The sequence below is a fragment of the Salvelinus namaycush genome, chromosome 36 (assembly GCF_016432855.1).
Source record: "Salvelinus namaycush isolate Seneca chromosome 36, SaNama_1.0, whole genome shotgun sequence".
NCBI lineage: Eukaryota > Metazoa > Chordata > Actinopteri > Salmoniformes > Salmonidae > Salvelinus > Salvelinus namaycush.
In genome coordinates, this window is record NC_052342.1 from 18,180,193 (window position 1) to 18,238,552 (window position 58,360).

The 58,360-nt window shown below is 43.2% G+C and overlaps 2 protein-coding genes across 3 annotated transcripts in view; one reads left to right on the forward strand and one right to left on the reverse strand.

Annotated features, from left to right (window-relative positions):
• LOC120030640 (high mobility group protein B3-like) overlaps positions 1-1,697 on the reverse strand; it is a 6,225-nt gene extending 4,528 nt beyond the window's left edge. The window contains exon 1 of the mRNA XM_038976079.1: positions 1,625-1,697. The gene's annotated coding sequence lies outside the window, so the exon portion shown is untranslated. The remainder of the gene's footprint in view (positions 1-1,624) is intronic.
• A 9,357-nt stretch (positions 1,698-11,054) lies between these two features.
• On the forward strand, positions 11,055-52,676 carry LOC120030399 (CD99 antigen-like protein 2). 2 transcript variants are annotated; one of them, XM_038975789.1, is made up of 11 exons: positions 11,055-11,343; positions 24,456-24,524; positions 27,660-27,698; positions 31,497-31,571; positions 34,540-34,620; positions 45,409-45,471; positions 47,551-47,622; positions 47,922-47,966; positions 48,095-48,214; positions 48,394-48,459; positions 51,822-52,676. In XM_038975789.1, exons 1-11 carry the CDS (start codon positions 11,286-11,288, stop codon positions 51,881-51,883), a joined length of 750 nt encoding a protein of 249 aa, XP_038831717.1. In that variant the 5' UTR covers positions 11,055-11,285; the 3' UTR covers positions 51,884-52,676. The 2 variants fall into 2 exon arrangements, with proteins under 2 accessions (XP_038831717.1, XP_038831718.1); XM_038975790.1 differs by having other exon boundaries at positions 27,663-27,698.
• Positions 52,677-58,360: the final 5,684 nt, after the last annotated feature.

Below are 58,360 nucleotides of genomic sequence, written 5' to 3' on the forward strand. Positions count from 1 at the left end.
CTCCCCTCGCCACCGCCCATCTCCTTGTCATTAGCCATTTTCTGCATTTTATTTTCATATTTTTTAGCTCTGTAAACTTTACTCCATTGCATCCAACGCAACGCGAACTCTACTTGCTTCATACCAGCTATAGTATAGGGAGCGCTACGACTAGTTACTATGTTGCGATAGAATGAGAAGCTTCAACTACACATACAGAGAAAAATAGAGAGGTCATCAACGCGAATTATTCATCTTCCATTTTGTGAAATGCGTCCTCATGAGAGAAACTCCTGTTTATTTTCCACCTTCTTGCCTATTTCAATCTTACTTTGCCAGAAATGTTATTACTTTTTCGGGTTTTAATTCCCCGCTCCGTACGGTAGCTTTCAGTCCCTGTTCATAGCGCCTAGTATTGGGTAGTGTGGCTGCTATACAGGCGAAGAGAGTGCTGTTCCTCGCTGGAGCTCCCATTGAATAAAATGGCTTCTGTAGAGCGAGGGGAAGGCTTACGGGGTTGACTATGTAACAAAGCGATACACACCCCCCTCCGGTTCCAAGAGCTATAACGACTAAATGTGACCGCTAATTAAAAACAAAACAACGTAGTCAGATAAAACAAAGACCGTTATTTTTATTCGGGTTAAAATATTAAAACTGTCATTTCGTATTTCGTGACATTTCACTGTTTTCTGAAGTTATACCCCTGACTGTCGCTTGGTGCATTGCTCTCGGTAACAAAGACAGTGCGCCAGCCATCCTGCTGCAATCGAGAAGTTGCGAAAATGAATAAAAAGGGGAAAATAAAAATACTTTAATGCAGAAAGATAGAGATAAACATTTCGAATGGAAAACGAAAAAGTGCAGTATTTTTCGTCCGTAGGTAATTTGTTTTTCTCCAACAATTCCCCGTCCCTTCTCTGCGTTAGCGCTGCCTTTCCTCAATGGTTTAAATCGCCAGCCATTTTACTACATGGTGAGAGCAATCATTTGACTAAGGGCGATAACAAATCTCAAAAACAGCTTTTCGACGATGACATTAACATTTTCTTTACATTGTTGAATAGAGATAAAAGAGTTCAGCGGAAAACAAACGTTTATTCTGAAAATGTACGATTATTTATGTAGATGACATCGAAATTGGGTCGCAATAGAAGAACAGTGTTATTCGTAGACAGGCTATAGCCAGCCATATTCACAGTGTTACACACAGCAGCGATGCGTGTGAGGAATACAAGCCTCAGAAAATTACAGTTTAATAACTTTTGGTTACTTTAAAAATCAGGAAAAAACAGAGTCCACGAGACAACAGTGAAATGTTAATTTTCTTTATGATAAATGACCGTGTAAACAATATTAAAATAGATCAAGGCCATTTTCAGCAGATTTCTGTCAATACCACAATAAATCACACATTATGGGGAGAAAAATTATCAAACACTATTTGCCTGCAAAATGAATAACATCTAAGCACATTTAAACTATAATTGCACTAAAATACCACAGAAAGACTTAACAATAACATAATCTCACTTCAAATTATTAAAATAACCATATAATTTAACACAAGTAAATATTATAAGTTATTCAAATGGTGGTAGTAAAAAAGAATGCAATGTTATTATCGTTATAACAAGTAACGTACCTGTATTGTTAAGCAGCAGTCAAGTCAGTCTGGATTCTGGAATCCTACAGTCTCGCCTTTCTCCTGTCTTCTCTATCCATATGTAGACAGCCTCGCGCTAGCTCAATGCGAGAACGGCCTGATTGGCTAGCGGCCGGATCGGTTCAAAACAGCCTCCCAAACTGCTGATTGGACGCTGCTCTACACACTTTACGGGTTTCTCGTTGGTGATTGGTCGACAAGAAGGCCTTGTCATACCCACGCCTTTGAAAAAGAGCCGCTGAGAAAAGTTTCAGAGTAGTATAAAGAGAAATTCATTGGGTGAGGAAGGTTGGCTGTGTGTGCAGTAGTACATATGGGTACGGTATGTATGCTAACATATAAAGGTTCAATTGGAGGGGGTTTTAGACGTTATGAAACAGCTTTCTTTCTCAGGTGAAAGGTTAAAATAGGACACTAGGCTACAGATACAGATCTGTGGACACCTGTCAAGTCATTGCACTTATAAGGGATGGATATTCCTAATAAAATAATTAATTTAACTACAGTTTTGTATTCTACCTTATATGTAGTGAGAAAATGTATAGTGTATTAGAGTTGGTAGGCCTACAAATTATTTCAATAATCACTGTTGGATAATTGCTATGTTGTAATCATTTAATAAACTTGAGTTAGATGGTGCCTATATATATTTCTCATTCATTTGAGACTGAAACTTGCAGACCTTCAGAACAGAATGTGCTCTTTTGAGGAAAATGGTCAGAAGAACTTTCGAGTGAACTATCCCTTGAAAGGAGGGGTCCTTCAGATCCAGTCCTTAAGCTCAACAGTGTATGTTGATTTCAGATCCAGTCCTTAAGCTCAACAGTGTATGTTGATTTCAGATCCAGTCCTTAAGCTCAACAGTGTATGTTGATTTCAGATCCAGTCCTTAAGCTCAACAGTGTATGTTGATTTCAGATCCAGTCCTTAAGCTCAACAGTGTATGTTGATTTCATATCCAGACCTTAAGCTCAACAGTGTATGTTGATTTCATATCCAGACCTTAAGCTCAACAGTGTATGTTGATTTCATATCCAGACCTTAAGCTCAACAGTGTATGTTGATTTCAGATCCAGTCCTTAAGCTCAACAGTGTATGTTGATTTCATATCCAGACCTTAAGCTCAACAGTGTATGTTGATTTCAGATCCAGTCCTTAAGCTCAACAGTGTATGTTGATTTCATATCCAGACCTTAAGCTCAACAGTGTATGTTGATTTCATATCCAGACCTTAAGCTCAACAGTGTATGTTGATTTCATATCCAGTCCTTAAGCTCAACAGTGTATGTTGATTGTCATTCTTTTGAATGGACTATCCTTTAAAGGAGGGGTTCTAGGCTGCAGTAGTGTTTGTGGATTTTTATCCTTGACATTTAATCAGAGATTGATTTCAACATGGCAACTGGTGTTTAGACTATCAAACCAATCAATTACATTAATTGATCGTTAATAAGTCCTGGGATGATATGAAAACCAAGCAGAACAATAGCCCTCAAGGCCTGGAGTTGTCTCTCTTTTTTAATATATTTTAGATATGTTTTAACATATATATTTTTCTATTATATATTTTTCTTGTTTCAGGAGAAAACAATTATCCAGTTATTCTGAAGCCAAACTGAAAGCAAGATGACTGACATGATTATCAAGATGTTGACCAATTGTTCCCTTGTTCCCTTGTGCCAATAGTGCAGCAGAACCAGCCCATGGCCTCTCAGAGCAGGGCTCAGGGTATATACTAACCACATTGTTAGTGCTGAACATCCTCAGTATAGAGGCCTGTGCTGAACATCCTCAGTATAGAGGCCTGTGCTGAACATCCTCAGTATAGAGGCCTGTGCTTAACATCCTCAGTATAGAGGCCTGTGCTGAACATCCTCAGTATAGAGGCCTGTGCTGAACATCCTCAGTATAGAGGCCTGTGCTTAACATCCTCAGTATAGAGGCCTGTGCTGAACATCCTCAGTATAGAGGCCTGTGCTGAACATTCTCAGTATAGAGGTCTGTGCTGAACATCCTCAGTATAGAGGCCTGTGCTGAACATCCTCAGTATAGAGACCTGTGCTGAACATCCTCAGTATAGAAGTATGTGCTGAACATCCTCAGTATAGAGGCCTGTGCTGAACATCCTCAGTATAGAGGCCTCTGCTGAACATCCTCAGTATAGAGGCCCGTGCTGAACATCCTCAGTATAGAGGCCTGTGCTGAACATCCTCAGTATAGAGGCCTGTGCTGAACATCCTCAGTATAGAAGCCTGTGCTGAACATCCTCAGTATGGAGGCCTGTGCTTAACATCCTCAGTATAGAGGCCTCTGCTGAACATCCTCAGTATAGAGGCCTGTGCTTAACATCCTCAGTATAGAGGCCTGTGCTGAACATCCTCAGTATAGAGGCCTGTGCTGAACATCCTCAGTATAGAAGTCTGTGCTGAACCTCCTCAGTATAGAGGCCTGTGCTGAACATCCTCAGTATAGAAGTCTGTGCTGAACATCCTCAGTATAGAGGCCGCTGCTGAACATCCTCAGTATAGAGGCCTGTGCTGAACATCCTCAGTATAGAGGCCTGTGCAGAACATCCTCAGTATAGAGGCCTCTGCTGAACATCCTCAGTATAGAGGCCTGTGCTTAACATCCTCAGTATAGAGGCCTGTGCTGAACATCCTCAGTATAGAGGCCTCTGCTGAACATCCTCAGTATAGAGGCCTGTGCTGAACATTCCCAGTATAGAGGCCTGTGCTGAACATCCTCAGTATAGAGGCCTGTGCTGAACATTCTCAGTATAGAGGCCTGTGCTGAACATCCTCAGTATAGAAGTCTGTGCTGAACCTCCTCAGTATAGAGGCCTGTTGGGGTGTAGCCTCCTGGGTTTTTACACCTCACCTGAATACGTCTAGACTCTTTCTACTTGTTTTAAAGGCACCATGTTACTTCCATTTTCATTGGTCCTGTTAATGCTAATGAAGAATAAATAAATACATGAATACAAATAGGTAGTAGGTAACTGATAAGATACATTTGTTATTTTGTGCCAAATCATTGCATTGGAGTTAATAGAAAGGTAATTAAAATGTTGCTAATATACAGTACCAGTCAAAAGTTTGGACACACCTACTCATTCCAGGGTTTTTCTTTATTTGTACTATTTTCCAAAATGTAGTAGAATAATAGTGAAGACATCAAAACTATGAAATAACACATATGGAATCATGTAGTAACCAAAAAAGTGCAGCTGAAAAACATCCTCACAGCATGATGCTGCCACCACCATGCTTCACCGTAGGGAGGGTGCCAGGTTTCCTCCAGACGTGACGCTTGGCATTCAGGCCAAAGAGTTCAATCTTGGTTTCATCAGACCAGAGAATCTTGTTTCTCATGGTCTGAGAGTCTTTAGGTGCCTTTTGACACACTCAAAGTGGGCTGTCATGTGCCTTATACTGAGGAGTAGCTTCTGTCTGGCCACACTACCATAAAGGCCTGATTGGTGATGGTTGTCCTTCTGGAAGGTTCTCCCATCTCCACAGAGGAACTCTAGAGCTCTGTCAGAGTGACCATCAGGTTCTTGGTCATCTCTCTGAACAAGGCCCTTCTCCCACAATTGCTCAGTTTGGCCAGGCGGCCAGCTCTAGGAAGAGTCTTGGTGGTTCCAAACTTCTTCCATTTAAGAATGATGGAGGCCACTGTGTTCTTGCACCTTCAATGCTGCGGACATTTTGGGTACCCTTCCCCAGATCTGTGCCTCGACACAATCCCGTCTTGGAGCTCTACGGACAATTTCTTCGACCTCATTGCTTGGTTTTTTGCTCTGACATGCACTGTCAACTGTGGGACCTTAAATAGACAGGCGTGTGCCTTTCCAAGTCATGTCCACTCAATAGAATTTACCACAGGTGGACTCCAAGTTGTAGAAACATCTCAAGGATGATCAATGGAAACAGGATGCACCTGAGCTCAATTTCGAGTCTCATAGTAAAGGGTCTGAATACTTACAGTACCAGTCACAAGTTTGGACACACCTACTCATTCAAGGTTTTTTCTTTATTTTTTACTATTTTCTACATTATAGAATAATAGTGAAAACATCAAAACTATGAAATAACACATATGGAATCATGCCGTAACCACAAAAATCTAAATATATTTTATATTTGAGATTCTCCATAGTAGCCACCCTTTGCCTTGATGACAGCTTTGCACACGCTTGGCATTCTCTCAACCAGCTTCATGAGGTAGTCACTCGGGAATGCATTTCAATTAACAGGTTTGCCATGTTAAAAGTTAATTTGTTGACTTTCTTTCCTTCTTAGCGTGTTTGAACCAATCAGTTGTGTTGTGACAAGGTAGGGGTTGTATACAGAAGATTTGGTAAAATACTTTATCGATATTATGGCAAGAACAACTCAAATAAGCAAAGAGAAAGGACAGTCCATCATTATTTTAAGACATGAAGGTCAGTTACTTCAAGTGCAGTCACAAAAACCATCAAGCACTATGATGAAACTGGCTCTCATGAGGACCGCCACAGAAATGGAAGACCCAGAGTTCCCTCTGCTGCAGAGGATAAGTTCATTAGAGTTACCAGCCTCAGAAATTGCACCCCAAATAAATGCTTCACAGAGTTTAAGTAACAGACACATCTCAACATCAACTGTTCAAAGGAGACTGCGTGAATCAGACCTTCATGGTCGAATTTCTGCAAAGAAACCACTACTAAAGTACACCAATAATAAGAAGAGACTTGCTTGGGCCAAGAAACACGAGCAATGGACATTAGACCGGTGGAAATCTGTCCTTTGGTCTGATGAGTCCAAATTTGTGATTTTTGGTTCCAACCGCCGTTTCTTTGTGAGATGCAGAGTAGGTGAAAGGATGATTTCCACATGTGTGGTTCCCACCGTGAAGCGAGGAGGAGGTGTGGGGGTGTTTTGCTGGTGAAACTGTCAGTGATTTATTTACAATTCAAGGCACTTTTAACCAGCATGGCTACCACAGCATTCTGCAGCTATACGCCATCCCATCTGGTTTGCGCTTAGTGGGACTATCATTTGTTTTTAAACAGGACAATGACCAAACACACCTCCAGGCTGTATAAGGGCTATTTGACCAAGAAGGAGAGTTTATTTTTTTTAAATGTTTTATTTCACCTTTATTTAACCAGGTAGGCCAGTTGAGAACAAGTTCTCATTTACAACTGCGACCTGGCCAAGAGAAAGCAAAGCAGTGCAACACAAACAACAACACAGAGTTACACATGGAATAAACAAACATACAGTCAATAACACAATAGAAAAAAAGTATATCTACAGTGTGTGCAAATGAGGTAAGATAAGGGAGGTAAGGCAATAAATAGGCCATAGTGGCAAAATAATTACAATTTAGCAATTAAACACTGGAGTGATAGATGTGCAGAAGATTAATGTGCAAGTAGAGATAATGGGGTGCAAAGTAGCAAAAAAATAAAAACAGTATGGGGATGAGGTAGTTGGATGGGCTATTTACAGATGGGCTGTGTACAGATGCAGTGATCTGTGAGCTGCTCTGACAGCTGGTGCTTATAATTAGTGAGGGAGATATGAGTCTTCAGCTTCAGTGATTTTTGCAATTCGTTCCAGTCATTGGCAGCAGAGAACTGGAAGGAAAGGCGGCCAAAGGAGGAATTGGCTTTGGGGGTGACCAGTGAAATAGAACTGCTGGAGCGCGTGCTACAGGTGGGTGCTGCTCTGGTGACTAGTGAGCTGAGATAAGGCGGGGCTTTACCTAGCAAAGTCTTATAGATGACCTGGAGCCAGTGGGTTTGGCGACGAATATGAAGCGAGGGCCAGCCAACGAGAGCATACAGGTCGCAGTGGTGGGTAAGATATGGGGCTTTGGTGACAAAACGGTAGACTGCATCCAATTTGTTGAGTAGAGTGTTGGAGGCTATTTTGTAAATGACATCGCCGAAGTCAAGGATTGGTAGGATAGTCAGTTTTACGAGGGTATGTTGGCAGCATGAGTGAAGGATGCTTTGTTGCGAAATAGGAAGCCGATTCTAGATTTAATTTTGGATTGGAGATGCTTAATGTGAGTATGGAAGGAGAGTTTACAGTCCAACCAGACACCTAGGTATCTACATCAGATGACCTGGCCTCCACAATCACCTGACCGCAACCCAATTGAGATGGTTTGGGATGAGTTGGACCGCAGAGTGAAGGAAAAGCAGCTAACAACTGCTCAGCATATGTGTGAAATCCTTCAAGACTATTGGAAAAGCATTCCAGGGGAAGCTGGTTGAGAGAATGCCAAGAGTGTGCAAAGCTGTCATCAAGGTAAAGGGTGGCTACTTTGAAGAATCTCAATTTTAAAATATATTTTGATTTTTTTAACACTGTTTTGGTTACCACATGATTCCATATGTGTTATTTCATAGTTTTAATGTCTTCACTATTATTGTACAATGTGGAAAATAGTAAAGATAAAGAAAAACCCTTGAATGAGTAGATGTGTCCAAACTTTTGACTGGTACTGTATACTGTATCAGGATAAATAATTATGGTCACATGTCTGATGAAGTGAGTTTGAAACCTTTATGTTAGAAGAGATAGTAATGAATGATTAAATGATAGAAGGAATTTATCAATCAATTTAATTTATCAATCAATGAATTTAGTCAATTAGTCAAATCAATGTGAGGGATCAAGCAGAATCAATCATCAGAGACTTTGTTGTGATTTTAGTCTGGGGATTTAATCATGTTTGGAGGTAACAATGTTATGATTTAATTATGTGATTTTATATGCGACAAATACATGGTAGCCTATATCAAACTAATTCCCCCTGGGAAATTTATAAAGTAGCCTATATTTATTCCATTCTACAGGAGACTAAGGCATATGATCAAGCTGTGAGACAAGGCTAGACAGATATCTGTCAGGACTGATCTATCAATAGACCATTCAGGAAAAGGAGAAAATGCAACCAGACAGTGAGTCAGAAGGCTCCCTTCTTACTCTCCCTTTCTTTCAACAGTTCATTTTAACCCATTCTATTGTATGGTATTGTATTCTATTCTATTTTAGCACATTACAGTTGAAGTCGGAAGTTTACATACACTTAGGTTGGAGTCATTAAAACTCGTTTTACAAACACTCCACAAATTTCTTGTTAACAAACTATAGTTTTGGCAAGTCGGTTAGGACATCTACTTTGTGCACGACACACGTCATTTTTCCAACAATTGTTTACAGACAGATTATTTCACTTATAATTCACTGTATCACAATTCCAGTGGGTCAGAAGTTTACATACACTAAGTTGACTGTGCCTTTAAACAGCTTGGAAAATTCCAGAAAACGATGTCATGGCTTTAGAAGCTTCTGATAGGCTAATTAACACCATTTGAGTCAATTGGAGGTATTTCAAGGCCTACCTTCAAACTCAGTGCCACTTTGCTTGACATCATGGGAAAATCAAAAGAAATCAGCCAAGACCTCAGAAAAAGAATTGTAGACTTCCACAAGTCTGGTTCATCCTTGGGAGCAATTTCCAAACGCCTGAAGGTATCACGTTCATCTGTACAAACAATAGTACGCAAGTATAAACACCATGGGACCACGCAGCCGTCATACCGCTCAGGAAGAAGACGTGTTCTGTCTCCTAGAGATGAACATACTTTGGTGCGAAAAGTGCAAATCAATCCCAGAACAACAGCAAAGGACCCTGTGAAGATGCTGGAGGAAACAGGTACAAAAGTATCTATATCCACAGTAAATCGAGTCCTATATCGACATAACCTGAAAGGCCGCTCAGCAAGGAAGAATCCACTGCTCCAAAACCGCCATAAAAAAGCCAGACTATGGTTTGCAACTGCACATGGGGACAAAGATCATACTTTCTGGAGAAATGTCCTCTGGTCTGATTAAACAAAAATAGAACTGTTTGGCCATAATGACCATCGTTGTGTTTGGAGGAGAAAGGGGGATGCTTGCAAGCCAAAGAACACCATCCCAACCGTGAAGCATGGGGGTGGCAGCATCATGTTGTGGGGGTGTTTTTCTGCAGAAGGGACTGGTGCACTTCACAAAATAGATGGCATCATGACACTTCACAAAATAGATGGCATCATGAGGGAGGAAAATTATGTGGATATATTGAAGCAACATCTCAAGACATCAGTCAGGAAGATAAAGCTTGGTCGCAAATGGGTCTTCCAAATGGACAATGACCCCAAGCATACTTCCAAAGTTGTGGCAAAATGGCTTAAGGACAACAAAGTCAAGGTATTGGAGCCCTGACCTCAATCCTATAGAAAATGTGTGGGCAGCACTGAAAAAGCTTGTGCGAGCAAGGAAGCCTGCAAACCTGACTCAGTTACACCAGCTCTGTCAGGAGGAATGGGCCAAAATTCACCCCTTATTGTGGGAAGCTTTTGGAACGCTACCCGAAACGTTTGACCCAAGTTAAACAATTTAAAGGCAATGCTACCAAATACTAATTGAGTGTATGTAAACTTCTGACCCACTGTGAATGTGATGAAATAAATAAAAGCTGAAATGAATAATTCTCTCTACTATTATTCTGACATTTCACATTCTTAAAATAAAGTGGTGATCCTAACTGACCTAAGACAGGGCATTTTTACTAGGATTAAATGTCAGGAATTGTGAAAAACTGAGTTTAAATGTATTTGGCTAAGGTGTATGTAAACTTCCGACTTCAACTGTATTTCATTCTGATTGCAATGTTGGTCTAATATGGCTACCTCTTGCCCGAATAAGCTACAATAGCCAACTGAAGGTCATTATGTCATTATGCATGCATTACGACCTCATGTGAACAACAGTCTTTGAGGCCTCTGAGGTTATACCCTCCTCATCACCCGACGCCTCTGGCTAAGCAGCTGTAGTCTGTACCTGTAGGGTAATTGTAATGGGGTGGCAGGTAGCCTCGCTACACACATCTGTCTATGTGCCCATGAGCAAGGCACTTGGCCCTAATTGCTCTTGATATGAGTGTCAGCTAAATGACTAAAATGTACATTGAACTTGTACATCATACATTGTATTACACACCCTTTAAAGCCTAGAGGCCAATATGGTAAGACCGTATTATTCATCATAGAGATTTTGGAAGGGGATATAACTGTATTTAAATCATCACCATTCTGTCTGCCTGTCTGTCTGTGTAATAGCTGTTGGCTAATGAAAGTTCAACATCATGCATTGTCTATTAGCCTTCACACCCTCACTAAATCACCACTGTGTCTCTCTCTCTCTGTCTGTATGTCTGTCTGTTGTCTGCCTCTGTAAAAACGGAGAGGAACCGCCCTACACCGCCACTGTAATGTGATTCTCGCTGTACCTGCTGCGCCTACCGACCGCTCTCTCGTTTCTCCACATGCGCACAGCGGCACTACTCTCATTCTCACTGCAGACTTTCCGTTCAGTTGCAGCCAACTGTTCACCACTGTCGCACAGGCGCCGCCAAACAAAGATTTTTTAGGATCAAAATAGGCTGTCAAGCGGCTCAACGCCCAACAATTCGCTACATTGTAGCAAACAGGCAGCGAGATAAGAAGATACATCGATTTATCGTTACAGTGTAACGTTATTTTATCACTCGCTTCAAAACCAGTCTCGATACAACGCCGGAACAACAAATCTCAAACATGAAGAAATGTTCGGCGTGGTCGCTCTTTCTAGTGGTTTCGCTGCTAACTGTGAAAGGTAAGCGTTTTGCCCAACCCCTCTCTCAATTCAATTCAAAAGCCTCTCTGTCTCTTTCTTCTTTGTTGCTGTTCACGCCATTGCCGAGTTCATCAGTTTTTTGTTTCCTCGTTCTATTGTGTGTGTTTTAGCGGTATTCCTTTATTCTACACCGAATAACGGTACACTTGCGGCATCAAGCCGCTGCATCGATTTCAATGGATACTTATTACGTCTACATAATAACACGTCGCGGTAATACATATGTTTTAGCTTAACTACCTAACCCAGTCATACCAATAAGTAGCCTAGCCTACATGTGTCACGTTTGAACCTAGTCATATTGACCAGCTAGTCTGGCTGCGAACTGATGTACCACATGTTCGATTCCACAATTTAAATGGCTCTCTTTCTATCACACATTTGGCCTACTGATGTGAATTCTAATGATACCAGACGAAACTTTATATATAGAAGTGTGGGACAAAAAAACGTTCTCTGAGATGCTAATGTCTATGCAGTCTAGTCACATATCAGTGCAGGTATATTATTTTTATATTTTAGCAGACGAGCGATTTTACAATAGTGAGTGCATACATTTTCATACTTTCGTTCATAGTAGTCCCCCATGGGAATCGGATCCACAACCCTGGCGTCGCAAGTGCGCTACCAACTGAGCCACACAGGACCAGACTATTAGGACATCATGGTAGCAAAAATGCATCCTATAGCAGAGACAGATATTATAATAATGATTGATATAGGCTAGGTGTTATTTTGGGATTATATAAATGTATTTAAGCTGGTAAAGTAATCTTTGTTTATCACAAATGATAAACATGAATTAAAGAAAGAGATATGCAAATAAGCTAGACTACTGATGCTAATTATCTCAGAATAATTTACAGCCTATGATTTTAATTAGTTGTGGATCACTTAGACTATACGCATAAGAGAGTGGTTGTGACTGACTGAATGGTGAGATTATGAGGTCTGGTTCAGTGAGTCGAGAGTCTTTATTTATTTCTCTTCAAAGGATCACTCTTTCGTTCTCTCTATCATGGCAGGCGCAGGTTCAAACCTTCAGGGTGCCCGTTTCCTCCCTTCACACCCACACCCACCCACACACACACTGAGCGTGTCATTGTAAGACAATGAAGACATGTCGAGTCCCTATTCTGTTATTCTGTTTTGTTCACATTATTACTGCTTCAATGACCTGACAGCATGTTTAAAGTTCAGGCTGTCGGCCCTGACACCCCTCATAGATTAGTGCATATTTGGCATTTTGGGGTTTGGATTTTGAGATGAGGGGATGGAGGGGGAGGAAAGGAGGGAGAGAGGGAGGATGAAAGGGGTGGAGAGAGGGATGAAAGGAGGGGGAGGAAAAGGACTGGGAGGAAAGGAGGGGGGGGGGGGGAGGGAGGAAAGGAGGGGAAGATAGGGATGGAAAAGGAGGGGGGAGGGATGAAGGAGGGGGAGAGAGGGATGAAAAGAAGGGGGAGGAAAAGGGAAGGGGAGGAAAGGAGGAAAAAGGAAGGGGTGAGGGAGGAAAGGATGGGGAGAGAGGGATGAAAAGGAGGGGAGAGAGGGATGAAAAGGAGGGGAGAGAGGGATGAAAAGGAGGGGAGAGAGGGATGAAAGGAGGCAGGGAGAGGGGGAGAGAGGGAGGATGAAAGGGGTGGAGAGAGGGATGAAAGGAGAGGGAGGAAAGAAGGGGAAGATAGGGATGGGAAATGAGGGGTAGAGGGAGGAAAAAGGAAGGGGTGAGGGAGGAAAGGATGGGGAGGAAAGGAGGTGGAGAGGGAGGAAACGGAGGGAGGAAAGGATGGGGAGAGGGAGAGAGAGAGAGAGGGATGAAAATGGGGGGAGGATAGAAGAGGGATGAAAAGGAGTGGGAGGAAATGAGGGGGTGTGGGAAGAAAAGGAAGGGAGAAGGATGGAAAAGGGGGGAGAGAGGGAGGAAAAGGAGGGGGAGAGGGAGGAGAAATTTGTAGAGAAAAGGAGGGAGAGGGGTGAAAAGAAGGGGGATGGGGAGGAAAATGAGGGGGAGAGGTCTATGAACGGAGGGGGGAGGGAGGAATAGGAAGGGGAGGGATGAAAAGGAGGGGGGGAAGGAGGGGATGAGAGGGTGGAAAGGAGGGGGAGGAAAGGGGGAGAGATGGGGAAAGGAAGGGGCAGGGGAGGGGCAGGGGGGTAGAGCGAGAGAGGGAAAGAGGGAGGAAAGGGGGGGAGAGGGCAGAAAAGGAGGGAGGGGAGAGGGCAGAAAAGGAGGGAGGGGAGAGGGCAGAAAAGGAGGGGAGAGATGGATGGTAAAGGAAGGGGGGCGAGGGAGGGAAGAAGAGGGGTGAAGTCTCAGCTGCAGTCTTTTCTTTGGGAAAGGGGATGAGGGGTGTGTGTGTGCAGTGTGCAAGCTTTTGGGTTATATTACACCCTGCCACACCCTTAATGAAGTGTAATGAGATCAGTCCCCAGTCATTGAACAGAGGAATTCGATTATTTATTCACTTTGATACACAGCAGCTGAGGATCCATGCAGGAACCATCTATGCAGTCTCTATAGAGATGACTGTTCATATTGGGAATTCAATATTGACATGATGAATTATATCTAGCTAATTTACTCCTTTGGTGTAGAAAGTAATGAGTTAAAAGTAAGATCTATACATGTGGAAAAGGAAAACCTCACTCACTGGTGATCGTAAGTCACATGGTTGATTCTGGGGCCATCATGTGACAGAGAGACAAAGGGCTGTTTCCCCTATATTCTATATAGCGAAGATACCAACGTGGGTGCATGGGGACAGGCTGGGTGCATGGGGGCAGGCTGGGTGCATGGGGACAGGCTGGGTATATGGGGGCAGGCTGGGTGCACGGGGACAGGCTGGGTGCACGGGGACAGGCTGGGTGCATGGGGACAGGCTGCGCCAGAGAGTGTGAGTGTGTGTGTGTTAGAAGGAGCTGTAACTAGGGCTGTGGTGGTCATGACATTTCATCAGCTGGTGATTGTCAAGCAAATAACTGTCAGTCTCACGGTAATTGACCGTTAATTAACATAAACACGTTCACCATCTCCTGGCTTCCACACACAGCCTACAAGCCACTGATGCAGACCTAAATCCATGTAATATAGCCTACACCATCCCAATAAATCCATAATTTATTTTAGACAGGTCTAAAGAAGAATGATAGGAAGAAAATGTAGTCTATGTAATACCGCCGGTGTGGCGGTATTACGGTCACCACAACAGACCTATCAGTGCCTACTTCCCCTTTGCCGATGTTGACCGTTCAGTGTGTGCGCTGGGATAGCTCCTTTCTCAGACAGGCGTAGAATGCTGCTCTCTGACCCTTGGCGCTAACATTAGACACAGGATGCTGCTCTCTGACCCTTGGCGCTAACATTAGACACAGGATGCTGCTCTCTGACCCGTGGCGCTAACATTAGACACAGGATGCTGCTCTCTGACCCGTGGCGCTAACATTAGACACAGGATGCTGCTCTCTGACCCTTGGCGCTAATATTAGACACAGGATGCTGCTCTCTGACCCGTGGCGCTAACATTAGACACAGGATGCTGCTCTCTGACCCGTGGCGCTAACATTAGACACAGGATGCTGCTCTCTGACCCGTGGCGCTAACATTAGACACAGGATGCTGCTCTCTGACCCTTGGCGCTAATATTAGACACAGGATGCTGCTCTCTGACCCGTGGCGCTAACATTAGACACAGGATGCTGCTCTCTGACCCGTGGCGCTAATATTAGACACAGGATGCTGCTCTCTGACCCGTGGCACTAACATTAGACACAGGATGCTGCTCTCTGACCCGTGGCGCTAACATTAGACACAGGATGCTGCTCTCTGACCCTTGGCGCTAATATTAGACACAGGATGCTGCTCTCTGACCCGTGGCGCTAACATTAGACACAGGATGCTGCTCTCTGACCCTTGGCGCTAATATTAGACACAGGATGCTGCTCTCTGACCCGTGGCGCTAACATTAGACACAGGATGCTGCTCTCTGACCCTTGGCGCTAACATTAGACACAGGATGATGCTCTCTGACCCTTGGCGCTAACATTAGACACAGGATGCTGCTCTCTGACCCGTGGCGCTAACATTAGACACAGGATGCTGCTCTCTGACCCTTGGCGCTAACATTAGACACAGGATGATGCTCTCTGACCCTTGGCGCTAACATTAGACACAGGATGCTGCTCTCTGACCCGTGGCGCTAACATTAGACACAGGATGCTGCTCTCTGACCCGTGGCGCTAATATTAGACACAGGATGCTGCTCTCTGACCCGTGGCGCTAACATTAGACACAGGATGCTGCTCTCTGACCCGTGGCGCTAACATTAGACACAGGATGCTGCTCTCTGACCCGTGGCGCTAACATTAGACACAGGATGCTGCTCTCTGACCCGTGGCGCTAACATTAGACACAGGATGCTGCTCTCTGACCCTTGGCGCTAACATTAGACACAGGATGCTGCTCTCTGACCCGTGGCGCTAACATTAGACACAGGATGCTGCTCTCTGACCCGTGGCGCTAACATTAGACACAGGATGCTGCTCTCTGACCCGTGGCGCTAACATTAGACACAGGATGCTGCTCTCTGACCCGTGGCGCTAACATTAGACACAGGATGCTGCTCTCTGACCCTTGGCGCTAACATTACACACAGGATGCTGCTCTCTGACCCTTGGCGCTAACATTAGACACAGGATGCTGCTCTCTGACCCTTGGCGCTAACATTAGACACAGGATGCTGCTCTCTGACCCGTGGCGCTAATATTAGACACAGGATGCTACTCTCTGACCTGTGGCGCTAACATTAGACACAGGATGCTGCTCTCTGACCCGTGGCGCTAACATTAGACACAGGATGCTGCTCTCTGACCCGTGGCGCTAACATTAGACACAGGATGCTGCTCTCTGACCCGTGGCGCTAACATTAGACACAGGATGCTGCTCTCTGACCCGTGGCGCTAACATTAGACACAGGATGCTGCTCTCTGACCCGTGGCGCTAACATTAGACACAGGATGCTGCTCTCTGACCCGTGGCGCTAACATTAGACACAGGATGCTGCTCTCTGACCCTTGGCGCTAACATTAGACACAGGATGCTGCTCTCTGACCCGTGGCGCTAATATTAGACACAGGATGCTGCTCTCTGACCCGTGGCGCTAATATTAGACACAGGATGCTGCTCTCTGACCCGTGGCGCTAATATTAGACACAGGATGCTGCTCTCTGACCCGTGGCGCTAACATTAGACACAGGATGCTGCTCTCTGACCCGTGGCGCTAACATTAGACACAGGATGCTGCTCTCTGACCCGTGGCGCTAACATTAGACACAGGATGCTGCTCTCTGACCCGTGGCGCTAACATTAGACACAGGATGCTGCTCTCTGACCCTTGGCGCTAACATTAGACACAGGATGCTGCTCTCTGACCCTTGGCGCTAATATTAGACACAGGATGATGCTCTCTGACCAGTGGCGCTAACATTAGACACAGGATGCTGCTCTCTGACCCGTGGCGCTAACATTAGACACAGGATGCTGCTCTCTGACCCGTGGCGCTAACATTAGACACAGGATGCTGCTCTCTGACCCGTGGCGCTAATATTAGACACAGGATGCTGCTCTGACCCGTGGCGCTAATATTAGACACAGGATGCTGCTCTCTGACCCGTGGCGCTAACATTAGACACAGGATGCTGCTCTCTGACCCTTGGCGCTAACATTAGACACAGGATGCTGCTCTCTGACCCTTGGCGCTAACATTAGACACAGGATGCTGCTCTCTGACCCGTGGCGCTAATATTAGACACAGGATGATGCTCTCTGACCCTTGGCGCTAACATTAGACACAGGATGCTGCTCTCTGACCCGTGGCGCTAACATTAGACACAGGATGATGCTCTCTGACCCTTGGCGCTAACATTAGACACAGGATGCTGCTCTCTGACCCGTGGCGCTAACATTAGACACAGGATGCTGCTCTCTGACCCGTGGCGCTAACATTAGACACAGGATGCTGCTCTCTGACCCGTGGCGCTAACATTAGACACAGGATGCTGCTCTCTGACCCGTGGCGCTAACATTAGACACAGGATGCTGCTCTCTGACCCGTGGCGCTAACATTAGACACAGGATGCTGCTCTCTGACCCTTGGCGCTAACATTAGACACAGGATGCTGCTCTCTGACCCGTGGCGTTAACATTAGACACAGGATGCTGCTCTCTGACCCGTGGCGCTAACATTAGACACAGGATGCTGCTCTCTGACACGTGGCGCTAACATTAGACACAGGATGCTGCTCTCTGACCCGTGGCGCTAACATTAGACACAGGATGCTGCTCTCTGACCCGTGGCGCTAACATTAGACACAGGATGCTGCTCTCTGACCCGTGGCGCTAACATTAGACACAGGATGCTGCTCTCTGACCCGTGGCGCTAACATTAGACACAGGATGCTGCTCTCTGACCCGTGGCGCTAACATTAGACACAGGATGCTGCTCTCTGACCCGTGGCGCTAACATTAGACACAGGATGCTGCTCTCTGACCCGTGGCGCTAACATTAGACACAGGATGCTGCTCTCTGACCCGTGGCGCTAACATTAGACACAGGATGCTGCTCTCTGACACGTGGCGCTAATATTAGACACAGGATGCTGCTCTCTGACCCTTGGCGCTAACATTAGACACAGGATGCTGCTCTCTGACCCGTGGCGCTAACATTAGACACAGGATGCTGCCTTAGACTGAGGTGAATTTCACACGCAAACTCCTGAAATGGTACGTGTCATTGTTCTGACTTTAGATGGGGGTCCTGATACATGTCATTGTTCTGACTATTTAGATGGGGGTCCTGATACATGTCATTGTTCTGACTATTTAGATGGGGGTCTGATACATGTCATTGTTCTGACTATTTAGATGGGGGTCCTGATACATGTCATTGTTCTGACTATTTAGATGGGGGTCTGATACATGTCATTGTTCTGACTATTTAGATGGGGGGTCCTGATACATGTCATTGTTCTGACTATTTAGATGGGGGTCCTGATATTTCCTTAGATGGGGGGCTGATACATTCATTGTTCTGACTATTTAGATGGGGGTCTGATACATGTCTTTGTTCTGACTATTTAGAGGGGGGTCTGATACATGTCATTGTTCTGACTATTTAGATGGGGGTCTGATACATGTCATTGTTCTGACTATTTAGATGGGGGTCCTGATACATGTCATTGTTCTGACTATTTAGATGGGGGTCCTGATACATGTCATTGTTCTGACTATTTAGATGGGGGTCTGATACATGTCATTGTTCTGACTATTTAGATGGGGGTCTGATACATGTCATTGTTCTGACTATTTAGATGGGGTCTGATACATGTCATTGTTCTGACTATTTAGATGGGGTCTGATACATGTCATTGTTCTGACTATTTAGATGGGGGTCTGATACATGTCATTGTTCTGACTATTTAGATGGGGGTCTGATACATGTCATTGTTCTGACTATTTAGATGGGGGTCTGATACATGTCATTGTTCTGACTATTTAGATGGGGGTCCTGATACATGTCATTGTTCTGACTATTTAGATGGGGGTCTGATACATGTCATTGTTCTGACTATTTAGATGGGGGTCCTGATACATGTCATTGTTCTGACTATTTAGATGGGGTCCTGATACATGTCATTGTTCTGACTATTTAGATGGGGGTCCTGATACATGTCATTGTTCTGACTATGTAGATGGGGGTCCTGATACATGTCATTGTTCTGACTATGTAGATGGGGGTCTATTTAGATGGGGGTCCTGATACATGTCATTGTTCTGACTATTTAGATGGGGGTCCTGATACATGTCATTGTTCTGACTATTTAGATGGGGGGTCCTGATACATGTCATTGTTCTGACTATTTAGATGGGGGGTCCTGATACATGTCATTGTTGACTATTTAGATGGGGGTCTGATACATGTCATTGTTCTGACTATTTAGATGGGGGTCTGATACAATGTCATTGTTCTGACTATTTAGATGGGGGTCTGATACATGTCATTGTTCTGACTATTTAGATGGGGGTCTGATACATGTCATTGTTCTGACTATTTAGATGGGGGTCCTGTCATTGTTCTGACTATTTAGATGGGGGGTCTGATACATGTCATTGTTCTGACTATTTAGATGGGGGTCTGATACATGTCATTGTTATGACTATTTAGATGGGGGTCCTGTCATTGTTCTGACTATTTAGATGGGGGTCCTGATACATGTCATTGTTCTGACTATTTAGATGGGGGTCTGATACATGTCATTGTTCTGACTATTTAGATGGGGGTCCTGTCATTGTTCTGACTATTTAGATGGGGGTCCTGTCATTGTTCTGACTATTTAGATGGGGGTCTGATACATGTCATTGTTCTGACTATTTAGATGGGGGTTTGATACATGTCATTGTTCTGACTATTTAGATGGGGGTCCTGATACATGTCATTGTTCTGACTATTTAGATGGGGGTCCTGATACATGTCATTGTTCTGACTATTTAGATGGGGGTCTCCGATACATGTCATTGTTCTGAATATTTAGATGGGGGTCATACATGTCATTGTTCTGACTATTAGATGGGGTCCTGATACATGTCATTGTTTGACTATTTAGATGGGGGTCCGATACATGTCATTGTTCTGACTATTTAGATGGGGGTCCTGATACATGTCATTGTTCTGACTATTTAGATGGGGGTCTGATACATGTCATTGTTCTGACTATTTAGATGGGGGTTTGATACATGTCATTGTTCTGACTATTTAGATGGGGGTCCTGTCATTGTTCTGACTATTTAGATGGGGGGTCCTGATACATGTCATTGTTCTGACTATGTAGATGGGGGTCCTGATACATGTCATTGTTCTGACTATTTAGATGGGGGTCCTTTCATTGTTCTGACTATTTAGATGGGGGTCCTGATACATGTCATTGTTCTGACTATTTGATGGGGGTCCTGATACATGTCATTGTTCTGACTATTTAGATGGGGGGTCCTGATACATGTCATTGTTCTGACCATTAGATGGGGTCTGATACATGTCATTGTTCTGACTATTTAGATGGGGGTCCTGATACATGTCATTGTCTGACTTTTAGATGGGGGGTCCTGATACATGTCATTGTTCTGACTATTTAGATGGGGGTCTGATACATGTCATTGTTCTGACTATTTAGATGGGGTCGATAGTCATCTGTTTCTGAATATAGATGGGGGTCCTGATACATGTCATTGTTTCTGACTATTAGATGGGGTCCTGATACAGTCATTGTTCTGACTATTAGATGGGGGTCCTGATACATGTCATTGTTCTGACTATTAGATGGGGGTCCTGATACATGTATTGTTCTGACTATTTAGATGGGGGGTCCTGATACATGTCATTGTTCTGACTATTTAGATGGGGGTCCTGATACATGTCATTGTTCTGACTATTTAGATGGGGGTCCTGATACATGTCATTGTTCTGACTATGTAGATGGGGTTCTGATACATGTCATTGTTCTGACTATTTAGATGGGGGTCCTGTCATTGTTCTGACTATTTAGATGGGGGTCCTGATACATGTCATTGTTCTGACTATTTAGATGGGGTCCTGATACATTGTCATGTTCGACTATTAGATGGGGGGTCCTGATATGTCATTGTTTGACTATTAGATGGGGGTCCTGATACATGTCATTGTTCTGACTATTTAGATGGGGGGTTCTGATACATGTCATTGTTCTGACTATTTAGATGGGGGTCCTGATACATGTTTTTTCTGACTATTTAGATGGGGGTCTGATACATGTCATTGTTCTGACTTTAGATGGGGGTCTGATACATTCAGTTCTGACTATTAGATGGGGGGTCTGATAATGTCATTGTTCTGACTATTTAGATGGGGGTCCTGATACATGTCATTGTTCTGACTATTTAGATGGGGGTCCTGATACATGTCATTGTTCTGACTATTTAGATGGGGGGTCCTGATACATGTCATTGTTCTGACTATTTAGATGGGGGTCCTGATACATGTCATTGTTCTGACTATTTAGATGGGGGTCTGATACATGTCATTGTTCTGACTATTTAGATGGGGGGTCCTGATACATGTCATTGTTCTGACTATTTAGATGGGGGGTCCTGATACATGTCATTGTTCTGACTATTTAGATGGGGGGTCTGATACATGTCATTGTTCTGACTATTTAGATGGGGTCCTGATACATGTCATTGTTCTGACTATTTAGATGGGGGTCCTGATACATGTTCAATTGTTCTGACTATTTTCGATGGGGGGGTCCTGATACATGTCATTGTTCTGACTATGTAGATGGGGGTCCTGATACATGTCATTGTTCTGACTATTTAGATGGGGTCCTGATACATGTCATGGTTCTGATATTTAGATGGGGGTCCTGATACATGTCATTGTTCTGGACTATTTAGATGGGGGGTCCTGATACATGGTCATTGTTTCTGACTATTTAGATTGGGGGGTCCTGATACATGTCCATTGTTCTGACTATTTTAGATGGGGGTCCTGATACATGTCATTGTTCCTGACTATTTAGATGGGGGTCCTGATACATGTCAGTGTTCTGACTATTTAGATGGGGGTCCCTGATACATGTCATTTCTGCATTTAGTGGGGTCCTGATACATGTCATTGTTCTGACTATGTAGTGGGGTCCTGATACATGTCATTGGTTCTGACTATTTAGATGGGGGTCCTTTCATTGTTCTGACTATTTAGATGGGGTCCCTGATACATGTCATTGTTCTGACTATTTAGATGGGGGGTCCTGATACATGTCATTGTTCTGACTATTTAGATGGGGGGTCCTGATACATGTCATTGTTCTGACTATTTAGATGGGGGTCTGATACATGTCATTGTTCTGACTATTTAGATGGGGGGTCTGATACATAATGATGATGATCAAAAGCTGCTCCTCTAATCCTAAACAGGTCATTCATTTGTTTTATCAGGGGAGGGGGGTGCTAAACTGGCCTTAGATCAGTGTGTAGGTAATGAGGCTACGTAGGTTTTAACTACATAATGATAATGAGAGTAGGCAGGTTTTATCTAACTAATGATAATGAGATTATGCAGGCTTTATCTAACTAATGATAATGAGATTATGCAGGCTTTATCTAACTAATGAGAGTAGGCAGGCTTTATCTACATAATGATAATGAGAGTAGGCAGGCTTTATCTACATAATGATAATGAGAGTAGGCAGGCTTTATCTAACTAATGATAATGAGAGTATGCATGCTTTATCTACATAATGATAATGAGAGTATGCAGGTTTTATCTACATAATGATAATGAGAGTATGCATGCTTTATCTAACTAATGATAATGAGAGTATGCAGGTTTTATCTAACTAATGAGAGTAGGCAGGCTTTATCTACATAATGATAATGAGAGTAGGCATGCTTTATCTAACTAATGATAATGAGATTATGCAGGCTTTATCTACATAATGATAATGAGAGTATGCAGGTTTTATCTACATAATGATAATGAGATTATGCAGGCTTTATCTACATAATGATAATGAGAGTATGCAGGTTTTATCTACATAATGATAATGAGAGTATGCATGCTTTATCTAACTAATGATAATGAGAGTATGCAGGTTTTATCTAACTAATGAGAGTAGGCAGGCTTTATCTACATAATGATAATGAGAGTAGGCATGCTTTATCTAACTAATGATAATGAGATTATGCAGGCTTTATCTACATAATGATAATGAGAGTATGCATGCTTTATCTACATAATGATAATGAGAGTATGCAGGTTTTATCTACATAATGATAATGAGAGTATGCATGCTTTATCTAACTAATGATAATGAGAGTATGCAGGTTTTATCTAACTAATGAGAGTAGGCAGGCTTTATCTACATAATGATAATGAGAGTAGGCATGCTTTATCTAACTAATGATAATGAGAGTATGCAGGCTTTATCTACATAATGATAATGAGAGTATGCAGGTTTTATGTACATAATGAGAGTATGCAGGTTTTATCTACATAATGATAATGAGATTATGCAGGCTTTATCTACATAATGATAATTAGAGTATGCAGGTTTTATCTACATAATGATAATGAGAGTATGCAGGTTTTATCTAACTAATGATAATGAGAGTAGGCAGGTTTTATCTACCTAATGATAATGAGGGTAGGCAGGTTTTATCTACCTAATGATAATGAGAGTATGCAGGTTTTATCTACCTAATGATAATGAGAGTATGCAGGTTTTATCTAACTAATGATAATGAGAGTAGGCAGGTTTTATCTACCTAATGATAATGAGAGTATGCAGGTTTTATCTACCTAATGATAATGAGAGTGCAGGTTTTATCTAACTAATGATGAGGCTGAATTATTTCATTGGAGGGAAAAATACCCCTTTATAGGTCTTTACATCTATGATTATCACTAATTGTGAGGAGAAACTTGAAAAAGAGACATGTGTGTTGCTGTATGGACACAATAGCTCTTCTGTTCCATGTGTTTGAGGAATGCAAGGAGTCTTTGTTGCCATGTAGATATGACAGAAACCACTGCATTCGTCACTACACTGGAACTTTGATCATGGAAAGGAATGAAGAAGGGTTGATTGGCAGCAGACCTGTGGCCAGATGGTTCCATTGTGTCAGGCAAGCTCGGCTACAGCATTTGACGTGATTTCAAATAGTGTTTGAACCCAGGTCTGGTTGACGGCACTGAAAATCGAAGAGCTGCGCATAACGTTAATGCACAGCTCTTCGATAAACTGATGCACCATTAGTGTGTGTATTCCAGATAGAAGTAGTATGGAAGTAGATACAGCTGCATAATCTCGGATGTAGGTTAGAGAAATGTGGACTGACTAGATCAAAGTTCCTGTCCTTTTCTCTGTACTGCATTGTGTAAAAACCTCAACTCCTTCCTGTTTCTCTCCTCCCTGTTTCTCTCCTTCCTGTTTCTCTCCTCCCTGTTTCTCTCCTCCCCCTGCCTCATTCCCTGTCTTCTTCTTCTTGCCCTCCCTCTCTTCAGCGCTGTCCCAGAATTCAGATGGCCTTGACCTGTCTGATGCCTTGAATGACAATGATGTCTCTATAGCACGTAAGTACAGAAAGACAGTCTGACTGTAAAATACACAATATTCATAGGCTTCAGATTTACTGCTGCAGTATCTACAATACAGTCTGTATTCATGCTTTATGTCTATGAAATCCTACATCACTACCATGAATTCATGGTCGATGGATTCATGTACAGTGCCTTCAGAAAGTATTCACACCCCTTGGCTTTTTCCAAATTTTTACAGCCTGAATTTAAAATGGATTAAATTGCATTTTTTTGTTACTGGCCTGCACACAATACCCTGTAATGTCAAAGTGGAATTGTGTTTTTAGAATTTTTCACATGAATGAAAAGCGGAAATGTCTTGAGTCAAGTCACATAAGTTGCATGGACTCACTCTGTGTGCAATAATAGTGCTTAACATGATTTATGAATGACTACCTCATCTCTGTACCCAACACATACAATTATCTGTAAGGTCCCTCAGTCAAGCACTGACTTTCAAACACAGACTCAACCACAAAGACCAGGGAGGTCTTGCAATGCCTCAATAAAAAGTGCATGGAACTCCCTTCCATCTTATATAGCGCAAGTGAGCAGCAAACCTGGTTACAGAAAACTCCCCCATGTGACCTACTTGTTGTGTGTGTGTACTGACTTATGTGTAACTGATAGATGCACACAGTACATGTTCATGTTTTTAAATGTACGTAAATTGTTAGGATTTTTTTTGTCTGTCTTTTCCATTATGCTTCCGACCTCAGTAAGACGTTGGCTAATGGGGATCCATAATAAATAAAACCTATTGGTAATGGGTAAAATTCAAAAGTAGACATCCCTGTGAGCACGGTGAAGTTATTAATTACACTTTGGAAGATGTCTAGGGAGTTTTTCCTAGCCACCGTGCTTCTACACCTGCATTACTAGCTGTTTGGGGTTTTAGGCTGGGTTTCTGTACAGCACTTCGAGATATTAGCTGATGTACGAAGGGCTATATAAAATAAAATTGATTGATTGATTGATTGTATCAATACACCCAGTCACTACAAAGGCTGCAGTCCAAACAGTTAAAAAACACCCTATCCCCTCAGCCCTCAAATTAAGTGGACACTTCTGTTAACGTATCATGACGTCTGACGAGTATACACTTGCAAGGCGAGGGAGGAAGGAATGATTTTTAAATGGACCACCCTTGGTGGGAAATTCGCCATTCGTTCATCCCGCGATGATTGTGTTTTCAGCCACCGGTAGCTTGTGGGTGCTTTATATGCGCTACAGTCAATTATGAGTGCATGTCTACTTATATTAACTATATAAATATTAAAATATGCCTACTGTATGATAGATAACAAATTAATTAGCTAACTAACGTTAGCCTGCCTAGCTGGAACTTCTGAAGAAGGAATTTTTATTTATTTCTACAATTTCCAAAAGAAACATATTTACTTTTTACGAGACGTGTTTGTGCCATCATGTGCATTAGTAGCACAATTTCTAACTTATTTGCATTTGTTTTTACTTACACTCTTATGTTGGCTTCTCCATTGATGTTGTTTTTAAGTTTTCGCTGACTTTTCTTAGCGGATGTACAATCGTCGCGAATTATGGGGAGTTTCAGGCCCGGAGTGAACATAATTGTACACTCGCAAAGCCGACTAAAAACGAGGGCTGAGGGGCTTACGTTGCAAACTTCCCGTGCTTGGCTAATCATTTAGACCGCCCTCCAAGATGGTGACGGGGATTCCCGCAAGGGCATAAGGCGAGGGTAAGTGGACGAGGGTGTGTCTTTTTTTATGAGTTTGAACCGCAGCCAAGATACAGGTGTCCTTCCTAACTCTTTTGCTGGAGAGGAAAGAAACCACTCAGGGATTTCACCGTGAGGCTAATGGTGACTTTAATATACTTACAGAGTTGAATGGCTCTGATAGGAGATAACTGAGGGTGGATCAACAACATTGTAGTTACTCCACAATACTAACCTAATTGACAGGGTAAGAAGAAGGAAGCCTGTACAAAATAAAAATATTCAAAAATATGCATCCTGATTCCAATAAGGTACTAAAGTAAAACTGCAAAAAATATATCATATATGTCCTGAATACGAAGAATTTTGTTTGGGGCAAATCCAACACATCACTGAGTACCACTCTTCATATTTTCAAGCATGGTGGTGGCTGCATCATGTTATGAGTATGCTTGTCATCGGTAAGGACTAGGAAGTTTTCTATGATCAAATTAAATGGAATAGAGCTAAGCATAGGCAAAATCCTAGAGAAAAACTTCAGTCTGCTTCCCAACAGACACTGGGAGACAAATTCATCTTTTAGCAGGACAATAACCTAAAACACAAGGCCAAATATACACACGAGTTGCTTACCAAGGCGACATTGAATGTCCCTGAGTGGCCTAGTTACAGTTTTGACTTAAATTGGCTTAAAAATCTAAGGCAAGACTCTATGGCTGTCTAACAATGATCAACAACCAACTTGACAGAGCTTGAAGAATAATATAAAAAAAAAAAAGTGCAAATATTGCACAATCCAGGTGTGCAAAGCTCTTACAGCTGTAATTGCTTCGAAAGTTGATTCTAACATTCATTGACTCAGGGGTGAATATTTATATAATCAAGATATATTAGTGTTTTATTTTTCATAAATATTTTACAAATGTTATAATTGTTTCTCCACTTTCACATAAGAGTATTTTGTTGACAAAAAAAGTACAATTAAATCCATTTCAATCTCACTACAGTAACACAACAAACTGTGGAAAAAGTCAAGGGGTGCGAATACTTTCTGAAGGCACTTGTATGCTATTATCTGACAATGTATTTCTGGTCCCTGAGTATGAAGTCTACTGACTACTAATTTAGGTACATTCTGACTGTGTTGATGTAGCTATATTCTGTATGATATTTTTCTAACAATATATTTGTATGCACTGGCTATGAAGTCGTTCATTTACAAAAAACAAATCAAAATCGAGGTACCAATTGCTGATTGTAGCTTTAATGCACTGTCTGACTGCATGTTTTATATGAATTAATATCATCATTTTGACTGTGTACTGATGTAGCTACATTCTATATGAAGACATTGTTCTCTTCTGTTCTTCTGTTCTTCTCTAATCTTCTTCTGTTCTGTTCTCTTCTCTCATTTTCTTCTCTTCTCTCAGCAGCAGCCACCCCCAAACCAGTAGAAGGGGCAGGAGCAGGTAAACGATCCCAGATTTACAGATCCATCTGAATATAGACTTTCTCTGCTATTGATTATATCTGCCTGTGCTGTAGCGACTGTGCTCACATGAGTAAGCACAAGGGTCCTCATTTATTTACATCTATTAAACTGGCAGGTATTTAATCAGGTATTGACCACATGAAAGACTACTAATAAAGATGCAGTGTATTTTCTATTATTGATTATATCTAAGGTTCTAACGTTAGTACAAGCCACAGGAGGCTGGTGGCACCTTAATTGGGGAGGACGGGCTCATGGTAATGACTGGAGCGGAATAGGTGGAATGGTATCAGATACATCAAACACATGGTTTTATGGTATATGATGCCATTCCATTGGCTTCGTTCCGGACATTATTATGAGCCGTTCTCCGCTCTGCAGCCTCCTGTGGTGCCTTGGATTTCCACTTTTAATCAGCATAATTCAGAGACTGTGTCTAGGCTTACTTTTTATTCTCTACTGTAGCTATGCACTATAGGCCTACTTACCACATGCTTAAGCACAAAGCTGGTAAATCATACACATCTCCTAAGCAGGTATTGGCGCAGTGGTCTAAGGCACTGCATCTCAGTGCTAGAGGTGTCACTACAGACCCTGGTTAGATTCCAGGCTGTATCACAACCGGCCATGATTGGGTGTCCCATAGGGCGGCGCACAATTGGCCCAGTGTCGTCCGGGTTTTGGCCGGGGTAGGCCGTCATTGTAAATAAGAATTTGTTCTTAACTGACTTGCCTAGTTAAATGAATAAAATGAAAATAAATTAAATGTTGTGGCCTAGATTCAATCCGGACCGTGGAAGATCTGCCTTATAGGGTGCTTGACATTTTAAAGGTCTCGGACAGTCATTCTGATTTCCATGTAAAATTGCCCATAATAATATCACCCATAATAATATCACAATAATATCACCCATAATATTTGTTTTGGATAGTTTCTCAGATTTTGAGCATTTCTATCAGGAAGTTTTAAAACTTCTTTGGGCTGCAAGCCCGACGTCGGTACACTTATGACAACAGCCAGGCCAAGTGCAGGGCGCGAAATTCAAAATGTATTTTTTAGAAATATTTAACTTTAACACATTAACAAGTCCAATACAGCAAATGAAAGATACACATCTTGTGAATCCAGCCAACATGTCCGATTTTTAAAATGTTTTACAGCGAAAACACCACGTATATTTATGTTAGCTCACCACCAAATACAAAAAAGCACAGACATTTTTCACAGCACAGGTAGCTTGCATAAAACCAACCTAACTAACCAAGAACCAACCAAAATAACCAAGAAACAACTTCATCAGATGACAGTCTTATAACATGTTATACAATAAATCAATGTTTTGTTCGAAAAATTTGCATATTTCATGTATAAATCATAGTTTTACATTGCACCTGCAATCACAAATAGCACCGAAGCAGCTAGAACAATTACAGAGACCAAATTGAAATACCTAAATACTCATCATAAAACATTTATGAAAAATACATGTTGTACAGCAAATGAAAGACAAACATCTTGTGAATCCAGCCAATATTTCAGATTCTTTAAGTGTTTTACAGCGAAAACACAATATAGCATTATATTAGCTTACTACAATAGCCTACCACACAACTACATTGATTCAAGCCAACAGTAGCGATAGCGAATAAACCAGCAAAAGATATTAATTTTTTCACTAACCTTCTCAACTTCATCAGATGACAGTCCTATAACATCATATTACACAATACATATATGGTTTGTTCGAAAATGTGCATATTTAGCGGCACAAATCGTGGTTATACAATGTGAATACGTAGGCAAAATGCAATAAAAATGTCCGGAGAAATCTTGGAGAGGCACCTAATCTAATCAAATAACTATTCATAAACTTTACTAAAAAATACATGTTGGACAGCAAATTAAAGATAGCTTAGTTCTTAATGCAATCGCCGTGTTAGAATTCTAAAAATAACTTCAGTACGACATCCAGCTTACGTTATAGCGAGACACCGCCCAAAATCAAAGCGGAAAACACAACGACACATTTTCGACAGAAATAGGAAATAACATCATAAATGGGTCCTACTTTTGCTGATCTTCCATCAGAATCTTGCACAAGTGGTCCCTTGTCCAGAACAATCGTTGTTTGGTTTTAGAATGTCCTTTTTCCCTCTCGAATTAGCAAGCAAAACTAGCTAAGTGGCACGAAGCTGTCCATCGTCAACAAACGCAGAGAATGGAACACGCCAAAACTCCCGAAAAAATTCAATAATCTGATTAAACTATATTGAAAAAACATACTTTACGATGATATTGTCACATTTATCAAATAAAATCAAAGCCGGAGATATTTGCCGTCTATAACAACAGCTTTTCAGAAGCCAATGCGGAAGTCCTTTCCGCGTCTTCCTGAACAAAGGAAATTGGGGTCCTGTCATTCCAAGCTCTCTCTTTTGACCATAGAAAGAGCTAGAGACCCCATTTCACCTCTCACAGCCTATTGACATCTAGTGGAAGGCGTATGAAGTGCATGTATACTAATAGATTTCAAGCAAAAGATTAGGGAGGCCCTGGAACAGAGCCTCGATTTCAGATTTTTCACTTTCTGACAGGAAGTTTGCTGCAAAATGAGTTCTGTTTTACTCACATATATAATTCAAACGGTTTTAGAAACTTGAGAGTGTTTTCTATCCAATAGTAATAATAATATGCATATTGTACGAGCAAGAATTGAGTACGAGGCCGTTTGAAATGGGCACCTTTTATCCAAGCTACTCAATACTGCCCCTGCAGCCATAAGAAGTTAAAAGACAGGCTGAGTGGGTGGGGAGCTTATATTAATTCATAATATTTGATCAATGTCAATTTTATTTATACATTTCCTGTTTGGCGTGTCTCTTGTGATGCTGTTCACAGCAGTGCTGATGGATGTGTTGTTCCATGCTGGCTGAAGACCTAGCTAGTCAGTAACTAGCTAACACCAGACACAGATGAAGACCTAGCTAGCCAGTAACTAGCTAACACCAGACACAGATGAAGACCTAGCTAGCCAGTAACTAGCTAACACCAGACACAGATGAAGACCTAGCTAGCCAGTAACTAGCTAACACCAGACACAGATGAAGACATAGCTAGTCAGTAACTAGCTAACACCAGACACAGATGAAGACCTAGCTAGTCAGTAACTAGCTAACACCAGACACAGATGAAGACCTAGCTAGTCAGTAACTAGCTAACACCAGACACAGATGAAGACCTAGCTAGTCAGTAACTAGCTAACACCAGACACAGATGAAGACCTAGCTAGCCAGTAACTAGCTAACACCAGACACAGATGAAGACCTAGCTAGTCAGTAACTAGCTACCACCAGACACGGATGAAAGGGGAAACATACACTGAGTGTACAAAACATTTAAGAACACCTTCCTAATATTGAGTTGGTTTTCTTGCTGGGAAACGTAACAAAATAATAAAATATTATTTAATAATATTATTTAACAATTTAATAAAAACCATTGACTGTTTGACTGTTCATGACCTTTAACAGGTCACTTCCGATTGAGCAGACATATGCAGCGTTTACCCGCAAACGCTGTCTCAGCGAATGCGGGAACATTGCCTTTCAATGTCAATCGCGCTATAACGCAGATATTCCGCGGTCTGCATTGAATGTAACCATGGTTTGACTGTACTGACCTCAGCCATTGTGATGACGTTCCTCATGTGCCATTGTGATGACGTTCCTCATGTGCCATTGTGATGACGTTCCTCGTGTGCTGCCTTTGGAGAAGATGAGAAGATCACCCCCACCAAGGCTCCTCCTAAAGCCCCAGCCACTAAGGCCCCGTCACACAAGCCCAAGCCACGTAAGATCACACACACCTCATAAGGGTCCTCCTAAAGCCACGGCCACCAAGGCCCTGCTCAAGCCCAAACCAGAGGACACATGAGGAAGAAACCACCATAACATACAGGCTTTCTAATCAGGCCCTTCACACTTAACAAGTGAATGGAGAAATGCCTACTTACTACAGTTATGTCTGCTACTATATACTACTACTAGCTAACATACTAAGACTGCTACTCTAATACTACTACTAGCTACCATACTAAGACTGCTACTATATACTACTACTAGCTAACATACTAATACTGCTACTCTACTAAACCAGCATTCATTTAGTCTCTTGTTTAGGAGAGGCTTTTACCCAAAGTGGCTCACAAGTAGGCTATAGAGACAGCAGGGGATGTACTTAGCGATAAAATGACTACAGTAGACAGACCTAGTTTACAGTCAGTGCCTGTCAATAGATAATGATTATGTTAAATGCAGTCTGAGGTTTGACTTGGCTGCAACAGCCTTTTACCTAGTTGATGGGTAAACTATTGACAACATAGTCTAGACAATGCTTAAGATGGATCACGACACGAACACCCTTTTGAGAACCACTGCTGTGCCACCATGGTTTCATCAACACATGTATGTCTGTACCTCTCGTGTGAAACAAGTTGTCCCTTACCTGGTTGGTCAGTCTTGCCCCTGAAAACCTTGTCTATGTTGTGGTTTTATCTTGTATGTAGATTGTAGTCAGCCTACTATTCTCGTGTGTGTGTGTGTGTGTGTGTGTGTGTGTGTGTGTGTGTGTGTGTGTGTGTGTGTGTGTGTGTGTGTGTGTGTGTGTGTGTGTGTGTGTGTGTGTGTGTGTGTGTGTGTGTGTGTGTCCTAAACCTCACAAGCACCTCTACTACAGTGCTGTATGTGACTCCATTAACCCTACTAGCTATCTCTAGAGCGATCACTACACTAACAGACCTGTACACAATTTGTAATAACACTACTAGTCTAGATTATAATCTGGAGCGTGGAAGATCCACGTTATACCTCAATTGAAATGTAAAGGTAATTTCATATTGATCCACCATCTGCAGCCTTTACTTTGAATGCAGTCACAGTGAACGCAGGAACATTGCCTTTCAATTACGCTATTGCCTAATCTTCCGCGCTCCGGATTGAATCTAGCCGTAAACCTAGCATTAACCCTAGCCTGGTTAAACCAGACTGAATGTTAACCAGGCTATACTAACCCCTGAGCACTCACTACACTAACAGATGTGATCCAGGCTGATTTTGACTTTGGGCCCAGCCTTCTCCCTGGTCTGCTCCCCCTCTCCACCAAGGGTCCCCGTACCCCACCGAAGCCCCAGCCCGGTTGGTACTGCTCGCTTAACGAACAGACCTGGATTCAAATACTATTAGAAATGTTTCAAATACTTTGAGCTGTTTCTGTAGCCAGGCAAGCTCAATCAAGCACAGATAAAGTATTTGAAATGATTTTGAGTAGTACTTGAACACAGGTCTGTTAACGAACCCTCCCCATTCCCCAATTAGAACCACCGTCCTGTTGTTGTCAAGTCTGGGTTGTGTCCCAAATGGCACCACATTTCCCTACGTAGTGAACTCCTTTTGACCAGGGCCCATAGGGTAGTATGTAGGAAGTAGTGCACTATGTGGGGAATAGGGTGCCATTTCAGATGCTGCCTATCGATATATGCCCCCCCCCCATCATGTAGTTGGTCAACCATCTGCGCTGCTGGTCGAAGGACTAGCGCTGGGTTGGAGTGACGTACGCCTCCTGTCAGAAGACAATGCCTATGTCCCTTCAATCTAAAACAGAGGTGTAGATATATAGAGTTTGGCAAACTCAGTTTGAGATTGTATAATTTTTATTGGTGGCCATTTTGACACCAGATGTTCCATGCGTTCAAATTAGAAAGGAGATTAGAAGGTTAATGTCATGGAATGTTTAGAACCAACATGGAGGCTAGTTTGCCAAACTCTCTATATTGTATGGCTCTGATCTAAACTAGCTTCCTTGTTCCTGGTATCTGCTTTCTCTCATGACCAATGATCTGATTGGACTGGACAGATGACAACTCCTATTGGTTATAATGGAGGAGATGAGGAAAGGAAGCCGGCGAAGATTATTGGGACACGGTCCACGTATAGACATTCACACACATTGTAGTGATATCTTGCCTGCGTCAACGACATCCTGTGTGGCATGCTATTGTAGACACTCTGTAGGTACACTCACCATGTTGTTTACATGTTGTTGTCTTTGTTGCCACACACATTGTGTCGTGTATTAATGCGTGGGTTGTGTTGTGTGTTTGCATCTCATTATCTCTGGGGGTTTTTGCCACAGAATGCTGTCATTTTCTTGAATTCAACAAATGGGCAGTGTGACCTTTGAATGACCTTTGGACATTCGGTATCTATTGAGTACCAAAATAGAGTAGATGAGTGCTTCCTGGATGTCTTCCACACATTCTAGTTTCGGAGATGTTTTCTCGACTGTGTGGCTACTGGAATCTGAAAGCAGTGACGTCTCATCTTCATTTGTGTTCGTATTTGTCTGTATGTATTTATGGGTCTGTACAATGTATGGAAAACTGATATTGTAGACCAGGGGTACTCAACTCTGACCCTACGAGATCCGGAGCCTGCTGGTTTTCTGTTCTACCTGATCATTAATTGCACCCACCTTGGTGTCCCAGGTCTAAATTAGTCCCTGATTTTAGAGGGGAACAATGAAAAACTACTTTGGAACTGGCTTAGAGGCCCAGAGTTGAGTTTGAGAGCTGTAGACATTAAGTTACCATGTATAGAATGTATCTCTTCACAGATGCTGTATATTGTGACTATGCTGTTTGATTTTCCTCCTGTTTGAGGCATGTTAGATATACTGTAGATTCCATTTTTCTTTTTGCCCGACTCGCATTTGAACTTTAACCCATGATCTTTGACCTCTGACCTGTGACCTCTCCCTGCAGCCTCTGATGAGTTTGACCTGAGTGATGCTCTGGATCCCAACAATGACATTGGAGGGAAGGACAAGAACAAGGGACAAGCAGGTTATTGTTTATTTTGTTATAATTTATTTATGTATGAATTACTTTTGTTCTTATTTTGTTTGTGTAGAATATGTCATTCAGTAGTGTGGGTTTGCAATAGTATGGTATACATATTGTAGTGGAGCAGCAGTAGTATGGTATACCTATTGTAGTGGAGCAGCAGTAGTATGGTATACATATTGTAGTGGAGCAGCAGTAGTATGGTATACATATTGTAGTGGAGCAGCAGTAGATATGGTATACATATTGTAGTGGAGCAGCAGTAGTATGGTATACATATTGTAGTGGAGCAGCAGTAGTATGGTATACCTATTGTAGTGGAGCAGCAGTAGTATGGTATACATATTGTAGTGGAGCAGCAGTAGATATGGTATACATATTGTAGTGGAGCAGCAGTAGTATGGTATACATATTGTAGTGGAGCAGCAGTAGATATGGTATACATATTGTAGTGGAGCAGCAGTAGTATGGTATACCTATTGTAGTGGAGCAGCAGTAGTATGGTATACATATTGTAGTGGAGCAGCAGTAGTATGGTATACATATTGTAGTGGAGCAGCAGTAGTATGGTATACATATTGTAGTGGAGCAGCAGTAGATATGGTATACATATTGTAGTGGAGCAGCAGTAGATATGGTATACATATTGTAGTGGAGCAGCAGTAGATATGGTATACATATTGTAGTGGAGCAGCAGTAGATATGGTATACATATTGTAGTGGAGCAGCAGTAGTATGGTATACCTATTGTAGTGGAGCAGCAGTAGTATGGTATACATATTGTAGTGGAGCAGCAGTAGATATGGTATACCTATTGTAGTGGAGCAGCAGTAGATATGGTATACATATTGTAGTGGAGCAGCAGTAGTATGGTATACATATTGTAGTGGAGCAGCAGTAGATATGGTATACATATTGTAGTGGAGCAGCAGTAGTATGGTATACATATTGTAGTGGAGCAGCAGTAGTATGGTATACATATTGTAGTGGAGCAGCAGTAGTATGGTATACATATTGTAGTGGAGCAGCAGTAGTATGGTATACATATTGTAGTGGAGCAGCAGTAGTATGGTATACATATTGTAGTGGAGCAGCAGTAGTATGGTATACATATTGTAGTGGAGCAGCAGTAGTATGGTATACATATTGTAGTGGAGCAGCAGTAGTATGGTATACATATTGTAGTGGAGCAGCAGTAGTATGGTATACATATTGTAGTGGAGCAGCAGTAGTATGGTATACATATTGTAGTGGAGCAGCAGTAGTATGGTATACATATTGTAGTGGTGCAGCAGTAGTATGGTATACATATTGTAGTGGAGCAGCAGTAGTATGGTATACATATTGTAGTGGAGCAGCAGTAGATATGGTATACATATTGTAGTGGAGCAGCAGTAGATATGGTATACATATTGTAGTGGAGCAGCAGTAGATATGGTATACATATTGTAGTGGAGCAGCAGTAGTATGGTATACATATTGTAGTGGAGCAGCAGTAGATATGGTATACCTATTGTAGTGGAGCAGCAGTAGTATGGTATACATATTGTAGTGGAGCAGCAGTAGTATGGTATACATATTGTAGTGGTGCAGCAGTAGATATGGTATACATATTGTAGTGGAGCAGCAGTAGTATGGTATACATATTGTAGTGGAGCAGCAGTAGTATGGTATACCTATTGTAGTGGTGCAGCAGTAGTATGGTATACATATTGTAGTGGAGCAGCAGTAGTATGGTATACATATTGTAGTGGAGCAGCAGTAGTATGGTATACATATTGTAGTGGAGCAGCAGTAGATATGGTATACATATTGTAGTGGAGCAGCAGTAGATATGGTATACATATTGTAGTGGAGCAGCAGTAGATATGGTATACATATTGTAGTGGAGCAGCAGTAGATATGGTATACCTATTGTAGTGGAGCAGCAGTAGTATGGTATACATATTGTAGTGGAGCAGCAGTAGTATGGTATACATATTGTAGTGGTGCAGCAGTAGTATGGTATACATATTGTAGTGGAGCAGCAGTAGTATGGTATACATATTGTAGTGGAGCAGCAGTAGATATGGTATACATATTGTAGTGGAGCAGCAGTAGATATGGTATACATATTGTAGTGGAGCAGCAGTAGATATGGTATACATATTGTAGTGGAGCAGCAGTAGATATGGTATACATATTGTAGTGGAGCAGCAGTAGATATGGTATACCTATTGTAGTGGAGCAGCAGTAGTATGGTATACATATTGTAGTGGAGCAGCAGTAGTATGGTATACATATTGTAGTGGTGCAGCAGTAGTATGGTATACATATTGTAGTGGAGCAGCAGTAGTATGGTATACATATTGTAGTGGAGCAGCAGTAGATATGGTATACATATTGTAGTGGAGCAGCAGTAGATATGGTATACATATTGTAGTGGAGCAGCAGTAGATATGGTATACATATTGTAGTGGAGCAGCAGTAGTATGGTATACATATTGTAGTGGAGCAGCAGTAGTATGGTATACCTATTGTAGTGGAGCAGCAGTAGTATGGTATACATATTGTAGTGGAGCAGCAGTAGATATGGTATACATATTGTAGTGGAGCAGCAGTAGATATGGTATACATATTGTAGTGGAGCAGCAATAGTATGGTATACATATTGTAGTGGAGCAGCAGTAGATATGGTATACATATTGTAGTGGAGCAGCAGTAGTATGGTATACATATTGTAGTGGAGCAGCAGTAGTATGGTATACATATTGTAGTGGAGCAGCAGTAGTATGGTATACATATTGTAGTGGAGCAGCAATAGTATGGTATACATATTGTAGTGGAGCAGCAGTAGATATGGTATACATATTGTAGTGGAGCAGCAGTAGTATGGTATACATATTGTAGTGGAGCAGCAGTAGTATGGTATACATATTGTAGTGGAGCAGCAATAGTATGGTATACATATTGTAGTGGAGCAGCAGTAGATATGGTATACATATTGTAGTGGAGCAGCAGTAGATATGGTATACATATTGTAGTGGAGCAGCAGTAGTATGGTATACATATTGTAGTGGAGCAGCAGTAGTATGGTATACATATTGTAGTGGAGCAGCAGTAGTATGGTATACATATTGTAGTGGAGCAGCAGTAGTATGGTATACATATTGTAGTGGTGCAGCAGTAGTATGGTATACATATTGTAGTGGTGCAGCAGTAGTATGGTATACATATTGTAGTGGAGCAGCAGTAGATATGGTATACATATTGTAGTGGTGCAGCAGTAGTATGGTATACATATTGTAGTGGAGCAGCAGTAGATATGGTATACATATTGTAGTGGAGCAGCAGTAGATATGGTATACATATTGTAGTGGAGCAGCAGTAGATATGGTATACATATTGTAGTGGTGCAGCAGTAGTATGGTATACATATTGTAGTGGAGCAGCAGTAGATATGGTATACATATTGTAGTGGAGCAGCAGTAGATATGGTATACATATTGTAGTGGAGCAGCAGTAGATATGGTATACATATTGTAGTGGAGCAGCAGTAGTATGGTATACATATTGTAGTGGAGCAGCAGTAGTATGGTATACATATTGTAGTGGAGCAGCAGTAGATATGGTATACATATTGTAGTGGAGCAGCAGTAGATATGGTATACATATTGTAGTGGAGCAGCAGTAGTATGGTATACATATTGTAGTGGAGCAGCAGTAGTATGGTATACATATTGTAGTGGAGCAGCAGTAGATATGGTATACATATTGTAGTGGAGCAGCAGTAGTATGGTATACATATTGTAGTGGAGCAGCAGTAGATATGGTATACCTATTGTAGTGGAGCAGCAGTAGTATGGTATACCTATTGTAGTGGAGCAGCAGTAGATATGGTATACCTATTGTAGTGGAGCAGCAGTAGGTATTGTATACCTATTGTAGTGGAGCAGCAGTAGATATGGTATACCTATTGTAGTGGAGCAGCAGTAGATATGGTATACCTATTGTAGTGGAGCAGCAGTAGATATGGTATACCTATTGTAGTGGAGCAGCAGTAGATATGGTATACCTATTGTAGTGGAGCAGCAGTAGATATGGTATACATATTGTAGTGGAGCAGCAGTAGATATGGTATACCTATTGTAGTGGAGCAGCAGTAGATATGGTATACATATTGTAGTGGAGCAGCAGTAGTATGGTATACATATTGTAGTGGAGCAGCAGTAGATATGGTATACCTATTGTAGTGGAGCAGCAGTAGATATGGTATACCTATTGTAGTGGAGCAGCAGTAGATATGGTATACCTATTGTAGTGGAGCAGCAGTAGATATGGTATACATATTGTAGTGGAGCAGCAGTAGTATGGTATACATATTGTAGTGGAGCAGCAGTAGATATGGTATACCTATTGTAGTGGAGCAGCAGTAGATATGGTATACCTATTGTAGTGGAGCAGCAGTAGATATGGTATACCTATTGTAGTGGAGCAGCAGTAGATATGGTATACCTATTGTAGTGGAGCAGCAGTAGATATGGTATACATATTGTAGTGGAGCAGCAGTAGATATGGTATACATATTGTAGTGGAGCAGCAGTAGATATGGTATACATATTGTAGTGGAGCAGCAGTAGATATGGTATACATATTGTAGTGGAGCAGCAGTAGATATGGTATACATATTGTAGTGGATGTCACGCCCTGGCCTTAGTATTCTTTGTTTTCTTTATTATTTTAGTTAGGTCAGGGTGTGACATGGGAAGTTTGTGTGTTTTGTCTAGTTTAGGGTGTGTGTATTGTTTAGGGGGTGTTGTATAGTGTATGGGGTTGTGTTCAGGAGAGAGTTCTAGGAAAGTCTATGGTTGCCTGGTTTGGTTCTCAATCAGAGACAGATGTCATTAATTGTCTCTGATTGGGAGCCATATTTAAGGCAGCCATAGGCTTTAGGTGATTGTGGGAGATTGTCTATGTTGAACGTAAGTAGCTTGTGTGTGCACTTTCGTTTGTAGCTTCACGGTTGTTTGTTGTTTTGTATAGTTTGTATAAGTGTTTCGTTTCGTGTTCATCTTTGTCGTAAAATAAAAGAAGATGTATTCATATCACGCTGCGCCTTGGTCCATTCATTCACCTCAAGACGACCGTGACAGAATCTCCCACCACACATGGATCAAGCAGCGTGAGCGGAACCAACAACAGCGGCAAAGTAACCAGGACTCGTGGACATGGGAGGATGTATTGGACGGCAAGGGTTGCTACACATGGGAGGAGATCCGAGCTGGAAGAGATCGCCTTCCATGGGAACAGCTGGAGGCGATTAGGAGAGCAGAGGCAACCGGAGAGAGGAACCGAAGTTATGAGGGTACGCGACTAGCAAGGAAGCCTGTGAGTAAACCCCAAAAATTTCTTGGGGGGGGGCTAAGAGGTAGTGGGCCGAGGGCAGGTAGGAGACCTGCGCCCACTTCCCAGGCTAACCGTGGAGAGCGGGAGTACGGGCAGACACCGTGTTACGCAGTAGAGCGCACGGTGTCTCCTGTACGTGTGCATAGCCCGGTGCGGGTTATTCCACCTCCCCGCACTGGCAGGGCTAGATTGAGTATTGAGCCGGATGTCATGAAGCCGGCCCTACATATCTGGCCACCAGTGCGTCTCCTCGGGCCGGTTTACATGGCACCAGCCTTACGCATGGTGTCCCCGGTTCGCCTACATAGCCCGGTGCGGGTTATTCCACCTCCCCGCACTGGTCGGGCGACGGGGAGCATTCAACCAGGTAAGGTTGGGCAGGCTCAATGCTCAAGGGAGCCAGTACGCCTGCACGGTCCGGTATTTCCGGCGCCACCTCCCCGCTCCAGGCCAGTACCACCAGTGCCTACACCACGCACCAGGCTTCCAGTGCGTCTCCAGAGCCCTGTTCCTCCTCCACGCACTCTCCCTATGGTGCGTGTCTCCAGTCCAGTACCACCAGTTCCAGCACCACGCACTAAGCCTCCTGTGCGTCTCCAGAGCCCTGTACGCACTGTTCCTTCTCCCCGTACTCGCCCTGATGTGCGTGCCCTCAGCCCGGTACCACCAGTGCCGGTACCACGCACCAGGCCTATAGTACGCCTTGAGAGTCCAGTGTGCCCTGTTGTTGTTCCCCGCACTAGCCTGAAGGTGCATGTCCTTAGCCCGGTACCTCCAGTTCCGGCACCAGGCCTACAGTGCGTCTCAGCCGGCCTGAACTGCCCGTCTGCCCAACGGCGCCTGAACTGCCCGTCTGCCCAATGGCGCCTGAACTGCACGTCTGCCCAACGGCGCCTGAACTGCCCGTCTGCCCTACGCCGTCTGAACTGTCCGTCTGCCAAGTGCCGCATGAGCTGCCCGTCTGTATTGAGCCTTCAAAGCCGCCCGTCTGTATTGAGCCTTCAAAGCCGCCCGTCTGCCATGAGCCTGCAAAGCCGCCCGTCTGCCATGAGCCTACAGAGCCGTCCGCCAGACAGGAGCCGCTAGAGCCGTCCGCCAGACAGGAGCCGCTAGAGCCTTCCGCCAGACAGGAGCCGCTAGAGCCTTCCGCCAGACAGGAGCCGCTAGAGCCTTCCGCCAGACCGGATCAGCCAGAGCCGTCAGCGAGCCATGACCAGCCAGAGCCGTCAGCGAGCCATGACCAGCCAGAGCCGTCAGCGAGCCATGACCAGCCAGAGCCGTCAGCGAGCCATGACCAGCCAGAGCCGTCAGCGAGCCATGACCAGCCAGAGCCGTCAGCGAGCCATGACCAGCCAGAGCCGTCAGCGAGCCATGACCAGCCAGAGCCGTCAGCGAGCCATGACCAGCCAGAGCCAGCCAGCCAGGTTCCGCCAGAGCCAGCCAGCCAGGATCCGCCAGAGCCAGCCAGCCAGGATCCGCCAGAGCCAGCCAGCCAGGATCCGCCAGAGCCAGCCAGCCAGGATCCGCCAGAGCCAGCCAGCCAGGATCCGCCAGAGCCAGCCAGCCAGGATCCGCCAGAGCCAGCCAGCCAGGATCCGCCAGAGCCAGCCAGCCAGGATCCGCCAGAGCCAGCCAGCCAGGATCCGCCAGAGCCAGCCAGCCAGGATCCGCCAGAGCCAGCCAGCCAGGATCCGCCAGAGCCAGCCAGCCAGGATCCGCCAGAGCCAGCCAGCCAGGATCCGCCAGCCAGCCAGGGTCAGCCAGCCAGTCCGGTGTTGTCCCTCAGTCCGGAGCTGCCGTCCCTCAGTCCGGAGCTGCCCCTTATCCTGGTGCTGCCCCTTATCCTGGTGCTGCCCCTTATCCTGGTGCTGCCCCTTAGTCCGGTGCTGCCCCTTATCCCGGTGCTGCCCCTTATCCCGGTGCTGCCCCTTAGTCCGGTGCTGCCCCTTAGTCCGGTGCTGCCCCTTAGTCCGGTGCTGCCACTTAGTCCGGTGCTGCCCCTTAATCCAGTGGGGTTAATTTGGAGGGTGGCCATTTGGAGGAGGATACGAAAGCGGGTAGTGACTATGGTGGGGTGGGGACCACGACCAGCGCCAGAGCCGCCACCGTGGACAGACGCCCACCCAGACCCTCCCCTAGACTTTATGCTGGTGCGTCCGGAGTTCGCACCTTGAGGGGGGGGTTATGTCACGCCCTGGCCTTAGTATTCTTTGTTTTCTTTATTATTTTAGTTAGGTCAGGGTGTGACATGGGAAGTTTGTGTGTTTTGTCTAGTTTAGGGTGTGTGTATTGTTTAGGGGGTGTTGTATAGTGTATGGGGTTGTGTTCAGGAGAGAGTTCTAGGAAAGTCTATGGTTGCCTGGTTTGGTTCTCAATCAGAGACAGATGTCATTAATTGTCTCTGATTGGGAGCCATATTTAAGGCAGCCATAGGCTTTAGGTGATTGTGGGAGATTGTCTATGTTGAACGTAAGTAGCTTGTGTGTGCACTTTCGTTTGTAGCTTCACGGTTGTTTGTTGTTTTGTATAGTTTGTATAAGTGTTTCGTTTCGTGTTCATCTTCGTCGTAAAATAAAAGAAGATGTATTCATATCACGCTGCGCCTTGGTCCATTCATTCACCTCAAGACGACCGTGACAGTGGAGCAGCAGTAGATATGGTATACATATTGTAGTGGAGCAGCAGTAGTATGGTATACATATTGTAGTGGAGCAGCAGTAGATATGGTATACCTATTGTAGTGGAGCAGCAGTAGTATGGTATACATATTGTAGTGGAGCAGCAGTAGATATGGTATACATATTGTAGTGGAGCAGCAGTAGTATGGTATACATATTGTAGTGGTGCAGCAGTAGTATGGTATACATATTGTAGTGGAGCAGCAGTAGTATGGTATACATATTGTAGTGGAGCAGCAGTAGTATGGTATACATATTGTAGTGGTGCAGCAGTAGATATGGTATACATATTGTAGTGGAGCAGCAGTAGTATGGTATACATATTGTAGTGGTGCAGCAGTAGTATGGTATACATATTGTAGTGGAGCAGCAGTAGTATGGTATACATATTGTAGTGGTGCAGCAGTAGTATGGTATACCTATTGTAGTGGAGCAGCAGTAGTATGGTATACATATTGTAGTGGAGCAGCAGTAGATATGGTATACATATTGTAGTGGAGCAGCAGTAGATATGGTATACATATTGTAGTGGAGCAGCAGTAGTATGGTATACATATTGTAGTGGAGCAGCAGTAGATATGGTATACATATTGTAGTGGTGCAGCAGTAGTATGGTATACCTATTGTAGTGGAGCAGCAGTAGTATGGTATACATATTGTAGTGGTGCAGCAGTAGTATGGTATACCTATTGTAGTGGAGCAGCAGTAGTATGGTATACATATTGTAGTGGAGCAGCAGTAGTATGGTATACATATTGTAGTGGAGCAGCAGTAGTATGGTATACATATTGTAGTGGAGCAGCAGTAGATATGGTATACATATTGTAGTGGTGCAGCAGTAGTATGGTATACATATTGTAGTGGAGCAGCAGTAGATATGGTATACATATTGTAGTGGAGCAGCAGTAGTATGGTATACATATTGTAGTGGAGCAGCAGTAGATATGGTATACATATTGTAGTGGAGCAGCAGTAGATATGGTATACATATTGTAGTGGAGCAGCAGTAGATATGGTATACCTATTGTAGTGGAGCAGCAGTAGTATGGTATACATATTGTAGTGGAGCAGCAGTAGATATGGTATACATATTGTAGTGGAGCAGCAGTAGATATGGTATACATATTGTAGTGGAGCAGCAGTAGATATGGTATACATATTGTAGTGGAGCAGCAGTAGTATGGTATACATATTGTAGTGGAGCAGCAGTAGATATGGTATACATATTGTAGTGGAGCAGCAGTAGATATGGTATACATATTGTAGTGGAGCAGCAGTAGTATGGTATACATATTGTAGTGGAGCAGCAGTAGATATGGTATACATATTGTAGTGGAGCAGCAGTAGATATGGTATACATATTGTAGTGGAGCAGCAGTAGATATGGTATACCTATTGTAGTGGAGCAGCAGTAGTATGGTATACATATTGTAGTGGTGCAGCAGTAGTATGGTATACCTATTGTAGTGGAGCAGCAGTAGTATGGTATACATATTGTAGTGGAGCAGCAGTAGTATGGTATACATATTGTAGTGGAGCAGCAGTAGTATGGTATACATATTGTAGTGGAGCAGCAGTAGATATGGTATACATATTGTAGTGGAGCAGCAGTAGATATGGTATACATATTGTAGTGGAGCAGCAGTAGATATGGTATACCTATTGTAGTGGAGCAGCAGTAGATATGGTATACATATTGTAGTGGAGCAGCAGTAGATATGGTATACATATTGTAGTGGAGCAGCAGTAGTATGGTATACATATTGTAGTGGAGCAGCAGTAGATATGGTATACCTATTGTAGTGGTGCAGCAGTAGTATGGTATACATATTGTAGTGGAGCAGCAGTAGATATGGTATACATATTGTAGTGGAGCAGCAGTAGATATGGTATACATATTGTAGTGGAGCAGCAGTAGATATGGTATACATATTGTAGTGGAGCAGCAGTAGTATGGTATACATATTGTAGTGGAGCAGCAGTAGATATGGTATACATATTGTAGTGGAGCAGCAGTAGATATGGTATACATATTGTAGTGGAGCAGCAGTAGTATGGTATACATATTGTAGTGGAGCAGCAGTAGTATGGTATACATATTGTAGTGGAGCAGCAGTAGATATGGTATACATATTGTAGTGGAGCAGCAGTAGATATGGTATACATATTGTAGTGGAGCAGCAGTAGATATGGTATACATATTGTAGTGGAGCAGCAGTAGATATGGTATACATATTGTAGTGGAGCAGCAGTAGTATGGTATACATATTGTAGTGGAGCAGCAGTAGTATGGTATACATATTGTAGTGGAGCAGCAGTAGATATGGTATACATATTGTAGTGGAGCAGCAGTAGATAGCCGGTGTAGAAAACTGTAGCAGTTTTAGTAGTAGTTGTAGTAGAGTAGCAAATACTAGGGATAGCAGTCATAGGAATAGGCTGTAGTATTAGTGTATTAGGTTTGAAAGTCTGTATACTACAGTCACAGTAGTAGAATGGTAATATAGTATTAGGGTTTGATAGTCTGTATACTATAGTCACAGTAGTATTATAGTACAGTAGTGGTATAGTATTAGTATATTAGGATTTGATAGTCTTTTTACTACAGTGGTATTATAGTATTAGGGTTTGATAGTCTGTATATTGCAGTGGTAGTATATTATTATCATAGTAACACTATATTAGCCTAGTATCAGAGGGTTGATGTGGTGTCATGTCTCATCAGATAAAGGTATTGGAGGCGGAGGCAGGGGAGACAGAGCCCCCAACAACAGAGGAGGGAACGGGGGTAAGAACCCTGCCTGACCTACCCGACCTGACCCTAACCTACCTGGTCAACCTGGATAAACTAAACCCTGCCTGTCTACTGGGCCTACCCAAATCAACCCTAACCCCTCTGTCTACTGGGCCTACCCAAATCAACCCTAACCCCTCTGTCTACTGGACCTACCCAAATCAACCCTAACCCCTCTGCCTACTGGGCCTACCCAAATCAACCCTAACCCCTCTGTCTACTGGACCTACCCAAATCAACCCTAACCCCTCTGTCTACTGGACCTACCCAAATCAACCCTAACCCCTCTGTCTACTGGGCCTACCCAAATCAACCCTAACCCCTCTGTCTACTGGACCTACCCAAATCAACCCTAACCCCTCTGTCTACTGGGCCTACCCAAATCAACCCTAACCCCTCTGTCTACTGGGCTGGGGACCAGCTTTCTGCTCTGTTCTTGGATAATACCTAGTTCTATTTAACAGCATCCCTCGCTCTTTTAATATCCAATCTCTCTCTCCTTCTTTATATCACTCTATATTTGATCTATGTCTCTCTCTCTCTCTTTGTCTCTGTCTATTACTTTCTGCCTCTCTAGTTCCATCTATCCATCTCTCTATTGCTACCTGTCTCGCTCTCTCTTCCCTGTCTACTCACTCACTCACTCACTCACTCACTCACTCACTCACTCACTCACTCACTCACTCACTCACTCACTCACTCACTCACTCACTCACTCACTCACTCACTCACTCACTCACTCACTCACTCACTCACTCACTCACTCACTCACTCACAAGACCTACTAGGAAGCTATGGATTGAACACACTACTCAAACCTTTCTTGGTGTGGGTGTACTGTGGGCCCACCCACTGGGGAGCCAGGTCCACCCACTCTGATTTGAGTATTTCGTTTTTTATATATATGTAATATGTATATATTTTGTAATGATATTTACTTGCCAGTGTTCCAAACCTAAAAATGCAAACACCATCAGATATAATTCATAGCAAGTCGTGCACTGGGTTAGTTAGATCTGATTACACAGAACAGATGACCTGGAATGACTTTCACTCTCACGGGATGGGTTGCCAAAAAGAACTACCTGAAAGCCACACCCCCAATAAGCCACGCATATGACTGCATTGAGGCATATGTCACTGTTTCTATGGCTATACGCACCTTGTCACTGCCTATTTAATTTGTTCATTTATCACACAAGACAGTTCATGATCCAGTGCCTTTATCACAGTCAAAACACCTATATTTTAGCTTTAATTACCTTTCAAATCTATTTATTTTTTCTCAGCCTCATGGCATTTTTTTTTTTGAATTGCAGGAAATAAGCTTTAAAAGAGAAATATTTTCTGCCTCATCTCCGCCTCATGGTGTACTGCGGGTGTACTGTGCACAAAGCATAGCTGATGGTCTATATCCTCACTAACTTTCTCTAGAGGCCAGTCTCGTTTTCCTGTTAATGTGGTGATACTATCTTGCTAACTGTGTCGCTCCCCCTGGATCTGGTCAAAGGCTGACCTTATTTCTCCTTCCTGAATGACATCTGGCAACCCTGATCCTTCTCTTTCTCCTTATTACATCTTTACACTAGAAAACCAGCGCTTGTCCTCTATATAACTGTGACTGACTCCCTCGTCTACTGAACTTTCTCCTCTTTCTGGAGACCTTACTTTGGGGACGTTGGCTGTGTTTGAGCGGGGGCCGTCCCTGGCTTGGAGCCTGTCAGGTTAGGGTTGGGGACGTTGGCTGTGTTTGAGCGGGGGCCGTCCCTGGCTTGGAACTTGTCAGGTTAGGTTTGGGGACGTTGGCTGTGTTTGAGCGGGGGCCGTCCCTGGCTTGGAACCTGTTAGGTTTGGGGACGTTGGCTGTGTTTGAGCGGGGGCCGTCCCTGGCTTGGAACCTGTCAGGTTAGGGTTGGGGACGTTGGCTGTGTTTGAGCGGGGGCCGTCCCTGGCTTGGAGCCTGTCAGGTTAGGTTTGGGGACGTTGGCTGTGTTTGAGCGGGGGCCGTCCCTGGCTTGGAGCCTGGTGTGTCAGGTTAGGGTTGCCAGTTAATGCTGATTCTATATCCCTTAGGTGGATCTTTCTCAGATGATGATCTGCTTGACGTTGGGAAAGACGACACCTACAACCCTGACGAAGGCAAAGGTAATGGATGATCTTTAAAAGGGGAAATGATTAGATAAACAAACATAAAAAGAGCGTGAGAACAGTCTTCTGAGTTCAGACCTTTACCATTGCTTGTTTTTTATAAATGAAGATACTCTGTTTAAATCCTACTTAAAGGTAAATGTCTTGTTTTTAGTCGGACAAATACTTAAACAGTGTTTACATCTGGGTAGGTAGTTCATATTTTCAATCAGGACACAGGGACCTTTATTAAATGCATTTACATTGATTGTACATTATAATAGAATGTAACTGACTAGCTGACATCATTCCTGTAGGTGGACATGGTGGAGGCCAGTCTGCCGCTGATGACGACAACCTTGGTATGACAACAACAACAATATTTTTCTGAAACAACAGGTTATGCATGGCAACGGTCTGTGTCTAATATTGATGATTGGCTATCGATTATTGACTATTGATTACACCTCTGTGTTCCTCTGTGCTCCAGACACCATGGCTGAGACCGGAACCATCGCCGGGATCATCAGTGCCATTGGCTTGGCGCTGGTTGGCGCGGTCACCAGCTACGTCTCCTACCAGAAGAAGAAGTTCTGCTTCAGCATACAGCGTAAGAAGCCAGATGGGGTTTTAACGTAATCTGTGATTTAGATCTTGTGGTAGAATGTGGATATGATTCTATATAGTTTTGATAACAGTGTAATGTTTACCTGGGATTACAATAATCTATAATCAGAAAGTAGTATCTAGATAAATTGTCAGATTTACCAGACTGCTGTGTCCTGTTAGAGAGCCTGAATGCAGACCTGGTGAAGACTGATAACCCAGACGCTGTGGTGGCCACAGAACCACAAGGTAACCACCAAACCACCCATACAGGTCCGATCTCCAGTGAATTTGGAAAGTATTCAGACCCCTTGACTTTTTCCACATTTTGTTACATTACAGCCTTATTCTAAAATGGATTCAATAGTTTTCCCCCCTCATTAATCTACACACAATACCCCATAATGACAAAGCAAAAATAGTTTTTGGGGAATTTTTGCAAATGTATAATTTATTTTGTTTGTTGAAATATCACATTTACATAAGTATTCAGACCCTTTACTCAGTACTTTTTTGAAGCACCTTTGGCAGTGATTACAGCCTCTAGTCTTGGGTATGACGCTACAAGGTTGGCACACCTGTATTTGGGGAGTTTCTCCCATTCTTCTCTGCAGATCGTCTCAAGCTCTGTCAGGTTGGACGGGGAGCGTCACTGCACAGCTATTTCCAGGTCTCTCCAGAGATGTTTGAGCAGGTTCAAGTCCGGGCTCTGGCTGGGGCACTCAAGGACATTCAGAGACTTGTCCAGAAGCCACTCTTGCATTGTCCTAGCTGTGTGCTTAGGGTCGTTGTCCTGTTGGAAGGTGAACCTTCACCCCAGTCTGAGGTCCTGAGCGCTCTGGAGCAGGTTTTCATCAAGGATCTCTCTGTACTTTGCTCCGTTCATCTTTCCTTCGATCCTGACTAGTCTCCCAGTCCCTGCATCTGAAAAACATCCCCACAGCATGATGCTGCCACCACCATGCTTCACCATAGGGATGGTGACAGGTTTCCTCCAGACATGACGTTTTGCATTCAGGCCAAATAGTTCAGTCTTGGTTTCATTAGACCAGGGAATCTTGTTTCTCATGGTCTGAGAGTCCTTTAGGTGCCTTTTGGCAAACTCCAAGCGGGCTGTCATGTGCCTTTTACTGAGGAATGGCTTCTGTCTGGCAGCTCTATCATAAAGGCCTGATTAGTGGAGTGCTGCAGAGATGGTTGTCCTTCTGGAAGGTTCTCCCATCTCCACAGAGGAACTCTGGAGCTCTGTCAGAGTGACCATCGAGTTCTTGGTCACCTCCTTGACCAAGGCCCTTCTCCCCTGATTGCTCAGTTTGGCGGGCGGCCAGCTCTAGGAAGAATCTTGGTGGTTCCAAACTTCTTCCATTTAAGAATGATGGAAGCCACTGTATTCTTGGGGACCTTCAATGCTGAAGGAATGTTTTGGTACACTTCCCCAGATCTGTGCCTCGACACAGTCCTGTCTCGGAGCTCTACGGACAATTCCTTCAACCTCATGGCTTGGTTTTTGCTCTGACATGCACTGTCAACTGTGGGAGCTTATATAGACAAGTGTGTGCCTTTCCAAATCATGTCCAACAATTGGATTTACCCCAGGTGGACTCCAATCAAGTTGTAGAAACATTTCAAGGATGATCAATGGAAACAGGATGCACCTGAGCTCAACTTCGATTCTCATAGCAAAGGGTCTGAATACTTATTCACTTACGGTATTTCTGTTTTCATTTGCAAACATTTCAAAAAACTGTTTTCGCTTTTTCATTATGGGGTATTGTGTCTAGATGAGTAAAAACATTTATTTAATCCATTTTAGAACAAGGCTGTAACGTAAAAAGGGAAGGGTATGCTATCCTATCTGTTTGAGGTTCAGATAATGAAGTCATTTGTTTTATCTGTTTGGATGAAGATTAATGTAGGGAACATCTGCTCTCTGATGTATTGATGGTACTGCAGTGTTGTTGGAGTGAAATATGAAACGGTATTCTCTCCAGTTAAAGGGGTCTGTCAGAGAGAGAGAGAGAGGAGGAGGGGGAAGAGAGGGAGGGAATGGGATCGAGGAGGAGGGGGAAGAGAGGGAGGGAATGGGATCGAGGAGAGGTGAGAGGAAGAGAGGGAGAAAGCAGGGGGGGAGTTGGAGAGGGAAGAGCAGGAGGGAGTGGGAGAGGGAGAGAGAAGGAGCGGGGAGGGAGGGAGGGAGAGAGAAGGAGAGGGAGAGAGAAGGAGCGGGGAGGGAGGGAGTGGGAGGAAGGAAGGGGGAGGAACTAATGTTTGGAGAAGAGGAAAAGTAATCTCCACGACCAACACCTCTCTCCTCGTGGAAAAGTCGTCTCCACGACCAACACCTCTCTCCTCGTGGAAAAGTCGTCTCCACGACCAACACCTCTCTCCTCGTGAAAAAGTCGTCTCCACGACCAACACCTCTCTCCTCGTGGAAAAGTCGTCTCCACGACCAACACCTCTCTCCTCGTGGAAAAGTCGTCTCCACGACCAACACCTCTCTCCTCGTGGAAAAGTCGTCTCCACGACCAACACCTCTCTCCTCGTGGAAAAGTCGTCTCCACGACCAACACCTCTCTCCTCGTGGAAAAGTCGTCTCCACGACCAACACCTCTCTCCTCGTGGAAAAGTCGCCTCCACGGCCAACACCTCTCTCCTCGTGGAAAAGTCGTCTCCACGACCAACACCTCTCTCCTCGTGGAAAAGTCGTCTCCACGACCAACACCTCTCTCCTCGTGGAAAAGTCGTCTCCACGACCAACACCTCTCTCCTCGTGGAAAAGTCGTCTCCACGACCAACACCTCTCTCCTCGTGGAAAAGTCGTCTCCACGACCAACACCTCTCTCCTCGTGGAAAAGTCGTCTCCACGACCAACACCTCTCTCCTCGTGGAAAAGTCGTCTCCACGACCAACACCTCTCTCCTCGTGGAAAAGTCGTCTCCACGACCAACACCTCTCTCCTCGTGGAAAAGTCGTCTCCACGACCAACACCTCTCTCCTCGTGGAAAAGTCGTCTCCACGACCAACACCTCTCTCCTCGTGGAAAAGTCGTCTCCACGACCAACACCTCTCTCCTCGTGGAAAAGTCGCCTCCACGGCCAACACCTCTCTCCTCGTGGAAAAGTCGCCTCCACGGCCAGCACCTCTCTCATCGTGGAAAAGTCGTCTCCACGGCCTACACCTCTCTCCTCGTGGAAAAGTCGCCTCCACGGCCAACACCTCTCCTCGTGGAAAAGTCGTCTCCACGACCAACACCTCTCTCCTCGTGGAAAAGTCGTCTTTGTGGCTGTTTAGCCTTTTGTACTTTACTTCAAATGAAGTAGATTTGAGTAGAGTAGATGAAATACCCTTCCATTGAAAATTGTCATAAAGCTGATTCTAGTTGTAAAAGGTTTATGAAGGCATTATTAAGCTTTAGAAGTTGCAGTTTGTTGAAAGTGTGATCAGGTTTATTACCGTCAGTTTAATATCTCTCGCTCTCTCTGTCTCGCTCTCTGTCTCTCTCTCGCTCTCTGTCTCTCTCTCGCTCTCTGTCTCTCTCTCGCTCTCTGTCTCTCTCTCGCTCTCTCTCGCTCTCTGTCTCTCTCTCTCTCTGTCTCTCTCTCTCTTTCCAGTTCAACAGACTCTTCTGGAACCCCCCAACGCTGAGCCTCCTCGTCAGGATAACACTGTCTAATATGCCACCCCCCGTCCGCCCGGCCTCGTCCCCCAACCTACACACACACGAAGAGGGCGTGACAACACACACTTACACGCCCTCACCTTGGGGAATATCCCCCCCACCTCATACACCAACACACACTCACCACTTTTGAAGGATAGTGCCACCCCCGTTATACCTTAAGAGTTGTAGATAGATGGTGATCGGCAAACTCTGTCTGAAATGTAGAGTTCCACTGGCAGCCATGTTGACGCCACCAAGTTCCATGTCATTCTAGAATCTTAATGTCATTCTAGAGTGGGAATGGTATTGTGACATCACTATGGTTCGCCGACCTCTGTAGACCTACCCCCACCACACTGTGTGTACATATCATTTCATTTATTTGAACTGTTTTAAACACCACTAATATGCCTGTTTACAATTTGATTATGAAGGAGATGGAAGCCTAATCCTAGATCAGTTTTTATTTGACAATGATAGTCAGAGGATTTGCTATACTTAAGCACATACAGATCTAGGACCAGGCTTCCATCTTGGTATTTCCTGAAAGATAGTATGGTACATAGTATAACCCACATACTTTCCCCCTAACTCTGTTATCCAAATAATTAACCCCCCCATTCCCCCCTAGTACATATATCCCCCCCATTAACACCTAGTACATATATCCCCCCCATTCCCCTCTAGTACATATATCCCCCCCATTCACCCCTAGTACATATATCCCCCCCATTCCCCTCTAGTACATATATCCCCCCCATTCACCCCTAGTACATATATTCCCCCCATTAACCCCTAGTACATATATCCCCCCCATTCCCCCATAGTACATATATTTCCCCCTAGTACATATATCCCCCCCATTCCCCCCTAGTACATATATCCCCCCCATTCCCCCCTAGTACATATATCCCCCCCATTCCCCCCTAGTACATATATCCCCCCCATTCCCCCCTAGTACATATATCCCCCCCATTCCCCCCTAGTACATATATCCCCCTCATGTGATTTTTTTTCTACCATTTCTACCTTCATGTTATTGTCCTAAAGAAACAGAGTTTTGCAGTGGTTTCTTCCGTACGTTAATGTTTAGAAGCTGCATTTTTATAGCCTGGTTGTCAGTCTGTTTGTGCTTTCTTGCCAACTCCTTATCACTCATTGTAATGGCAGTCGTATGTACGGCATGACGATGACAGAAATAGAATTGATAAGAGCACCACCAGATCTGGGAACCAGGCGAGCACTTTTCTAGTGTTGATTTTAGGATGATGTTTTCTTTTTTCTGAAGCGATGTTCGTTTGAAGAACTCAATTACTTCAGAGCTGCTGCATAAATTTACATTTACATTTACATTTAAGTCATTTAGCAGACGCTCTTATCCAGAGCGACTTACAAGTACATACATTCATACTTTTTTTGTAAATGTCCATGATGTGATTTGCGTTTGTTTTAGGAAACTGAAGAGAATATAAGCTCTGTTCCAATATCCATACTAGCATACTACTTAGGGAAAAAACACGTGTATTGGGTCCTAGCATTCTAAGTAGTGTGCTAGGATGGACATTGGAGCACACTCAAAGGCTCTGTTCCAATAGCCACACTAGTGTACTGCTTAGTGAACGATACCAGTGTATTTGTCGTGCATTCTAAGTCGTATGCTAGTATGAATATTGGAGTGTAGCTTTTAAGTCCACTTGTGTGCAAAATGGGAATGTGATGAAGATACACAATGTATAAAGACTAGTTAGTATCTGTTTTGTCTTATTGAGATAATGCCTGTTCTAGAGAAAGTGAAGTAAATGTGAAATCGAAGCCTAGTCAAACTTAAAACTTCTTGATATTGAAGTAACGTAACAGTTGCGTTCCAGACTGCCTTGCATCAACCAATGGTTGCGTGTCACGTCAGCGAGTGCGTAGTCGGGCATCAGATCGCTATATCAATCCGTTGTTTAGCAGATATGGAACAGAATACACACCTATCCAGGCGCTGTGACATCTGGCATGCGTCTGAAATATAGTCATCCTGGAACGTGCCCAGTGGTTCTGTAGAGACTGGACATTTGTTTGACTGGACAAGGCTATAGACTTGTGAAGTTCTTCAGATTGAGCTATATGAAATCAGAGTTAGTTCATCTCTGTGATTTGGATAGTGTTTATACTAGCTGTTGCTTGTTGTTAGGAAAGGTTGAGGTGAATTACATTTCAATTCACTTTAGTTCATTCAAGAAGCGAATTCAAATTCCATGTCAAGAATTTAGAAAATCTTTAATAAAAAAATAAATGGCACATTTCAATTTGGTTTTGAATTTAAAATCACTCCTTTGAATTGAATGACTTGAAATGGAATTGGCCCCAACCCTGATTAGGTGGAAAGTGAAGCTTGTAAATTGCGGCGTGAGCATATTTCTGTGTTTTTACTATTTAATTGTTGTATGATCGTATTCCTTGATATTACGGTGTATCTTAACGATCTATACACTCGTTCCTAGGTGTGTTTTTATTCAAATCGTTTGCGTCCCCACTCTTTCTAAACTACCGTTGTTTACTAGAGTGGCTTTTGTCTTAAAACTACTTAGCTGAACATTGTTTTAGATATAGAAGGTTTCCAAGTGATTTTATTCCAGATAACAAAACAAACCTTTTTAGGGCAGATACTCAAATGACACCCTGGTCCCTTTGTAGTGCACTATTTTATTCTGTATAGGGAATCGTGTGTGATTTGGGATGCACTCCCACTGGAACCTGCACTCTGTTCTGCTCCCTTGTTGCCTTGGAAACACAGCTCTAGAACCACTCCTCCTGTGACGTTGAGGCACTCTCCCTACCTGCGTATACTCTCGCCTTTAACAACTGCACCAGGATCAGTTACTATCTTACTTATAATGGATAAGATAAAGATTTAGGTTGGAGGAACTGTTGTTAACCCTTTGATAAATAAGGACAGAATATTCCATCCTTTGTCAATCGTTCTTATTAATTCTAATCATAAAGGACCGTAGCATTCTGGGATGGAACACTGAGAACAATAGAACTTCCACTCTACAAAGGGTTAATAACTGTTAACACTCTCCTGTCATCCAGATGCAGGTGCTGCATTACTGATGGTGCTTCTCTCTATGCCTTATAACCTGCTGGCTCCCGCAATACTAAACACACAGAACTAGAACCAATAGAATGGAATGTTCAATGAGTAGAATTCAGATTCTATTAGTCCATTTCTGTGTTCTACACATGACACATTAGTGTGGGAACCACCAACCAAATTGCAGTGGTTTGAGGGCCTGTGTCCATTCTATATGTTGTCTTTCTGTCTAAAAAACACCTCCCATGACAGAGCTGTGCTTACACAAAAAAAACGATGAATGTTAAACGAATGTACTCTTTCTCTAAATCAGTTGCGATAGCGATCGCTCGTAGCAAATGTTCTTAAAACCCACCAAAGATGTGTAGCATTGATGATTTTAAGATTGGACAATATTGCACCTTGGTGTTGTGCTTTGGGTTGAATGTTTCACTCATTGACTGGCACTAAACAGAGTAGAGGAAGACACCCCTTCAAAAAATGTTTATAAGATTGCACGTGTGGTAGTTTTGGGCACGAACAAAAATAATGAAAACACATAAGTGAAGACCTTGAATCCGGACCAATTGAATGCTTACAAATGTATTCCTGTACGCTAGTAACATCACATAAAAACCTGTACGCTAGTAACATCACATAAAAACCTGTACGCTAGTAACATCACATAAAAACCTGTACGCTAGTAACATCACATAAAAAGTACATAGAAATTCCTTACAAATATTCACTTTTTTAAACACGGATTCAGACTGTTAGAACTAAGAATCCCCCAACCCCTATCCTTAGAGACAAAGCCTGGTAGAAATTAGACCATTTGAAGAGCACAGAGTTGTGAGTGAGACTTGCCTGTGTGATGAGTACCATCTTCTAGCACTATGGTGTACTATGGTATTAAGGTGCCTCTTGGATGCAGTATGGATAATTTGCCTGATTTGAAAATTAGTGTTTTGAAGATGTAAAAAAAGGTTTATACAGTACAAGTCAGTGAACTAGGAGTTGCTGCCTGCCCAGTAGTTTGCAGTCTTAAGGCTTTGAGGTTGCCCTTTTGTTTATATGGTTTACGGTAACAGACATATCAGCAGTTGGATCCCATTAAATCTTGGGTGCTCCTCTACTACACACATGATGGTAACGGGCTAGACCAGAACTGTACAGAAATAAAACGCATGTTTTTGGATATTTAGCTGTAGTCTTTGGAAGTTTTCCTCATTGGGTTATCATTGGGATGGCCTGGGTGCCAGTCTATTTCTGCTCTCTTGCCAACTCCTTACGGTTTGAAAATGACAGCAATGGAGTTGGCAAGTAACAAGAACACAAACAGATGTGGGGCTGGAGTGTAGTTGGACCAGAAGTAGTGGTTGGTGAATGTGAGGGTATTTATACACTGCCAATAAAGTCTAAGATAAGAAAATTAAGTATTGGACTTATGTCAAGAGAAACCAGGAAGGAAGTATAAGAGCCGATAAGTTCCAATCCAGCTCTAGTCCCTGCTGGCTCTGTTCAAAAGTAGTGCACTAGTATCTAGGGAATATGCTGTTATTTCAGACACTTCAATTTGGTTTTCTGTGCAGATATACTTCCCGACATCAATGTCCCATCCTTCTTAATCCCGTTCTAGTGTGAAGTCATCCAGTCAAAACACTATCGTCACTCCAACCCCACTGACCAGTTAGAACACAGGCCTCTTATGACATCAATGTACACTATGTATTCCGACTGTATTCACTTCAGATATGTAAACAGAATGGCCTTCTGCATGCACGGAATCCACGCCTGATTCACTAGTGCCTGTCAATTGACCCACACACACACACAATTTTACATGTATGCATATACACATACTTATGCACGCAAACACACAATTAACGAAGGGCCACTGGCAACTTGGACAAATTCTTATAATACTAAACAGAAATGTAATGACATAGATTATTCCTATTGAAGCTTCCTATACTGCTGCAGTTCTATACATCTATACCTCACTGCTGTCTCGCTCACTGGCAAATACATTGTGGAACGACGACATTCATACGATCAATCAATGAAACCCAATAAAATTTTAAAAGAAACCCAAAGACTGTTTGTTTGTATCTGCGATGAGCCGTGAAAAGCATATTTCAGATTGAGCTAAATCGGTTTAGATTCATTTGGGTCACCCACAGAAGCACCAAGGCATAATGCTAACTGCTTGAATATCTTAGACAGGCATGTAAAATACACATGTTCAAGGCTTAAAAATGTTTGAGATTAACACAGAATTGTTTAATGAAGGTGCAGCACAGTGTTGAACATTTTAAGCATGACATAGGAAACAGTTATAACCACTATAATACAGCAGAAAACATGCATAATGTCAAAGGTTAGGTAGGCTTATTAACCAATTAGTGAAAGGCATGTAAAAATGAGGTTCATCTTACGGACTATTGAAGTTAGATAATGGCGCGGGTATAGGGCCAACCAACGCAAAAACGTACCTATTTCCACTTATGGGTATTTGATTCAATTGCCACTCAAATAATGAGCATTAAATCAAATATTTTTTTCTTTCACCAGTTGAGAAAAGGATGGTCTGTATTGTTATTTGGCTTAAAGGCCACAAGAGGGCCCTATGAGTTGAACATTACCAGTGACTACCATTACCATCTTGTTAGGCCTTAGAGTAAAAACCAAGGGAGCAACTTCGGTTTTAGAAATTTTCTTTATTTACAGTACCAGTCAAAAGTTTGGACACACCAACTCATTCAAGGGGTTTTCTTTATTTGAACTATTTTCTACATTGCAGAAGAATAGTGAAGACATCAAAACTATGAATTAACACATATGGAATCATGTAGTAACCAAAAAGGTGTTATCAAAATATATTTTATATTCTTCAAAGTAGCCACCCTTGTCTTTGATAGCTTTGTACACTCTTGGCATTCTCTCAACCAGCTTCACCTGGAATGTTTTTCCAACAGTCTTGAAGGAGTTCCCACATATGTTGAGCACTTGTTGGCTGATTTTCCTTCACTCTGCTGTCCAACTCATCAATCTCAATTGGGTTGAGGTCGTGTGATTGTGGAGGACAGGTCATCTGATGTAGCACTCTCCTTGGTCAAATAGACCGTACACAGCCTGGAGATGTGTTGGGTCATTGTCTTGAAAAACTTATGATAGTCCCACTAAGCACAAACCAGATGGGATGGCGTATTGCTGCAGAATGCTGTGGTAGCCATGCGCCTTGAATTCTAAATAAATCCGTGTCACCAGCAAAGCACCCCCACACCATCACACCTCCTCCATGCTTCACGGTGGAAACCACACATTCGGAGATCATCCGTTCACCTACTCTGCGTCTCACAAAGACAAGGCGGTTGGAACCAAATTTCTCAAATTTGGACTCATCAGACCAAAGGACAGATTTCTAC

Bases quoted from the DNA above. Each gene is read 5' to 3' on its own strand.
- LOC120030399 (XM_038975789.1), top strand. From the start codon at position 11,286: ATGAAGAAATGTTCGGCGTGGTCGCTCTTTCTAGTGGTTTCGCTGCTA. The intron at 48,215-48,393 runs GTAAGAAGCCAG...GTGTCCTGTTAG, and splicing joins GTTCTGCTTCAGCATACAGC to AGAGCCTGAATGCAGACCTG. The intron at 48,460-51,821 runs GTAACCACCAAA...CTCTCTTTCCAG, and splicing joins GGTGGCCACAGAACCACAAG to TTCAACAGACTCTTCTGGAA.